General features: G+C 56.0%; 2 protein-coding genes across 2 annotated transcripts in view; both read right to left on the reverse strand.

Moving 5' to 3' along the window:
• Positions 1-4591: 4591 nt before the first annotated feature.
• SLC7A5 (solute carrier family 7 member 5) lies at positions 4592-33549 on the reverse strand. The gene is made up of 10 exons (XM_065920450.1): positions 32938-33549; positions 20894-21019; positions 12561-12666; positions 12136-12180; positions 11640-11763; positions 11107-11210; positions 10603-10699; positions 9891-10040; positions 8160-8337; positions 4592-7114 (listed from the first exon to the last, which is right to left on the reverse strand). The coding sequence occupies exons 1-10, from the start codon at positions 33467-33469 to the stop codon at positions 7059-7061; spliced, it is 1518 nt and encodes a 505-aa protein (XP_065776522.1). The 5' UTR covers positions 33470-33549; the 3' UTR covers positions 4592-7058.
• A 17830-nt stretch (positions 33550-51379) lies between these two features.
• Positions 51380-70215, reverse strand: part of CA5A (carbonic anhydrase 5A) — a 22718-nt gene continuing 3882 nt past the window's right edge. Inside the window, exons 3-7 of the mRNA XM_065920451.1 lie at positions 60629-60747; positions 57994-58089; positions 57803-57865; positions 54052-54207; positions 51380-51523 (exon numbers count right to left, since the gene is read on the reverse strand). Of these exons, the coding sequence (XP_065776523.1) occupies positions 51380-51523; positions 54052-54207; positions 57803-57865; positions 57994-58089; positions 60629-60747 (578 nt within the window). The remainder of the gene's footprint in view (positions 51524-54051; positions 54208-57802; positions 57866-57993; positions 58090-60628; positions 60748-70215) is intronic.

The raw sequence follows: 70215 nt of genomic DNA on the forward strand, positions 1-70215 counted from the left end.
TGAGTGCTGAGAGGTCCCAGGATCCCAGGGTCCAGAGAAGGAGGGCTCTGTGTGTGGGGGGGCCGGGGTGGGGGGCAAGAGGAGTTTGCAGGTGAGGAGGAGGAACAGGCGCAAAGCCCTGGGGGTCTCCCAGCTGCTGTGAGAGTATGCTGGGTGAGGTACAGAGGGAGGGGCGGTGGGTCAGTAAAGTCAGAAGGGCAGGTGCAGGGGTGGATGTGCAAGGCTCTGGGGGTGTTAGTGGATGTGGGTCTTTGTCTCAAATGCAATAGACCCTGAGTCACATCCTGCTGAGGGGTGTGGTCCTGGGGTCTGCAGGGCGCATCAAACACCTGCCTCGGGATCCAGGTGATGGCCAAACAGCTGAGCCTCCATTGCACATTTAAAAATATTTAAACACATGTACAGGGAAGCGTGTGAATATTTCGTGCCCAGCAGGATAAATTTCCACCCGACTAGATCTAAACACAGAACAGTGCCAGCAACCCAGGGAGCCTGCTGAGTTTTTAAAAGCTAATTTGAAAGTACTGCTTTTGTGAATGTGTAAATCACCCAAGTGACTGAAAACTCCAGAGGTGCAAAGGGTGCAAGATGGGCATCCTTCCCCAGGCACTCAAGTTCCTTCCTGCAGGCACTGGGGCAACGACTTCTGCAGGATGGAACCCCTCCCCGCCCCCGCCGCAGCCCACCTGCAAGGACCCTCCATATTCAGGGAAATACCCTTGATATTCTTTTCTCCTTTTTTTTTTTTTTTTCTGTAAAAATGGTAGGTGCTGGAGAAGACTCTTGAGACTCCCTTGGACAGCAAGGAGATCAAACCAGTCAACCCTGAAGGAAATCAACCCTGAATATTCATTGGAAGGACTGATGCTGAAGCTGAAGCTCCAATACTTTGGCCACCTGATGCAAAGAGCTGACTCATTGGAAAAGACCCTGATGCTGGGAAAGATTGAGGACAAGAGGAGAAGGGAGTGGCAGAGGACGAGATGATTAGATAACAATATCGAATCAATGGACATGAATTAGAGCAAACTCCAGGAGATAGTGAAGGACAGGGAAGCCCGGTGTGCTGCAGTCCATGCGGTTGTAAAAGAGTCAAGACACGACTGAGCAGCCGAACAACCACATGCACCATTCCACACACTGCTTAGTGGTACACGCTGTTGATCAGGCAAGTTTTCCATCTCTTTCTTCCTATTTTTTTTTTGGTGATGGGTTTATTGAGACATAGTTCACACACTGAACAAGTCCCCCGACAGTTTCCAGAGCATCTGTCAGGGTTGTGCAACTGCCACCACAGAACTGTCTCCTCACCACACTGGCCTCCACGGTCTCCATCCACCGTGGGCTTGACCATTTCTTTTTTAAAAAAGTCTTTTATTTTAAAAATTATTTATTTATAATCTATTTATTTTAATTGCAGGATAATTACGATATTGCGATGTTTTTTTGCCACACATTAGTGGGAATCGGCCATGGGTACACATGTGTCCCCTCCATCCTGAACCCCCTTCCCTTGAGCCAGTTTCTTTAGTCAGCTTCCTATTGCTCTGCCAGTGGTTTTAAGACATCAGGCGGCCTCAGCACCCGTTTCCTGCTTCGTTGTGGTGGGCGTTCGAGTCAGATTTCAACACCACATGCATACTCATCACCCTGGGAATCTATGCAGCACCCGGGTTACTGGCCGAGGGGCTGTCTACCGCTGCACAGGTGGCCCTGGTAACCCGGGGGCTCGTGGGTGGACAGAGGTGGGCAAGGCCGGGCTTACGTCCGTGGCCCTCAGAAGGGTGTTGGGCAGCAGGAAGCAGGGGGGCCGGCAGGGGTGGGGGGCAGTGTACCAGGTACCGCAGGAGAAAACAGCCCGACTTCATTAAGATGGGGCTGAACTTCCTGGAGAAGAACCCCGGCTGACAGCCCCTTCCCCATGCTCCGGAACTGCCCCCCAAGGCCAGAGGACACTTCCTGTTCCCCTGTGACTAGGCCACATGTGGCCCCCGGAGAGACCCGCTTGTCCTTCGCCCTCTGACCCGGGGGGATGGAGGGTCAGACTTGGGTGACTCCCCTCCCTGCCCAGACCCCCGAGATGACAGCCGCTCCTGGAACAGGCCGCCTTGAGGGGGGAAGCTTCCCGCGGCCCTCCTGGCTGCCCTCACCCCACACGCACCCCGGCCCTCTCTGACCCCTTCCCTCCCTGAGGAGAACCTTGGCCTCCTCCCCTCTCTCCCCCACCCTGCCCCAGAGGCAGGCCCGTCCTTCAGTCAAGCACTCTCTGCAGTGACCATCCAACATCCCTCCTCCCTCAGGCCAAATCTGGCCCCTGTGTCAGCTCTCTCCCTGTGGGGTCCACAGCTCAGAAACAGAACAGGAACAGCTCTTCTGGAACAGTAGGGGCTCAGCCCCCCACCCCCGGGGCTCCTTGAGACCCAGGCAGTCTGTCCCATGGAACCACCGTCAGAGGCTGGAACACACGATGGCAGCTAGAGGAACGGGCAGGGGTAGCAATCAGGTCCAGGCAGCCTCCTGCTCCCCCAGCTACCAGGACAGAGTGGCCCTGGCAACGGAGGAACCAGCCTCAGGGGCTGTAGGCAGATGAGGTGGAACCTTCCCTGAGGTGAGGGGTGGCCCAGCCTGCAGTCTCAGTTGGGAGGCCCAGTTGGCCCTGAGGACCTTGCCCTGGACACGTCCCTTTCCCAAGTTCAGGGGCCTGGTTAGGGCCCAGAGTGCCTGGGTGGCCACTACCTGCCCAGGCTTGGAAGGGCTGGGATCAGAGGTGGGCAGGGGCAGGCACACGCCACTCTGGGCCCCGAGCCCTCCTTCTGGGGGAGGTGGGTAAGAGCCCTTCTGGGGGACACATGCCATCCTCCAGCCAGCCTGCACAAAGGGCTACGAGGGAACCTTCCATGCCCGTCTTAGATCCAGAGAGGATATGTTCTCTGGGAAGACGGGTAGAGACGAGTTCTGTGATCTGATCACCTGGGGCGCTGGTGTGATTTAAACTTAAGTGTTTTAGTTAATTACAGTTGAGTTTCTACTTGCAGGATTAAGTCACCCTTTGGCTGGAGGACAAAGATCTGGGTCTTGCCAGAGCTGGACCCCTAGAAGTAGGGCCTGCGGCTTGGACCTGTGTAACGTGACCATGCACAAGGAGGAATTTAGGAGCAGTTTCTGGTAGGAGGGCGAAGGTCTTGGGGCCACAAGGAGCTGCTCGCCTGGGGCAGACTCCTGAGTACAGAGAGCCCCTTTGGGGGTGGGGGTATTCTCTCCAGGTCTTTGGCCCTCCCTTCACCATCTCGGAGGCCGGGGAAGGGTCATGTGTTTAAGACGCACAGAACCGGTCTTGTCCCGAAGCAGGAGCACGAGGTGGGCACTGCTTCCTCCCCGGGAGCTCGTGACGGCTGTTTCCCAGCTCTCCCCCTGGGTCCCTCCCACTCTGCTTGGGATCCAGTTCTGTGTGCTTGGCCCCCATCCCCATAGCCAGGCAAGATCCCACACCCTCGTGGTAGTTTTGGCTAGCCCCTGATGTTAGAGGCCCCTGCCTCACTGCTCATACCCCAACCCTATCAGCCCTTTCCCAACAATCTGGGAACCACGAAGAGAGAGAGGTCTCCTGCAGGAGCCAGTACGCTTCCACCTTCTCCTTCTCCAAACATCCTCTCCGTGCCCGGGTGCCTGGGGTTTGAGCAACACAGGCTGTTGGGTGAACATGCCCAGTCCTTCTCCCAGCCCCCAAGGGACATTTCTCTTTCCCCCCAAAGAGGACCCAGACCCGCCAGCTCTGCTCGGACCACATGTGTTGGGCAATTTGCTTGGGCTGGTTTGAGACCTGTACTTTTTGTGTCCAGACCCATTTCCATCAGCAGCTGGGCAGGTACATGCCCTCCTCTCATTGCTGCTGTTGGGACAGACAAGGAGGTTAACGTGCGTGTCCACGTCTCACAGAGCTGACCCGGGACTCTGTCCAGCTGGGCGCCTGGAGCAATCGAGGGGCTGCAGGACGCACAAGGGCCTAGGCAGCGGACCTGCTGAGGGCAGCACCGGAACCCAAGCCCAGGGGCTGGTGTGAACACCTCCACAGAGGCCCCCAAGGCCCCACGTCCCAGCAGCGGGGCTGGCTCAGCAGCTGCCGTGGACAGGCTGTGGCCGCGCATTCTGGCACACCTATGCCTGGCTCTGCAAGGCCCTGGGAGGAATGGAGTTTGCCGTCAACAAGTGGTGAGGGCTGGCGTGGCTCTCGGCCCTGCTCCATCCTGAGGCTGTGTTGTGGAAGCTTGCCCTTTCCTCTGAGCCTAAGCTGGCATGTGCTGCCCCACCTCGCCCAACGACCCCGGCCTGGTGACCCCAAGGCCTGCATTATTGCAGGTACCACTACACCAAGCCCGTTCTGCTCTCTTCTTGGCTTCAATGTCTCTCCCAAGAAGTGGCTCCAAGTTCTGGCTCCTCCCTGGCCTTGCTCACCTATCTGTTCATGAGTGAATGAGTGAGTGGAGTGACTAAATGAGCCAGGCAAGGAGCTGTGCATGATCACCACCCTCCTCCTGGAACCTCCCTCACCCAGAACTTGGCGCGGAAGAAAAAACAAAAAGACCACCAGCAGTGCTTATAATTCCAATTCTTAAAAAACAAATTCCCCCAACAAAACACAAAACTCCCCATCCCAAACCAGCTAAGCGTAACACGTTAGCATTAACAGCGTTAACAGAAGAGAAAGGCGCAAAGTCACACACACGCGACATCGTGGCGGGCAGCTGACGTGGCCGGAACCCAAGGGGCAGCACGGCTGCACATCGCCCCACAATAAATAAACACGGTGCCCTCCCATCAGGGAGACGTGAGGGTGAAGTAAAGCACAACGGCTGTACACACACTCGCCTGTTATGCCAAAATCTGGCTTAAAAATAAAATTAACCCACAAGCGGGAACGCTCAGGACACCTGTCAGTAGTGTGATCAGGAGTGGAGTTGGCCCAGAAGGCCGACGTGGCAGAACCAGGGTGCCCGGGCTCCAGAGTCCCAAGGTTGCAACCTGGGCCCCCAACCTGCCTTCCTAGATGCTGGGGAGCCACACCCCTGGTCTTTCAGTATAAACGTAGCTCAGGGCCCCCTGCCCTTGCAGGGGTGACAGTACCCCACCCCCAGGAGGCCACCGCACTCTGGACACAGTCACCTGGCCCCTGCACTCCGCCAGGTCACATCGAGGGCCGGTGGTGTGGACCATGAGGAAACCCAAGTGCCACCCCCAGAGCCCCGCGGGAGGAGGCCAAAATCTGCCAGGAGGCTGCTGGAGCCCCGTGGAGAGGCAGAGGGCAGTGCCCCGCGTACACTCGAGAGAACTGAGGCCCCAGCAGAATCTCACGTCAGGCCCCTGGCTTCCTCACTGACATTCTGCCTCCAGATGCTGAGCCGGGCCCCAGACGTGTGACCGTGGCCTGGGAGGATTCGGTTGGTGAGCAGACGCCAGTGGATGCTGTGTCGGGAGCCACAGGCTGGCAGGGTCTCCTGACCAGCATGGGCTGGGAGGGCTGGACATCTGGCTGCCTCCACTTCAGCCTCAATGTCCATCCCGGGCCCCCCAAGCTGCTTGTTGGGTCTCTCTGGGCCCATCAGACCATGTGGGGCCCCGGAGTCCAGGCGGCTGGAATGGCCACGCAGAACTCACGTGGCCCCTGGGAACGGGCAGCAGCTTCTTCGGCTGCAGCTGAGCAATGAGACCCAAAGGCTCGGCTCAACCTCACCCTGACGGGAAGGTCAGGGGTCACAGGCCTAGGCAGGGCCTAGAGGGAGACTGACCGCGGATGACACTGCTGCCCAAGTGGGCTCTGTGGAAGACAGAGAGCCCGCCCAGAAACGCTAGGCGAGCTTCTGGCCCTTGGCTGCCTCCCGGGGAGAACGCTATGGGAACCACAACAACAAAAGCACAGCCTCTTGTTGGGGGCAGGGGGAGGCCGGGTGTGTGCGCTGGCCCCAGCAGGCCTCAGGCGGCCTCCGGAGCAGGTGCAGCTGTGGCTGGGCGCCAGGGACAGGTGATGGGGGCGGGGCCGGCGGGGTCTCAGCCAGGGAGCTGGGAGCACCCCAGAGAGCTGCCAGGGCTGCAACCCAGACCCTGAGGCCTGGGGTAGGGGGGCGCAGCCTCATGGAACACAGATGAGAAGCCCCTAAGGGGTCGAGGCGTCTGCTTACAGATTTCAAGTGTGAGGCTTTGAAAGAACTAGAGCTTGATTCCAAAGCTGATACAGAACAGGCCCGAGGCTGCACTGCCCACCACCCACCACAGGAGCCACCGGACTCCTCGGGCCTCTGCTCAGGCTGGCGTCCAGGGTGGGGTGTACAGACAGGACCTTGGAGATGTTGTGTGTGACCGGGTGTAGCCCCCCGCACCTCTCCCCCACAACTGCATGTGCTGATGGGAGGTTCAGGGTCACCCAGCTGCCCCTGACCTCTGCTTGGAGCCCCCTGCCCACAGCAGGTGCCAGGGCACCGCTGTCCACCAGCCCAAAGCCCCTGCTTCTACAAGCCTCTAGGCATCCTTTCTCTTCTCCGGGGGAGGGGAGGGAGTTAGCGCAGGGCTTTAAGGCAACGAGACGTAAGCCCGGAGGTTAGTTTTACGAAGTCACTGCATCTACAACGGAGAAACACGGAAGCCGAGCACATGTGTCCAGGCCACCGTCCAGAATCCGGTGGCAGGACCTGGCCCCTTGGAGGAACACTGTGCTGCAGACAGCGTTCGGGGAGAAAACTTTTCCACCCCGTTTCTTTAAAAAAATAATTGTCTTGGTAATGTCAACCCGACCCAAGACTTAAGTTAAAAAAAAAATAATACAATTAAACGAAGGTGAGAAGGGAGGAGGCCCAGTTTGGGAGGAAGCCCGTGGCCTCCTTGGTCCGAGGTTCCTGCCTCCATGCTCGAGAGGTATCCGCGGACGTCCGCCTTCGGGGACTAAATTCGTACCAGGGTTCACCGTGGCCCGGCTGCCTCCCGGGGCAGGGACAGCAGAGGCCCCGGAGGAGCTGCCTGGATGGTGGGACCGAGTCGCTCTCTCAGGGCGGCCTCCTGGCTCTGGTCGCTTACGTCTCCTGGGGAACCACGTGCATGAGCTTCTGGCACAGGACCGTCGTGGAAACTGCCAGGAGGAGACAGCATTACTTGGGTGCCCTGGCCTGGGGCCTGGGGGTCAGGGACCTGGTGCCTGGGACGTAGGCTCACCCAGCCTGGTTGTCCTGAGTCCCGAGGTCTTAAGAGAAGTCAGGAATTCACGTGTGGGCATCAGACCCTAGGCCTCCTGCTGGGGGAGCATGGCCTGTGCCCCTGGCTATCTGCTGAGACTAATACTGGAGGGTGGCGGGGATGGTCAAGGATCCTAGTAAGGGAGGATCCTAGCAATGGAGGCAGCAAGTGTGCTCCACCCCTCACCCCAGTTCAGACCCCAGAACCCATAACAGGATGATGGGCCCGGCTTCCCACACACCCACCACGGGCCTCAGAGGGGCTGGAGCAGGTGGGTGTGTGTGCTATGGCCCAGGTGAACCCATGGACGCTCCACGAGCATCACTGTGGGGGGCGTTTCAGGACGGAGGGGCCCTTCGTGTGTGTGACCGCTCACATCATTTCACTGACAGACAGTGCCCTGGGTCCCAGGCAGGTGGTCAGCAGAATTCTGGGAAGGCTCCCTGCGGGGTGTTTAAGCCCACCCAGGAGCCTGTCACGATAACGGCGGTCTCAGCGCAGTCCTGAACAGGCCTGTCAACAAGCCCCGTGACCGCTGTGAGGGATCCCGTTTTCTCCTCTCCTGCTTTTCTAGGTCAGCCGGCTGGCTTTAAGCTGGCGGCAGACGGGGGGGGATTTTGTTACTTGGCAAGAGCAGCCTGGTTTTCTGGAATCCCTTGTTTTGAGATTAGCTGGTGCCAGGCTCAGCGTCTTATCCTGAAATACGTGGGCCAGGTTACCGCCAGACAGGCCCGGCTTGGCCACTGCGGGCCCCTCAGCCAGGACCTCGCACATCCAGATGCTGACCCCCCTTCCCCTGCCCACCGCCAGTGACCAAGGGCGGGGGGCGCTGCCTGTTGTGCTGCTCCTGGCCACTGGACTGAGGTCAGGGGAGCAAAGCCAGGTGAGTGGGACAGATCCCCAGGGGACGGAGGAGGCCTGGCAGGCAGGGAGGGACTCACAGATGCTCTGAAGCAGCCACTTGGGCTTGTCTCTCCACCAGACCCCAAGGAAGTAGACAGGCAGGCCACTGAGGATGATGGTGAAGCCGATGCCACACTCCACAGGGGTCTTCCAGAAGGAGACGGCGATCAGGAAGAGGCAGGCCAGGATGAAGAACACTGGGAGGGCCAGGTGAACCTGCCAGGGGGGCCGCAGCTGATGCCAGGGAGCCTGGGGTCTCCGTGTGTCTCTTCCCACCCACACCTGCCACGACCCAGCCACCCCTGGAGCCCTCCCTCTGCCCAGGTGGAGTTGGCCTTCCCTGGGGCCCACCCGGCCTCTCCCGCAGACCCCCAGACAGCCCTGTGCCTGGCTGAGCCTTCCTGATCAGGGCCACCATGCTGCCTGAGCAGTGTCTCTGCTGTCTGCCAGGGCCTGAGGTTCCCCCGGGTTGGCCTCCCTGAGCTGCGCCAGCCTCTTGAGAAGCGGGACCCCGCCGTGTTCTCCGTTTACCCAGCTCAGCAAGGGCAGCAGGCAGTAATTACCAAAAGCCCAGCGGGAGCTGGTGGGTGAGTGGGAACAAGCAGGCTTCTCAAGGTCAGGGGAGGGTGGATTCCCAGGTTCCCACATCACAAGGAGGGAACCCTGACCCCCACCACGGTCGCCTGATGTGGGGTGACACCTCTGGGAAGACCGCGGCCACCACTAACAAGCAAGGTGTGCCTGCCTTCTCAGAGGGCCCTTGTGGACAAGCTGGACCACAGGTACACAGCTGCTGGGCAGACAGCCCCACCCACACACAGCCAGGGGCCCAGGGACACTAGTCCCCCTCTGCAAACACTGTGCCTCCCTCCAGGCGGCCTGTCCACGCACGGACTCCACCCTCTGTCTACACACTGGCAAGAGACCTGGGGAGAGCGAGGGTCCCCTAAGGTCAGCCCAGACTGCCTGCCCCATGTCTGGCCTCACAGGGACAGCACCCCCCACAAGCAGGGAGCCAGGTGGCCCAGGGCACTGAGGTCGCCCTGGCGCCCGGGGAACCTGTCCAAGGCAGGAAGGCCAGGCCTGGCCTCTGCAGGACTGCTAGGTGGGGAAGCAGGCGAGAGGCCTGTGTCAGCTGCAGAGGGGCTCTGCCCTCGACCCGACACCACTGTTGAGGGGGAGAGTCAATGTGCTCGCCAGGGTCCCGGCAGGTGTGCGGCCCGCTTTGTGCAAAAAAACGGCTGCCCTTGGGGAGCGGCCCCCAGTACCAAGCGGGGGAAAGGAAGACACCCTCTCAGACCAGGCAGACAGGGGGCAGACAGTCTGAATGGGCCAAGTGGGGGCAAAGTCAGGGGACATGCTCCGCGCTGCAGCCTGTCGCAGCACCCCCATCCCTGGTCACGCCAGTGCCCACCCCTCCCCAGACAGCGTGGCAATCCTCACTCTCCCCACCCCCAGCCAGGCAGCTCAGTGCTGCCCCAGGTTGCTCAGTCCCCTTGCCCCGCACACCCGCCTGGCGTGGCAGCCTTCTTCTGCCTCTCTTCTGCCAGAAGACAAGCTTTAGAAGAACAGGGCTTTAGGGGGTCATTTGTGACCTTGGACGAACCCCAGCACCTGGAATCACACGCCTGGTCATCAACAGTCATAGACCGAGCTCAGTCCCTCCTCGTCTAGATCAGAACGTGTTCATGCACTGATCAGGGTGCCCTTAGGGAAGGCGCCCTGAGCCCTCATCTGTGGAAGGGACAGCGTGGACGCCCAGCCCTCACCTTGATGGGCCGCTCCAGCTCTGGCTTCTGGTAGCGAAGCCAGAGCATGCCGGCGATGGCCAGGGCCACGCAGAGCCAGTTGAAGAAGCTGAAGAAGTTGATGACGGAGAAGATGTCTTTGGAGAAGGCGTAGAGCAGGGTCATGACGCACTGCAACCAGAGGGCATGCCATGAGCCTCAGGATGTGCCCGGGGGGAGGGCTGACTGCACGCGCCCCGTCCCGTCTTAGCGGAAGAAGTGGTCAGCACCACATGCGGGCCCTTAGAGCAAAGTGACGTGGGGCCCTCAGAGCAAAGGGACATGTTGATGGCAGGGTGGCTGAGGTCCTGGGCTTCACAGAGGTGGCAGAGGCCACGTCTACCCTGGTTGGGAGGTTTGGCTTCAAGTGCCTCTACGCTGATTTCAGATTTGTTTTTTTAACAACTACCATGTGTTAATTTTGGAGAAACAAAAACTACCTTGTGGTCCCTGGCATCCAGGGGCGCACCTGGTGACGAGTACAACACTTATGCTAACCTGTCTACATCTCATCTCAGCCTCTGATCCCCAGCCTGGCCAGCACCAGGTGGAACCAAGACAGGGGTTCCCAGACAGGGTGTGCCCCCCACCGCCACCACCCCATCTCAAAGCCCCCAGTGATCCCTAAGGGACACACCTGTCCTCCCCCCACTGTCAGTGACCCCCCACTGGGGGGTCTCACCGTGGGACTCACCGTGAACACCAGCGAGGGCACAGGCGTCAGCAGCCGCGGGTGGATCATGGAGAGGATGGAGGGCAGGTGGCCCTCCCGGGCCCCCACGAAGAACAGCCTGCGGACAGAGGGGCGGCGGGCTGTCAGCCTCGGCCGAGGGACCCAGGCAGGTGGGGGTGCAGGGGCCTGTGCCGAGGGCTGCACTCCCTGCCGTAAGCCTTGGTGCCCTTCGTGGACAGCTGCTGGGGGGTCCTGTCAGCCCCAGCCCCGCAAGGTCCAGATGAACCCACAAGGGTCTGGATGGACAGGGTAGCTGTGTCACCTCTAGGCAGGGATGTGGGTTATTTCCAAGTCATGTGATGGCCTGACGGCTATGTTATTACTCAAAGTAACAAGAAAGAGAACCCTCAGAGCTCACGTGAGAAAACTGTGTGCAGTAGTGACCCGCGGGGCAGCCCCACCCACACCCCGTCCTGCTCTGGCCCCACGGGGCCTATGGGACAGAGCCGCCCCGGCCGGGCTTACCTGGAGGACGTGAAGAGGGACCCGTTGACGGAGCCAAAGCAGGACAGGCCTACGAAGACGGGGATGATCCAAGACATGACGCCCAAGTGGTAGTTCCCGAAGTCCTGGATGGACACGGACCATGCATGAGCCCTGCCCCGAGACACCCCCTGCCCTGCAATCCCTTCCCAAGACACCTCCGGCCCCGGAGTGCCCTTCCTCATCCACACGACCCTCCCTGAGGAGCTCAGTATTTATTCAGATGGTGGACCGGCCTCTGAGGTGGGGCTGAAGGTCTGTAATGGACTCAGCCCCTCAGCTCTAAAAACAACTGGTGCCGGGACCACAGCCGCTGAGCCAATCTAAAACCGTCTGGGTGGCCTGAGCACCAGTGCCGTTAAAGCCTCCTGTGGTCCCCACGTGCAGCCAGCATCCTGCACGCCTGGAGGGCCTGGCCAAGCACTGGCTCAACCCCTCCTAGGAGGAGGGTGGTTTGCAAAGGAGGGGCCCGCTCTGCTCCTGTCTGAGCTTGGAGGGTAGGGCTGGCATCTTACCACGGCCACGGCCTCTGAGGTAAGCATCTGCTCGGGGGTCAGTGTGGTGAAGTAGGCCAGGTTCGTCAGTACGTACACCAGGGTGACGATCGGGAGCGAGATGATGATGGCCAGGGGCAGGTTTCTAAGAGAACCGGGCGGGCATGTCAACAAAACAAGGCCCAGCATGGGGCCAGCGGACCCCTCAATGGCTGAGCCCACACCTCACTGCACAGGGAGTGGACGGACGTGGCTCGAAGGCGGTGCGTGGGGCGGGGCAGCCGTGCAAACGTGGGCCAGCGACCCAACCCTCCGGCCTCCCCGTATCTGTGGACTTCCTACCCTTTCTGTGGGAGTATGCTATTCAAGGTCACACAGCCGCCGTGAGCCCAACCCCAGGGAACCCTCCCTGCACCGCACTGGGCTGGGCCCAAGGATGGGCTCTTGGATACAGCCAGGCTTCTTCCTCCTCTCAGGTGAAAATGATGAAAACACACACCTCTGTTCACACACGTACCTGTAGGGATTAATCATCTCCTCTGTGACAAAATTCAAGTAATTCCTAGAATTCAGAGAGCAGACTTTTACTAAACATTCCTTTTGTCATTGGAACAAAAGAATGTAGATTCCATGGGACCCTTCCTGGCTGCCCTGGGCGGGGAGAGGGGACCCCCACAACCCCCCGGCCCCTACTGAGATGGCAATGGTCCTGGCCCTCCCCACACCCCCAGGCAGCAGCACAGTCTCCGAAGGGTCAGCAGTGTCCGCAGAGGTGTATCTGGGGGCACCCTTCTTGGGGGCCAAGAAGAGCACCAGGGCTGCTGTGGGGGCCCCTCTGTGCTTCCTTGGGACATGAGGGGTTTCCTGCCCCCAGAATCACCATGGATGACCGAGACATGTGGCTTTCTGGGTGCTCTGGAGCCCAGGCATTCTAGAACCTACCATCCCCCGTAGGCAAAGAGGCCGCTGTATAGCGCCAGCACGATGTTCCCCACATCCAGCTTGGTGCCTTCAAAGGAGGACTTGGGATCCAGATTCGCTACGTCACCTGGCAGAGGCCAAACAGACAGAAAGGAATTCTGGGTTAGACAGTGCGGAATCGAGGTCAAGCCACAAGTTCCGGAATGTTCCTGGAGCAAAACATGGTAACAGACAAAAATGCAACAGATTAAATGCACCTGTGGGCCACCCGGGGCTGAGGGTGCGGGGGCCGAGGGAGCTCGGCTCTGCCCTGAGCTCGAGGAATGCAGCCCCCAGGGCCCTCCTCTGGCCCCCCAGATAGGACTGGTGGCTCTGTAGACCCCCAGCCATGCTGAGCACCCCTGTCTGTCTGTGTCTGGGGGATAGGACACCCCGTGACGTGGCTCTGGGCCAGAGACCTGCTCTCCCCCTCAGTGCCAGGAGCCCAGAGCTGTAAACCCAGGCTTCTCACCCCTGCCTCTGGACACGGGAGACCCGAGGGGCTGGAGCTGGGGAAGGATGGTGGGCTGCTCTTTAACCCAGATGGACATACTGGCTCTTGGACACAAGGGGGCTGGCTTCTCAGCTGACCATTTCTACCCCAAAAGGCCCCAGGTGTCCAGGGCTTGTGGCCGTGTGGCTCGACCTTTGCCCCACCATCCCCTGCCACCTCTGATTGTGACTCCTGTGTCCCGAAAGGACACGTGTCACTGGATTCAGGGCCCCAGCAAACCAGGGTGGCCTCAGCTCCAACCCTCTCTTTTTCTAAATAAGGCCAAATCCAGATTCCATTAAACGTGTCACGGGGGCCCCCCTCAACCTGGTACAATAGACAGGAAACATGGGGGCCTCAGAAGGGTCCTTGGCTACCAGCATGGTGTCTGGCCTGCCTGTTCTGGGCTGTTACACCATCGGTGAAATGGCCCCTTAACACCCAGGGCCGGAAAGACTTTCCATAATGAGGGGCCAGCCTGACAGTGGGAACTGACACAGTGGGGGGTCAGTTCCTGGCTCCCCAGCTCTGGGGGTGGCGGCAGCACTGATACACACTTCAGCAACCATCACCTTCGTGGGAGGGGCTTGCAACAGAAACAGAGCCAGTGTGTCGGGCACATGGGGCTGGAGGAGCTGAGCATCCAGTCGGGACAGGGACAGTCTCTCACCTGCAGGTGAGGGTCTGAGAACAGCTGGCCCAGGTCCCCAGGGGCCAGGCTGAGACGGGACCCCAGGGCTGCCACATGGGTCCCTGTGGCCCACGGCCAGTGGGTCTGCAGGTCTCTCGGGGGATGGGGAGACAGAGGCTGCCACGCCACCCCTGGGGCATGACAGGCGGCTCCCGTGAACCCCTCCTTCCACCCAACTGAAGCCTGCACTTCCTTCCAGACAGTACCCATGTCCTCTGGTAAGCTCCTCGGGGGAGAGACGGACCCTGAGTGCCTGTTTCTGGGTCAGCATGCCTGCGCTGTCTGCCTTTCACCTCCAGCCAAAGCTATGAGATGGACGGGGGACGCGTGAGGCCACTTCTGAGCACCAGATGAGGCCATGGTCTCGTGATGAGCACGGGCTCTGAGGTGGCTGGCACCTCACCCAGCCCACCGCCCACACGTGATCTGAGTAGGACGCCCGGGTCTCGAGACTGCCCGGTCACAGGGTGGTCAGCAGGGGTGGGGCACAGAGAGCTGGACAGTGCGCCTCAGCACAGCATCCAGAGTCTGGCCAGTCCCCACACGACGTTCTGGAACTTCCATTCCTTTACAGCTGTCCCACCGTCAGGGACACGGAGGCTCAGGCCACCTGCCAGTGGCCTGGTTCTGGGACCATGACGTGCCCACCACTCCCAGAATTCTGCAGCTGCTCCCGAGCCCAGGGGAGCCCCTTGCGGCTCCACCACCCCAGGTTTGCAGAGATCCTGCACCCTCACATACTTTGCTGCTGCTGCCACTGCTTAAGCTCTCATCACTGCTTCTAGGGCATCAAAGGTCTCTGCCAACAAGGGCTCCTTCCAAGGAGTGAACCTGCCTTTTTTTTCTCCTCAATCTGCCCCACTTCTGTACCAGGACACGCCTCCTTGTCTCCTGCGGATTCACGGGCAGCTTCTTTGCACACAGGCTGCGAGATAGACCTCGGTGCATTGGCTAGAACTGGTTCCCACCTCAAGCACAACCCTGAAGTAGTGACACTGCCTGCATGTGTGTGCACGTGGGTGTGCACCCATGTATACACACACGTGCACCTGTGGGCTGGAGACACCGCTACACAGAACAGCTGCTGTTTCTGCTGAGTATGAAATTCGAGGCTTGAAATACAAGCTGGGTTTTCAAGTAAGAACCATGGTTTTTAGCCCTGACATCTGGAAGCTTCTGTTTTCATCAAGAGTTTACTCAGCTCTGTGGACACCAACCAGCCTGGTGTCCTGACATGAAAGCATCATCGCCCCGAGACAGTGGATGGAATTCCTGTCCCCAGAATTTACTAGATGTACTGGGTGACTTGTAGCCTTGAAACCCTAAGAAAACACAATGGCTCTGCCCAAACTCAGACTGAACAATCTCACTGGGCTGCCCAGGGGCCTCTGAAGGACAGGAGTGGCTGGGCTGTCCTGCGGGGAGCTCCCGAGTTGTCTGGGGCCTCATTCCCTGTCTACAAAGTATCCGACTCCCCCGGAGGCAAGTGGACATCCCTGCATCCCAGACCCCACATTCCCCCACGTCACTCCTGGCACAGCGTGGGGGCTGGGGGGAGCTCCGCCAGGAATCTGGCAGCTTTGGGCTCCAACCCACTACTGCAAGCCCCTCTGGACTGCCCCCACCCGTCATCTCCCTCCCACTGAACTGTCCCAAGTGAACGCACACAGGCTCCCCCAGCAGAGCTTCTGGGTCTGTCCAGCCTCTGTCTGCTGGAGGGCCTCCCAGATCAGGGCTGCAGCTGCACTGGGCACCCAACCAAATGCTGTCTAAGCGCTGCCCTCCTCTCCACGGGCGCCTCGGAGCAGGCGCCGGCTCTGCTGGCTCCACACAGCACTTGGCCGGGACCCCCAAGACGAGCACGGCTCAGGAGTGACTGCGAAGGGACAGTGGCTCCACCCATGTCGTCCATGCATCCTGTCGGGAATGGAGCTCTTGACGCAGGTCTGGAGAGCTGAAGGGGGCCGCCTGCCTGTCTCCAGAGCAGCAAAAAGCCGAACGAGGCCGCCAGAGCCCCACGGGGTGATGCATGTGGGTAGCTGCCCGGTGCCAGCGGCCAGCACAGGGGACACACGGGGGAGGCCTTCTGGGAGGGCAGACCCCAGACTTCACACTGATCTCAGCCACCCACCAGCCCCAACAAGCAGGGGACATGGTACTGACCAGGGACACACTTTGGATTGTCATGTGGGGTGGGTTGGTGGGGGTTCATCTGGTTGGTGGAGGCGGGTGCTGCTGGACACTACACGAGGAGGCTCCCCCGGCAGATACTGTCGGGTGGAATTCTGCCCTAGAGCAATGACAGGTGTCCGAGCCATGTGCAAGGGCTCCCACGGACCCCAAGTTGGAATGCGAGCCTTGTTTAAACAGAGCTCCGGACACCAGACAGACACGAGAGAGATGACTGTGCCGATCCCCCACCCCCGCCCATGAGCTCTCCATGCCAGCCGTCCTTACAGGGCCCCCGGGCTCACAGGAGGCAGACAGGAAAGACAGGGAGATGGGGAGACGGGGGCAGACAGACGGGGAGCATGCAGGCCCTCCTGCAGGGCCTGGAGTGTGCGAACTCCAGCAGTTCAGTGGGGTCCCCTGGGCCCCCCTTCTCTGGGGCCTCTCTGCAGGCCTCACAGGGCCGCAGGAAGGTGAAAGCTAGTGGACAGCCACACACTGGCCCTCGGGCAGCTCTGGGCACCAGGCAGGCCCGCCTGCCCGCCAGGATCCCTCTGAGAACAAGGGGGATTGGGAGGGGAGTGTTCACAAGGCCCCAGAGAGCCCGTTTCAGGGAAAGCAGCCCAAATCCCTGCGTCATGCAGACAGGGCCGTGGGAACCAGCCAAGAAAACCCGGGGGTGCAGGCACCCCACCCTCAGAGGGGCCGTGTGCACACTGCAACACGCCAGGCCCTCTGAATCAGAGGACAAAGGCTCACCAAGGTCTCTGGGTCCCCCTGGGACTGGCCTGGCCTGTCACCCTCACCACGGCTGGGCCTGGGCCCAGGCATGGGAACCCGTAGCCAGTCTGGAGATAGCGGCTGGTGGAAAGCCAGAAAAATTCCAGAGCCTCAGGGTGACCAGGACCTGCCCCTCCTGCCACAGCCCCTAGAACCCCTCCCCGGATGGGAGGCCGACTGTGAGAAAGTCACCCCCTCAACCAGGGCAGTGGGTGTCCACTGCGCTGGAATCTTTTGCTTGGTCCCTCCGTAACTCCTGGGGTTCCACACAGTGGTCGTGTATGTGGTGCCAGGTGCTGAACTGAGTACCCCTGACAGTTCACATCCCCCTGGAACCTCAGAACGTGACATGCTCTGATAAAGGCCTCTACAGATGTAATCAAGGCAAGGATCGCAAGGTGAAACACCATGGACTAGGGTGGGCCCCATTCCTCGAGCGTCCTTGTAGGACAGAGACGTGGGGGCCACGTGAGGATAAGGCCATGTGATGTGGCCATGAGCCTGGGGACCACTAGGCAGGAAGGCTCCTCCTGCGGGCTTCGGAGGGAGCTCAGCCTGGACTGTGGACTGGTGGCCTCAGACTCTGAGACCAAAATTGCAGTGTCTGAAGCCCCGTCTGTGTCCTGTGCTGCGGCCGCCCCAGGACGCTCTGCAGACTGAGGGCTCAGATGCCCCAGTCTCCACTCTGCAACGCATGGGCACGGCTGGGATGTGAAAGAGCCTGGCCACGGACCCCACCTCTCCATCACTGGCTGAGTAAGCAGGAGCTTGGCCACAGGGCTGAGCTCTGCTGAGAGTCAGCTCTGCCCTCTGCTCCATCCACAGACCAGGCACCCCGGTGGGGGTTACGTCTACAGTGGGCTTGTTGAGGGTCCTCTCTTCTGTTTCCCCACCCTGGGCTGGGCACCTGGGGTCTGGTGCCTGTTCTTTGGCTCTGCCTAAGGGGATGCAGGGCAAGGACAGGATGGTTCCCTATGTGGAGGACATGCTGGTTCCCCACAGCCTGTCTACCGTATTGTCTGTCTTTTAAAATCCTGGAGGAGCTGTCGCTGGATGTCAAGATCAACGTGAAGATTCAAAGAACCCTCTCCCCACTGCACAGGCAGGCAGATCTGTGAGCACCAACTGTGCCCACTGCACAGGCTGAGAGACTCCCGAGCACCGATGGTGCCCAGCTCAGGGCTTTGCCCTGCTGCCGCCCTATCTGCGTGCTGACCACCCAGGGCGGGGCTGAGTGGAGGCGGCAGGGAGACAGAGCCAGCTGCCAGGCCTTTGATTTCTTCTAGGCGGGCCGCACAAGCAAAGCATGTGAGCTGCGCAGGCCAACAGAAAGGTCTCAATTAAAAACCATCAAAGAGCACCCGAGGGGGTGAGCCGCCTGCATCAGTCCTCCCACCGCGGCTGAGGCGCCCATCTGCGTGTGACCCAATGCTCCAGGCATCTGGCCAGGAGTAGACGGCCCACCAAGCACCAGCCCTGTCTCCTGGGGCACAGGTGACTGGGGGAGGATGGAAACCCAGCCTTGTGGCCCCAGTCAGCGTCCTGCAGGCCTGGTGTGATCCTGACCCCTCTGAGATGGCCTCCGTCACAAGCACCCTGAGTCCTGCACTGGGGTAGCCGGGTCCAGGAGGAGCACCCGAAACGTCTTCCCCCGACTTTGAAGAGAGCAGCTCTGCTCAGAGGCTGCCCGAGGCACCTGCCCATGACCCAAAGACAGGCCTGGGGCTGCTGCGGGCACTTATCAGATGAAGACGCAAGGCTCCAGGAGGCGCAGGGTTCTGCCTGGAGAGACCGGTCCGAGTCCCAGATGCTCCCGGGATGAGGGTCTCCTCCCAGCCCCACAGCTCCCCCTGCCCTGACCACCAGCAGAGCTGCTCTGGGCCTTCCCCACCACAGGCCGACACAGCCTTCGGGCAGGATGCAGGGTGGGCCAACCCCTGAGGGAGCTCATGTCCCTGCACAGGGTGACCATCCACAGTGGCCTCCACACCCAGGACTCCTGCTGGGCCCAGGGCCAGGTGAGCTCGCGGAAGCTGCTGGGGGTGGGGGGGCTGCCTGGTCCCCTCCCATGACCTCCAGCAGGGGGCACCCTTTATCTGCAGCTGGGTGACCCCAGCCACTGCATCCACACACCCACAAGGTCCCACCATGTGTCCTCTGGGCAGGGCCTGGGCTCTAGGGACCCGCCTGAGTACCCCTCCCACCCTCTAATCCAGAAACAGCCTGACCTTGGGCCGAGGGCCTTGCAGGTACTATAGGTAAACGGCCAACAGACAAAATCAAAAAACACAAAGAAGTGCCCAGGCTTCTCGCTCAGCCCTGGTCTTCAGGGCTCCACCTCCTGACCCTGCTGCTGGGCCTGCTGCTCTCTGTGGCTTCCCCTGGCTGAGCCGTGCCCACTGGGATCTGAGATAATCTCAGTCTCCCCCTTCCTGAAAAGGCTGGCAGTGGTCTCGAGGGCCCACACGCCCGACTCCCTCACTCCCAGTCCCAGTGAGCCCCTCCCACACCTGCAATCTCAGTCCAGGACTGCAGAGTGGTCCCTGGTCACACCAACCCTGCCTCCGGCCCTCAGAAAAGCCATCTGGGTCGGGGCTGACCCTCCCCAATCCGAGTTTCCTATTCATGGGTCTGGTCCTGGGGAAGGATGGGAAGGAAGGCAGCACTGCCTGTGAATCTCACGGCATCGAGGACGAGGCCACAGAGGCCTGGAACTGGACCTGCTGATCCCACGGCCCAGGCCCTTCTGCAGCCCCAGGGCCCCTGGGCTCCAGGCAGGCCGGTGGGGCCGGGCACTGGGTGAAGGACAGCAGAGACAACGAGTGGGCCAGTCTGTGAGAAACAGGTCATGCCCTCCAGATGCAATGTGGCCCGCAGCCATTCAGGCACCGTGGTGCTAAGCCCTGCCCGAAGGGTCTTGACCTTCCTGCCGAGGTTCAGCATGGGACCCTGGGGCAGCTACTGGAGTGGAGATCAGGCGGCAGTCATGGGGAAAGGGTGGTTTCCACAAAGTCCTCTAGAAGGGAGGGGACCATCTGGAGGAAAACCCTGTAGACAGGAATTCTGCAGACACTGCACTGCCTCCCAGGTTCAGAAAGGAATGGCTTCGGGGGAGGATGTTTTCGATAGCAACAGAATTATAAACACATTATGTATTCAAGCTGAACAAAAGCTCTTTGCTATCCCTGCTGAAATCTGTTTTCACAGAAGTCTAGTCCCCCTGCATCTTATCACACCAGCCAAGCGAACCTCCCTCAGCAAGTCCTCCTCCTCAGGAGACTCGACACAGTTCCCAGCGGGACAGGCTGGTGGCACAGGAGGGGTTTCTTCTCCCACCTGTTGGTTCCCACCGTAAGCTCCAGACGGCAGGGAGTCAGTCCCCCTCAGCCCTGACCACCTCCCTCAGAGCTGTCACCCCCCTGACACCTGGAGCCTGGCCTGGCCAGCGTGCTCTAGACACAGTCCTGTCTTCAGGAAAATGCTGGCGCGTGAGATCCCAGGAAGTCAGGGGACACAGGCTGGTCTCCCACCTCCTGGCCCCGATTCTATCAGCACCCAGATGCAGAGTGAGGCTCCAGGGTCCCTCCTAGGGCTGGGATGGGGATCTCAGCCCTGCAGGACCACTGAACTGAGGCAGCTGAGCAGATGGCCACCCTGGCCTGCCATCCAGCCGTGCCTCTGTTCACCGAGACACCCCCTTCAGAAACGGGGTCGACTCCACCTGCCCGTGCCCCCCGGGATAAACTCTGCGGGTCACCCATCACGCCACGTGGGTGGCCATCGTGGGAGGGGTGGGGATGGCGGGCAGGCATCCACGCGGCACCTGGGCCCTGCAGAGAGCTGGGGGCACGTTCCCAAGTGGAGGATCCACCAGTTCTGGCAACAACACCTCTTGGCCACACTCCTGACACGGCAGGTGCATTGCCAAGCTCGCCCCTCGATCCCCCGTCACCACCACGCCCACCCTGTGTGGACAGGGGACTATGGTCTGCGTGGTAGACCCATTTCTCCCAATGCTTCGGGACTGACAACTTGCCGGTGACCACGTTCACTTGGCCTACCTCAGCATCAGCGATCCCCTGGGACCACCCGACCCACTGACTCCAGTGAATCCCCTTAGCCAAGGTGGTGGATCTGGGGCCTGGTGTCCAGAGACAGCATCCCCACTCCAGGCACACTCACCCTTCCCGATCTGGATGAAGCCGAGCAGGATGATCAAGGCCAGCGCCAGCAGCTTGGCAGCAGCAAAGGCGTCCTGGACGCGGGTGGCGGCCTTCACACTGTAACAGTTCACGGCCGTGAGTAGCACTGTGGAGACAGGGCAGCAAGTGAGTGCTGTGGAAACGCGGGCAGAGGGGCAGGCGCTCCCCAGCCCCTTCCCTGGGTCTGATCATCTGGACTCTGGAAGGGAGGGGACCCAAGGCCACAGGCTGCGAGCCCAGGTGCCCCCAGGCTGTCATAAGGGAATGTTTCCTGATGGACAGATTTCAACCTCCCACGGGGAATCAAAACACCTCCACCTGCACCTGAGTCCCTGCAGGGGGCGCCCTTGAGGAGCACAAGCTGCTACGGTGGGGGTGTGTGTGCACGCAGTCATCTTTCTGCTCCCACCTGACGCTTCGGCACAATTTACTCGACACCCTAACCTCTCAAGGGGGGAACCCTCACTTCAGAGGGTCCTCGTAGGATTCCCCCAGGGACACAGCGGATGAAGCCTAAGCCTGACAAGCCGGGGGTGGGGTGAGGTGGGGTGTTGGGTGCAGGGGGCGCTGAAGGAGATGCACACCCGGGGGTCCCAGTGGTTAGACCAGAGAACCAGCGCCAACTCTGCTGCCAACTCTGGTGTCGCAGCAGGTACTGAAGACCCCACCCCAAGGCAGTCCCCACAGCGGGGCGGGGACGTGGGGCGGGGGCACAGGGCAGGCAAGCCGGGCTCCACAAACTCAACAACACAGGCAGGCCCCACCTGGGACCCGGGGAGAACCCCAGACCTGAGCGGGGGCAGGGGCTGAGTGCTCAGGGGTCTGGCGAGCTGGGGGGAAGGCAGCCAAATCTGTAAACTCACAACCAAACAGAATGAGATGAAAAGGAAGGAAGGAATCAGCCCCGACCCATGCCCTCCTTCACTGCGTCCCTTGTGGATGAGATGAAAACAAAGGAACACCAGCCCCCAACACCCATGCCTTCCTCCTCCATCGCGTCCCCCGTGGAAACACGCCTGGTGTGACGGCCCTTAGGGTGGCTCTGCCTCATGCCGCTGCTGACACCATCTGCCCAGGGGAATGGCCAGGGCGCAGATGGGGCCTTTTATGATGGGAGGGTTGGCAGTGAAACATTAACCGGACAGCCTGGACCCATGGGAAGGACATCTGTCCACCATGCCCCGCACACAGCGCTTCTCCAGACAGAACCAACTCGGGCTGGCAGGTGCCAGTGGCTCCCTCCCCAGCTAAATTAATTACATGTACTTTTACAAAGTGAGGGAAAGGCCCCCAAAGAAATAAATCCACGCTAATTAACTAGATGAGCTACGACAGTCCAGGTGGGCGAAAAACAGGAAATGGCCCCATGAGCTCTGGTTAGGACCAGCCCTGGCCCACAGCTTATCTCTCGGAAATTAACTGATACCGGAATACCACCCTCCCTGTCCTTTTCTCTTTGCTGCTCTAAGCCTGGCTGATGCAATGGCTGATCAGGACTGTCTGCCACGCCCCAGAAAGTAGAGGTCGAAATCTGTCTTAAAACCAGTTGCCTTTGGCCCCTGCTCCTAAACTGAAACCCTCAGACGTTCCCCACGCCAGGTACAACAGTGGAGGGCTGTGATAAATGGACCCCGAGTGGCCCTCACTCGTGGGGACCCTAGCCGGGTCCCCTGGGCTCCCAGGGGTCCTGCACTTGTCAGAGGCTGGTGGTGGATAGCCGCCTCAGGGCAGTGGGGCCCATGCAAGGCCTTGAGAACGTGGGGGCAGAGCCCCTGTCAGGGCACCAAAGGCGTCTCCAGCGGCAGGAGCTGAGCCCTGGTGGGGAGAGGCTCAGATGAAGGGGCCGACATGTGCAAGGGGCAAACAGCACCAGTGGCCCTCAGCGTGTGGCTCAGGGGTGGACACACACTCAGTCCAGGCCCTCCAGATCATCCCCAAGACAGCTGTCCTGCATCATGCACATTGGGTGGGGAGAGGTGGAGCAGCAGGGAATTCCTTCTCCTGAGCATCCAGGATGGTGCAACCCACCACGTGGCTGGGACCCTGGGTGAGGGGCCCTGGGAGAGCAAGCCCAGGTGCGCTCCCACCAGTGGGCCGAGGAGCCTGGGCACAGTAGAGGGCGGGGAAGGGTGGGGGGAGGAGGAACCTTTCCAGGCAGAGGGCAGTCCTACATTTCCGTGGGTGGAAAGTGACAACCCTGAGGCATCGGTTTCCGCATGCAGCAAGAGGCTGGCGGATTGCATCACTTCGCCATTCATGCTCCAGGCCGGAAGCGGGGTGGGGCGGGGGGGAAGGGGCGTGGCCAGAGTGCGGGGAGAGGGAGACGGCGCGGGGAGGGGGGACGGCGCTTCCTGCCTGCAGTCAGCCCCCGCCCAGCAGCCCTCGCTGCTGTCATCTCTGCACGCCTCAGGGGGTTTGGGGTCTCTGACCCCAGGTGAGCGGAGGCTCCCCTCCCCACCCCACAGATGAGGTCTCTGAGGATTCAGGAAGGGGGTGTGGCTGGCCAAGCCCACCCCAGGGCCCCCAGGGCCTCGCCTTCAGGGAACCAGGGCCCTGCCCGGCAGGTGTCCTAGCCCCTGTGGATCCAGGAAGGGGGTGTGGCTGACAAGCCCAGCCCCGGGGCCCCGTGGACCCTGAGTTTAGCTCCTTCTCAGACAGGGAGGGAAATGGGCCGGATCTCAGGACAAAGGGGACTCTGTAATATTCCTTTCTTTTACAGAAAGAAGAATGAAAACATAGAATGAGACGTTACTGTTCATTGACTTTGGCCCAAGAGTAAATGCTTTACTATTCCCCATAATGTCTGTTCTATATGGGGCCCCATCCCAGCCTTAGACAGCAGGGCCGGGAGGCCGTCTGGGAAGCTGGGTCGGCCTCTGGCTGCCCTGGCTTTAAGTCCATCACCCCAACAAGGCGCCTCAGCTTCCACACCGCCGGATGGAGGGGTCATCCGGGTGGAACCAGGACCTCTGCTGCCACCACCCTGGTTAGGGGCAGCCCCCACCTGTGCTTCAGGGCAGGGGGCACAGTCCGCCCCAGGGCACCAGCAGGCAGGCACTGGCTGGAAGCCGGCCCCCTTGGGGTTCCCAGTGCTGACACCCCCCAGATAAACACCAGGCAACAGCTGGGATGGGAAGATAGAGCCTGGTGGGCTCAGGAGAGGAGCGGGTGTGGGCAGATGGCAGGGCAGGCGGGGTCTGGTGGCTGGTCCCACAGGTTTTCAGGGCTGGGCCCGTCCTGGCCTTGTCTGGCTGTGACATGGCACCTTGCTGCCCTGCAGGAGCGCCCCAGTTCTACCTTGCAAGGGGGTCGGGGCCTCAGGTTTTTGCTAGAGGGCCAGCCACCTCCTGCAAAGTCACCATCCCCCCATAACAAACTCACAGACTTGCACTTGTACTCTTGTTCCCTCACTTGTACCCATCCTCATGTCTGGGAGGGCAGGAAATGATGCCCAGTGAGAAACAACCCCCAGCAGGCCTGGTGGGAGGCTCGCAATCCATGGCCCCCTGGGCCGCTGGCCACGCTTAGAGCCTGACCAGGAGCGCCAACTCCAGCTGCAACCTGGCCGACCAGGTGGCTTGAGTTCAGAGTCCTGTCTGCAGAACGCAAGCCACTCCCACCCCACGATGCCGACTTGCAGGTAGAAGAAGGGGCTCTGAGCGGGGCGAGCATACAGATGGAGGCGTGCACCAGGGCACTTATCTATCTGAGCAGCACCCAAAGGCTCTGCCCAGCCTTGCCCAGCCTGACCTCTCACCCCGGCCTCACCGGTTATCTCACTCTCCAGACCTGGGGTCCACCTCCGATAACTCTTCACACACAGGCTGTCAGCTGTCAGCCACTGGGGGCAAGCCTCCCAGCCCCCAGCAGATGCTGGACTTGAAACACAGCGGGGGCTGTTTTCACTTAAAAACACCAAAACACACCAAAACCCATTTCCCTCTCTGACTGAGGGTAAAATCCTGATGAGCCTTATCAGGGCTGCTCCTGGATTCTGTGCATGCCAATAACAAAATAACAACCTCAACAGCTGGGGTGAAGTATGAGCATCCACTGTCTACACCCCACTCAGTGTCCTCAGGGTCCCTCACCCTCAACCCCTCTGCTGACTCGAGGTCAAACACACCAGAGCATCGAGGTCAAACACACCAGAGCATCGAGGTCAAACACACCAGAGCATCGAGGTCAAACATACCAGAGCATCGAGGTCAAACACACCAGAGCAAGGTCGTGGGCAGGCAACAGAACTATCCAGAACCACAGCATATGGTGACTGGCTGCCCCCACTCATCAGAAAATTCAGCCACCGTCCCCATGTCTGTGAGGAGGCTGCAGCCATGGACACTCCCTTGTCCCCAGGTCTGCAGGGACCATCCCCCTCTCCCCAGAATGAAAGGATGAAGGGCCCATGGGCCAGAGCCCCAGAGCCTGGAATCTCACTATCAAGAAGCTGCCAGTGACTCTCTTTGAAAGAGGTGCTTTCTTTTTAGGGTCCTTGATAAAAAAAAGGACCAACGTTTGAGGAAAAGACAGTCTGAGGCCCAGGAGTAACTGCTGGCCCCACACAGGTGGGAGGGGCTGAGATGCCAGGGAGATGAGCACCGTTTTATCAGAGCTTTGCTGGCAGGCCCCCAGTGGCGCCCCAAGACAGCCCTCGGTGGGCCCTGGGATGGGACAGGAAGTGGCTGGCAGCCCGCATGGGTTGCAGGAAGCCAGGCCAGCTGGTCCCCTGGGGCAGCAGCTGGTACTGGGCCAGAGAGCAGCAGTTGCTGACCACTGCAACCGCGGCCGGACGAGCCCCGGGCCCAGGCAGCCAGCCCGCCTGTTGTCGAAGCCTCCATCCGTCAAACAGGGTCACTCACTGGGCATCTGGACCTGGAGCCCTGGCTGCAGGTGGGCCAAGGCTCCTGGACTGCGGCCAGTGACCCCGGGCTTGAGTGGCCCAAGTGGCTGGCAGTGGGGTTGACTGCTGAAAAACAGCAAGTCGCTCCGGGGTGTGTGTCCTGCCTTGACCCTATTGTCCAAATCCGCTCAGCATGCAGGGACCCAGGGCTCAGAGGGTACTCCGTGAACCAGGCCCTTGGCTCTGGTCCTGGACTCCCTAATGTCCTCTAGGCTTGGGGCAAGCCCCCCACTCCCATGCCCAGACCCCATGGTGGGCTGTGCCCCGCACCCAGCATTTCTTCCCTTCCTGCCCTAACTCCCCCAACCCAATAACAGACTGCTGTCCCACTGAGTGTATCACCTCCCAGAGCATCTGACTGGGCAGGCCCAAGAACCCACATTTCTGACAGTTGAGGGGTGCTGTCCAGGGCACCCACATGGAGAACCAGCAGCTGACTTCATGACGTATAATTCCCCTTTACTGGCTCCAAGAGAGTGAATGCCCAGGACCCACCCATACCCCAAACATCTGAGGAGGCCAGCCTCACTTCCAGGGGAGCTGGAGTGCAGAGCCTATGCAGGGCGACAGCTTGGCTCCAGGACCACCCACGACCCCACCACTGGTCACTCAAGATCGGAGTGTCCAGAGTCTGGAGAACTGAAAGAAAATGAGGGAATTTCAGGCGCAGGGGCTGCTCGGATGGGACCCAGGGCTCCATCTAATTCCCATGTCCAGTCTCTGCAGAGACAGGCCGTGGACACAGGAGCAGGCAAATGCAAAACCTCAATTCAGTCAGGACAGGGCCCTTGTTGATCACTGATTTCCTATGAAAACCGTTACTAATAGGCCGAGTCACATTTTCAAATGCGACCAGCCCTGGAACATGTGTTTCGTGTTTTCCATTTTTAACCTGGGTTGGGTGACACCCGGTCAGAGCTCCCCCACCCTTGCTCAGAGGCAGAACTCTCAGCCAGCATCTGAAACTGGGACTGACACTTCATTTCAAACACACCAGAAAGAGGCAGGTTCAGTCCAGTCTGAGATCTGCTGACACACAAGCCCTGAAATTGGCAGGAAAGTCCACAAATGGCCACATCTCATTTTATTGCTTTCTTTCAAAGCAGAGCCCTGCAGAATAAACAGAGGTTCCCAAAGGGGGCCCCCCCAAGCCCCAAGAACACCCAGAAGCCACAGGAAGGAGTCCCTTCTAACTTGGTCCTGATTTCTCACATGCTGTGTGATCTTGGGCTAGTGACTTAGCGGGTCTGAGCCTCTGTAGTTCTTCATCAGCTAACTGGGAATATCAGGGCTGCAGGCCCTGACTGGCGAGCCTGCAAGTTAACCGAGCGGTCACAGCCGAGTGAAGATGTGCTAAGGAGCCGAGGCTGTGGGTGCGGGTGTCTCCACAGTTAGTATCTATCCCTGGCTCGCACCGCTATGGTCGGGAAACCCCCACCCCACCGCAAACCTGCTGCACCTGAGGGTGACGGGACCCCGCGGCCCCCACTCCGCAACCTAGTTTGCTAGTTAGGGGAGAGCGGTGAGGACATCCAGGCCTCCTGAGTCCCACTTCTGTGCAGTGGCCCCTGGCCTGGGGTCTTCAGCCCTGGTGCCTGTGACAGGCTCCCACACTGTGCTACTGCAGACCTGGTCAGCCTGGGGGGCCTGGGCGTCATACCTCCCAACCAGGTGGTCCCAACTGCAGTCAGGGTGGGGACCCATCAACCGGGCCAAGTTCTTAGGGCCCCACCACACACACACTACTGACATCCCTGGAGGGGAGAGGACACGGCCCGAGCAGGTTCTGATCTGACTCTGAACCAGCCTGTCATGTTGGTGGGGCCCTGGGGCAGGGGTCCCGAGCAGGATGTTCGGAAGCAGTGACGGTGGAGTAGCCTGCCCCCTGCTGTGAGCACCCCCATCCATGCGTGTCTACCTCCCAGCGAGGCTGTGCCAGTCCCCAACCTGTTCCCCTGCCTCAGCCTTGACACCCAGCACGAGTCCTCATGTGGACTACACAAGGCTGACTTCAGAGCCCGAGGACCCCGCACAAAAGTGCAGGCAGACAGCCCCCCGAGGACACTCCCTGGTCCCCTGTGACGGGCCACATCAACTCTCGAGGGACGCCCCCCGCCCCCCAGTCCCCACAACCCAGGGAACAAATGCATGATCGTAAAGACTCTGGTGACCTTCCCTCCCTGCCCAGACCCCCTGATCGGACAGCCCCTCCCTGCCCCCAACAGGGCCGGAGCTCCTGGTCCCCTTGCCAGGCACACCTGCTGTCATTTCTTGCCTGGAGAGTCCTTCTGAAACTGGACCCCTGCTGCGGTGGGTCAGGAACTCACACACCCTCCGCAGGTACAACCTGCCCACGCTGCTCTGCTCCAGGTTCTGAAACCCAGGACCAGAGAGGCCCAACACCCAGCCCTGGGTCATACAGCCAGAGCCCTCACAAGCCTTTCAGCTGACAGGGTGTCCTTGACGAGGACCAGGTGAAGAAGACCCAGCCCTGTAGCCTGTGTCCCTGCTGAGGGCTGAATCCCGCACCCGCCTTGGGCAGAGGCCTCGGTTCTGTACTGGCTACACTTGGGGTGACTCTCCTCTGGGTTGTCAGCCAGCAGCCAAGGTCAGGGTGACTCAGAGGGCGGATTGGGTTGCCTACAGCATGCTGGAGGCTTCTGAGCAGGCAAATCCCCCGGGGGTGGGGTGGGTGGGGCCCAGAGAACTGCCCCGGCTTGGAGGCTGGTCTGGATGGACACCACTCCCTCCGGCACAGGAGGGTGTCAAGGCCACCCACCCAGCCCACCCTCCCAAGCAAGAATTCAGGACTCCTCCAGGACTAAGGAAAGAGTTGGGGTCCTGCCAGGATGCAGACAGGACCCTAACCACGAGCCAAGAAACCACTGCTGGATGGGGCAGTGGTCCCACTGTGGGGAAGAGAAGGGGCAAAACTGGGGGGCGGGGGGTCAGGTGTGCTCATGGGAGCTCCCCCAGACCCAGACCCAGACCCAGCAGACCCAGGAAGGTCACACCAACTGGGGGGATGGAATCACGCACACCCAGTCCCTGGCACCTCTCAGAAGGACAGGAACTGGAGGCCAGCGTGGCACAGGACAGGGCCCGTGGCACGGGGCGGCTGGAACCCACAGGGCAGTTGTTGGCCACCCTGCTCTGGAAGGTCATTTGCAAAGGGAAGGTTTTGAGAGGAATATGGTGTTTTCCTAGACAGCTCCCTGTAAGGAGTCTGACTCCCCAGTAGGGGAAGGTACGGGGCAGGGGGTGGAATATGGGGGAAGTGTTTCCCAGGGAGTCCAGGACACAAACCTCAGATCCACTAGTGTTTGCCCCTGATGACCAGACACTCGGACGTGGTGACGGACACTGTCCCAGACCCTGGCACCCTCCACCCTCACCACAGACACGGCCGTGTCCCCACACGCCAGGTGACAGAGATGGCTCAGGAAAAGGACACCCTGTGTCCCTGGCAGTTAAGTGGGGGGATGGCAGACCTCAAAGGCTGGGTGTTTCTGCCAAGATGGGGGCAGCAGTCCTGGCGGCCTGGGAACCTGCGATTGAGGGTTTGGGGTGGACATCTCTGGGCAGGGTCTGCATACTCTGATCATCAAGGGGCCCATGACCCAGGGGAAAAGAGTCAGAAACACCCATGCCGTGTCTCCCGCCTCCCTCAGGTCACGCGCTCTGTCGAGTACCGCTGCTCCCCGTGACTGGGCCGGAGCGCTTTCATGTCTGGCTGGGAAAGTCGGATTTCAGGGCTAATTACCCGGCTGTCGTCTGCACTCAGCTCACAGTCTGCAATCCCAGTGTCGCCAGCTCCTTGGAAACACCCAGAAGCCTCTGCTTTGCGAGGTGAGGGGCTTAGGCCGGGGAGCTGGCAGACATCCAGAGAGCTTGCAGTGGGCATGGATGGTGTCCCGGCCTTGCTGGGACAGGCCTGGTTTGAGGCCCAAGGACACAGTGGAGGACACGCCAGGAGGGTCTCCCATTGCCAGGAAGGGAGGGGTATGCTGCCACACGCACCCTCTTCGGGTCATGACCTCAACTGACCATCCTGCCTTGGAGCCAGCTAGCGATGGCTGCCCCAGTGCTGGAAGGGGCCACCAGTGGGGTGGGCTAAAACGCCACCACCCCCCATGCTAAAAGGGGGTGCGGGGAATGGCTTCCAGCTCAAGACGTCAAGGGTGAGAACAATCACGGGCATGGTGTGACCCATTGTGTGGGGTGCCACGTGCATTAGACACGTCATGGCAGAGTTCCCACAAACACTAGGAACCCGAGTCACAGATGCAGAAACAGGCTGGGAAATCGCGTGAATTCCTCTAAAACAGAACCCAAGTCTGTCCACATGCAGAATGCAGGCTCTTCACCTGACATTAGTAGAAGATATCCCAGGTCATGGGTCCCTGAGGACAACAGCTGAGGACCCCACCCCCACTCCACGCGGGTTGCCCCAGTGAGGGTGATGTGGGCAGGCCAGCTCACCCTAGGGGAGCCTTGGCAACCCCATCCGACCCCTGGGCAAAGGAGGGAGGCTGTGCTGTCCAGGCCCACCAAGGGCCACCAAGCTAGAAGGGGATGCAGAGTCCTGCTCTCAGCCACTAGACCTGCCAGGTTCCACCAGATGGTTGAGGGGATTGTGGGAGAGGGAGAGGGGGAGGTTAGGCGACTCGAGGTTACCTTCTGTGTCCACAACTCAGATAGGTTCTGAGTCTGCCCCGGAGAGATCCTCAGTCACTCACCTGAGTGACCTCTGCCGTCCTGATAAAACCCAGGGTAACCTGAATCTCAGGTGCTATCAGTAAGTGATAGATGACCCCTGCAAACCTAGATGCACAGCAGACTCCCAGGCTGTCGGCAGAGTCACGGAGCTTGTGTCATTTACCTTCATGACTCAGAAAGACAGAAACCCCAGGGTCGCACCATGAAAGGGCCCCACGCTGTCATTTCCACGTCAGAGCTACAAGAAAAGGGACCTTCCCCCATTTATTTTGTCTGCAGGATCATTCTAAGCACGAGCCAAGGCGAGCCATCATACACAGAGAGCAGCTGTCCTGGGGCATGCCCAGGGGCAGGAAAGACAACCGGCAAAACTGTGGCTCCACAAACATGCTATTCAAAGGTGGGCCCCTGGGCCGTTCACCAGGCATCGGTTCAGGCCATGGGCTGCTGGGCTGGGGTGCATGGGCTTGCTGCCACAAGGGGGGCTCAGGGAGTGCGTGGTGGAGGGCCTTTCTCCTCTCGAGGGGAAGTTCTAAAACCCAACCTGTGTGCAATAATCAAACAACTATTAGAAATTGTGGCTTTTCACTGCCATCTCAGATGCACCCAAGAGCAGATCCTTTCTTGGGTGGTTGTGACCTTCCTGCCAGCCTCGGACAAGCCCCCATCCCCCTCTAGATGTGGCAGGCTCTAGACCAGCACTCCCTCCTTCAGACAGCGTATCCCTGTGTTACTGAAAATCTCCTTTTCATCAGAAAATACAACACACACACACTCGCAAGGGTGGTTCAGAGGAAAAGAGCAGAGAACAGCTGATGGACACGTGAAGAACGTCATCCCAGCTCACGAGAAGGGGTGGAACTTATGTGACCCTCCTTGCCACCCACAGGAGTCCTGGTGAGGGCGTACCCGCCACAGCCGCTCCAGAATCCATTCCGTGGCTTCACCTGCTTAAACCCAAAAGGTTGAGAAAGTGAGGAATCCACTTTCCAAGATCACAGAGGGGGCCCTTTAAGGCAGTGTTATGCCATCACATCCTGGGCCCAAACATTAAACAAGATGTAGCAACAATGAAAATCAGACAATGAAAATTCTACTGACAGAAAGTCAACAAAGAGGGGCTTTTCCTCACTTGGCCCAAAGCATCATCTAGAAGCCCACTGGAAGCCACAGGTTCCCCCTCCCTCAGGCAGATCAACTATCGCTGTGACTGCTCCTAGATTTGGGCCAAAGGTTTTTATAAGCTGAGATGTTCATTGCTGAGATTCCCCTCAAAGGCAAGAGGTCCCCTTACCCCGGCACGCAGCTCTGTGGGGGGGTCTCAGGTTTCCCAGGGACACCACTTCCCAGAGTATGCCTCTGAAAGCCCCCCTCCCAACACACACACACTGAGCTGGTGCCCAGGTTCCAGAATTCCAACAGCGCCAGTGCGTACTGCTGGTCAAAAGCCACTCCAAACGATGGCACGGCTCCCTGAGTCTCGGGGCTTGGAGGGAAACCAGCCCTGGTGGCCCCACACCTCTGTGCACCTCAAGGTTTAGGCACAGCCTCCAATCAGGTGGCCGGACACTTCCACCATAGACAGAGATACGAAAATCGTGTGGCTTCCAGTACAAAAATTTTTTTCCTGAAATATCACCAGAAAGCAGCCCACCAACATACCAAGACCTCCTCCACCAACATCCTGGGACCTCCTCCACCAAGATGTGGGCTGTGCTCAGGGGCTGTATTTCAGCACAGCTGGGGATCCCAAAGCCAGCGCCCACCCTGCACACACTTAAGTTGCAGGTAAGCTAAGCACCCCTCTTTTAAGACTGGCTAGAGGATGCAACCTTCCATTGTCTAAAAGAGCAACTCATTCACTGCCACCGCACGATTTTACTATTATTGGTTTTGTATGAGTCAGCCTTTCCTGACTGAGCACGTCTGAATGACGTTTGTTGATTTTTTTTTTTTCCCTAGGATCTCTCTCCACAAACAGTAAGACTTGGGGAAGTCAAAGGACACAAAAAACAGACAGGTTTCTCAGGCACTCCACGTGGGTGCCTCTGAGGAAGTAAGTAAGGGTCAGCTCAACAGGCTCCAGATGGACCAACTGGGAAGGCGCTACCGGCCACAGGCTCAGGGCGGGGACCCTGTGTGTGACTCACTGCGGAGCTCCCAAGGTGGTGTGGAAATGAATGAATGAAACGCACGTGGTATTGGGGCTATTGCCCTCAGTTTAGAACTGCGGGGTCGGACCGGGGCGGGGGGCGGGAGGCGCGGGGTGTCGGGATGGTCCAGGAGTGCGGGGAAGGCCCAGAATGCGGCGAACACGGCTCGGCGTACATCCCCAGCTCCAACACCCCCGCCACCCCGCCCCGCGCCCGCCGGTGTCCCGGGGCCCGATACTCAGTACTCACGCACGCAGAGGCAGGCCACGAGCTTGGCGGCCTCTTCGGGGACAGGGCAGGTGGGGAAGACCGGCTTGAGTAGGTAGGTGGCGAAGACGAGCGCCACGATGTACTGCGAGGAGGGCCGGATGATGAGCAGCTCGATCCACAGCTTGAGGAAGGCGGGCAGCGAGCCGTACACCTCCAGCATGTAGGCGTAGTCGCCGCCCGACTTGGTGATGGTGGTCCCCAGTTCGGCGTAGCAGAGCGCGCCCACGATGGAGAACACGCCACACACGGCCCAAACCACCAGCGCCAGCCCGGGCGAGCCCGCCTCTTTGAGCACTCCGGTGGGCGTCACGAAGATGCCCGAGCCGATGATGGTGCCCACGATGATGGCCACGCCGTTCAGCAGCGTGATGTTACGCTGCAGGGTCACCTCGCCCTCCGCGCCGTCCGCGCCCCGCGCCGCCAGCATCCGCTCCCGCGCCTGCCGCTCCTCCTCCTCGTTCGCCGGGAGGGTGGCCGCCGCTGCGCGCCGCTTGGGGCCTGAGCCCGCCATGCTGCCGCGCAGGGCCCGGCCGGGCAGGGCCGGCAAAGTCCGGACACCGGGCGCGCGCCGCCCACCGGAGAGGACCAGCTCTCCCAAGCGTGGTCGCTGCGTCAGCCAAGAAACCTCTGCCATTTATATCCGGGTGGCCCCGCCCACCGGGTAGGCCCCGCCCCCGGCCCGCCCGCCGTCGTTAACGCGCCTTGCCCCGGGGAGTTTCTCCAGGCAGCCGTTGAGAAGCATTGGAAGCCCCCACCCAGCTCACGCGGTGACCTGCATGGCTGGCGGCCCTGACCCCAAGTGGTCCCAGGAATCCCGGATCCGCCGCGCACGCGCGGAGCGCTGGGTTCCTCGCCCGGCTCACTAGCCCCCTGGTCATCCCCGCCCCCCTCCCGCGTGCATTGGGAACCCCCACTGCTCGAGCGGAAGCGGGTGAGTTACAACGGGGCCGACGACCTCTGTAGGGCCACCGCAGAGGATGGGTGGGATTTGGGGCGCCTTGAGGACTCAGTCAGAGGAGGTAATACCTGCCGCCCTGGAGGGCGCCCAAGGCCCGAGGTGGTAGGACCCCGCTTGGTCCGCTCATCCCGGGGACTTGGGGAGTATATTAAGAAGTCAGAGCCGCCTCTGGGGAGTGGGGGTGTGGGGGAGGGTGGCGAGCTGTCGAGATCCAGGCTGGGTCTGGGACCCTAAATCCCAGGGCTGAGGGAGCGCGATCTCCGAGAAGAGGGGAGCGCTGAGGTCGTATCTGAGCTCATTCATTCCTGGGCTCGGAAATTCTCATTCTGTCGCAGGGGGAACCGCTTTGCCAGTAAGCAGCGTTCAAGGGCTCATGGCTTGGAGGAGCAGCGACATAGAATCTGGGAAAAGCGGACTCTGCAGAAAGCTTGGTTACATTGACAAAATGAGGGTTTCCTTAAGGAGACCAGTCCGCAGGGTGAAAGGGCCTTAGCCTTGAAGGACTCCAGAGGCACCTGGGTCGGAGGGGCAGCAGGTAACCAGTGCTCAGAGTCAGAAGAAAATGCAAGATGACCAGTCACCGCAGGCCTGCAAGCAGGAAAGAGACATGCTTGCTGATGAAATTGACATGTGCACAGAGAATTTAGAATCCCATCTCGGGGTGGTTAACCAAGGCATATTATTTGGACCTTCCACATCCTCCCCCAACAAATTAACGTCCCCTCTCACCCGCTGTCCCCAACAGGCCAGCCCTTCATCTGCAGTATTCCAACCAAACACTTCCACAAGCCTTGGCAGCTGGAAGATCACACAGCACAAATATTAGCTTGCAAGATGTCTAAGTCAGTGACTTGGTGGAATCAGGAATAACCTCTCAGCTCTTGTTCTTCCCACTGTCCTTTTAGAGGGTGCTGCTTGGCAAAGACCAGACCAACCAAAGCTAAGCAAACTTTCCAAGCCTTTATCAGGCGTGAGTCCTCGGTGTACAAAGTCTCGTTTAATAGAGGAGCTACCGATGTTACCGTAGATGAGGAAACAGTCTCAGCAGAACAACGGGACTTGTCTGACCAGTGCCCTGAACCTACGTGGTGCTCATTCTGTCTCCTCTCTTCTTGTGGTTTATTTATCACTAAATTTGTTTGCAGTTATTTGGCAATGCTCTAAAGAGAGGTCCCGAGCTCCTCCACCCTGTCCTCCCAGAGCAGACACCTCCTGGAGCACCTCCTCCAGACATAGACAGGCAATCAATAATTGCACATCAGAGTGTAAAATTAACAACCATGATAAGCCCAGGGCTCTAAGGGGCCAGAGAGCCAGGTGGAAGGAACCAGGCCACTCCACTACAGCCTTCCTAGAGTGAGAATTAACAAGGGAGACGGGAGGGACGGGATATGCACGTGGACTGTCGCTGTCTCCCGTGGGGGCTCCTGGGAAACTGCAGAAGACTTAATAGCTGGATGGTGACAACCTCCTGTCGTGTTTCCACCATCTCATGGCAGCTGTGCCACCATTGTCAGTTTCTACCTAGTTTTCATATAAGACTGTACTATATTTCCAAGGGTAAACTTGATTTTTCTATATGTGTGTGTGTGTGTGTACCTCAGACTTCCGTTACTGGAAATCTAGAACCTGAGCTGGTGGTAAAGAACTCACCTGCCAACGCAGGAGACGCAGGAGACAGTGTGTACCTCAGACTTCCGTTACTGGAAATCTAGAACCTGAGCTGGTGGTAAAGAACTCACCTGCCAACGCAGGAGACGCAGGAGACAGCAGACTTGGCATGCAGGATGCAAAAACCTTAGCTAACAGCACCATCTGGTGGACAACTAGGCAACTTTTTATCCCAGGCAGGTTCAGTTCTGCTCACTCTGCTGAACCCTTCAGTTGTTGTTTTAGTCCCTCAGTGTCCAACTCTTTGCAATCCCATGGACTGAAGCCCTCCAGGCTCCTCTGTCCATGGGATTTCCCAGGCAAGAATACTGCAGTGGGTTGCGATTTCCTTCTCCAAGGGATCTCCCAGACCCAGGGATCAAACCCGGGTCTCCTGTATTAGCAAGCGGGTTCCTTACCACGGAGTCAACCAGGGAAGCCCACTCTTTTCAGTGCTAGCCAGTAGTTTCTTAAGAGTTATGGTATTGATTCTCACAAGGATTGGTGGAGAATAACTCGGGCATTTCTACAGGGAGACCTTGGGAGTTTCAGTCAAAAACTTTAAAACCATGTGTCTCACCTGACCTGTAATTCCACTTGCAGAAATAGATCTAAGGTGGTAAGTAGCTGAGTTTTGGCTACATGACTGTTTATTGTAGTTTTAAGAACGAGTCACCAACTCTGGAAATAATCCAAACTTCCTGGGGACTTGCTTTGGTAAATGTTGCTACATCCGTGTGGTGGGATCCAGCACAGCCATTAAAACTGGGAGGTACACCCCCAAGTACAATGTGTTCTTGACAGACAGATGAGTGAAACAATGGAGTGCAGTGTTCCAGAGTCCTATCTGGTGGGCCCTGGGGGTGCTCTGGTGGAGCCCAGGTACGTGCTGAGCTCTGGGAGAGCTGCCACATTTGGAGGAACAAGCAGTTTGATTCTCAGCTGCAGGATGCCATCTGGGGCCAAGGTCACTGCCTCTTCTGCGGAGGAGCCTTTCCCAGGGCCTCTTGGAACAGGGAGTGTTGGCCTTGGAGAAGCTGAGCCCAGTGGCGACACACTTCAGTGGGAGGAGCTGTGTCTCTGGGTCAGGGGTTGCACACTATGAGCCCTTTGGGGAAGTCTCTCCTATCTGGGGGCTCGGCAGCTCTGGGTCCAGCCTTGGGAGAGAAAAGCCCGTCACAGGAAGGGTAGACGTTGGGCCAGTGTAGGAGCTGCCTTGAAGATTTTCTGCCGGCTCTCTAAACTCTCTCCTGTTATTTCCAAACCTTCAGTGAATTTTTAGATTCCTCATGGCAAAATGTGGGCTGCAGAAAACGGGGAGGTGGTGGGGAAGCGGGTGAAGGTGGACAAAGGCACAAGCTCCAGTTATGAGATGGATAAGTCCCGGCAGGGGCGGTCTAATGTACAGCCTGATGACCATAGTTAATGATGCTGTGCAGCATACTTGGAAACTCCTCAGAGAGTAGATCTAAAGCCTTCTCATGACAAGAAAAAGGGTGGAGCTATGTGAGGTGGTGGATGAGAACTGAACTTATGTGGGTCATCACACTGCAAAATAAGCACATATCAAATCACTGTGTTGTATGTCTGAAATGCACACCAGGCTATATGTCAATAAAACTGGGGGCAAAGAATATGTGAAGACGATTTCACAGCAACGGCAGAGACCATGGGCTTGAAGGTCAGACCACCCGAGTCCCCACCTGGGCCCGCTGCATACCTGCTAAAGGAACTTGGGCAGACCTACCCCACTCTGGGCCTCATTTTCACTTTCTGTAAAATGAGAATAATAGTACCTACTGCAAATGAACTAATATGTGGGGAGTGCTCAGATCAGAGTCTATCCCAAAAGAACAACTCAACCCCCAGTGTAGTAGTAGTGCCTATAAAGTGGCTGGAAAATCAAAGAAATTTACACCAAGATGGTAACAGCAGCCACCTTCAGATGTGTGTGTGTGTGGGGGGGGGGGGGCACATGCACATGCTATATGACCTTTTCTTCTTTCTATTTCTCTATTGTTCCTACACTATCTACAGTGAAACATACTCTCTTTACATGGTGAATCTTGTTTAAAAGCTCAGTTTCACAAACTCCCAACGTTGAAAGAAAATTTAGTCACAAACACAGAAACAGCCTGTAGTTCAGCCTCCGTTTCCAAACCCAGCTGCACCCTTCTCTCCTGCCCTGGTTTACGATCTTTCTCAGGGAACATACGAGTCTCTATGAAGACGCCTTTCTGCCTGTCTGGCTTGGTCTCTGCCTATTTGTGGAGAGGGACAAACTCTGAAATTTTTCACCTTGGGAAAGAAACAGTTGGGGAGAACTGAATGGTCTGAAAAAATCTTTAATCAACAGAAGTGGAGTCAATGTTTTTTACAGGCATTCCAAGCAAAAGTCATCGGGAGGTGCATTTCACTGGAAGCAAAGCCTGCTGTATCTATGCATATATACAGCCCATGAAACAGACTGAGAGTGAGTGACTTTCTGTGTCACCTACAAACCCTGGGCTCTGACAGGCAGGGCATCCCCAAGGTCTAAGAGGTGCCCGTGCCCCTGGGTGGCACTCAGGGCACTCCTGCTTCGACAGCTGGTCCAGAATTGCACTTCTTTGTATGTGCGGGTGGGCTGGTGGCCCAGGCTCCAGGGGGTGCTCTGGGGGTGGGGGTGAGGGGTCAGCCTGAGCCTCGCCTTCCACATTTGCACCAGGGTGGGGGGAGTAATGGTGCTTCTTTCTCATGTTGTTTCAAGTTTCAGTGAGACACTGTGTCAGCCTCTCAGAGAGCGCGAGAATTAGCAGCCTCCCTCTCTGGCTAGCTTGACCTATATCATCCCTCTGTCTCACTGGAAGCAACCACAGATGGTGGCGAAGAGGCAGAAGGCTGGGACACTGGTAAATGGATGGCTCTTTGCTTGCTGTAACAGTCTCAGCCTTCTTGCCACTCAAGATTTGTGGTTGCTATTCCTCCGCAGAATCCAAGGGTGATGGCCTGAGTATGCAGACTCCTATCAGGGCCTGAATAGTTCTCTCAACTCACTCTTTTTCCTGGAAAAAAATGTACCCGATAAGCCCTTCACTGATGTGGAAGCCACCCTGCCTCGTGTGGCTGCCCTGCTATGTCTGTTCGCAATCGTATGGGACTCAAGTTTGTGTCCTTTTCATGTAGCAAGTGTCTTTTCCTCTTCAGGAAACTCGTTCTTAACAGCCATGCTTTGGTGGTGCTCCACTGTTAGTTTTTTCCTGTCTGCACATGTGAACAGGGGACGGCCCTCAGCAGTCTCAGAACTTCAGTTCTGTTTCCCCAGCACATGTGTGGCATCACCGTCACATTGACTTGAACCCAAACCAGGACTTGAAGATGTTTTATGTCATTTAATTATTGCATCAGCCATAGCTTGACCCCGATTGTGGCCGGAGGAATAAGACAGGCAGGGAGTTCACTGAGTGGTCAGCCAGGTTGAGACCCACCGTGGGCCTTTGATCGTAGCTGTGATGCTGTGACCTTCCATTCAGCCAACCAGGCCACCTGCCCTCCGGACCAGATTGACGAGTGTGACTTCTTCTGGCCACAGGTAGCTTTATTTTAGCTCTCCTGGGGGCTCCTGAAAGTTTCATTTCTCTCATTGGAAACCCCCCATTCTTGTGGAGGGCAAGCTCTGTGACTTCCCACACACAGGCTTTCCAGCGCCCTCCAGTTGCTCAGCAAGGTCACCCAATTTTCTGAAGTTCGCAGGGTGGACATGGTGATTGTCTATAATTCTGAGTGGAACCGAGGCTTGGGGATTTTGATTAACAGTGGAAACAAAGCTGGAGACACCAAGGCTAGGTTTTCCATAGTGGTCTCCACTAAGTCAAAAAAAGAAAAATCAGAGCTTGCCTGGCACCCAGGCTCCAGGCTTGTGGCAGCCGCTGTGGGGGCTGACTGATGTGCTCAGAAGGCCGGCCCTGCTCGTTGAGGAGTCTAGAGAAGCAATACTGTGGTGGCAAACAGGGCTTGAGAGTTCAGGACTGGCCATCAGGGAATGGATGGATGAATGGATAAATGCAGGCAGTCCATGCACGCAAGAGACTGTCCAGTTCAGCCATAAAAAGGAGTGAGGCACCGACCTACCACGATGAGGACGAACTGGGAAAACCCTCTGCTCAGTGCAATGGCTGGATGCCTAGGAGTGTCTGGTATCATTTACATGACAAAGAACGCTGAGGCTGGAGAGATACCAAGTGCTGTTGGTGGTACCTGGGGCAGGAGAGGGGCGTGGGAGTGAGTGGCAGCAGGTTTGTGGTGATGAAACTTCCTGGAACCAGATGATAGTGAAGGTTGCACAACAGTGTGAACACCCTAAATACCCCCAAATTGTTCACTTTAAAATGGTTAATGGTTAACTTCATATTATGTGGGGGGTGTGTGTGTGTATGTGCTTAGTCGTGTCCAACTCTTTGAGACCCCAGGGACTGTAGCCCACCAGGCTCCTCTGTCCATGGGATCCTCTGGGCAACAATACTGGACTGGGTAGCCATTCCCTTCTCCAGGGGATCTTCCCAACCCAGGGATCGAAACCATGTTTCTTGCATCTCCTGCATTGCAGGCAGATTCTTTAACACTATGCCACCTGGGAAGCCAGGATTATTATTATTATGTGGATTTGTACCTAAAAAAAAACAAAAAAGCATGCAGGCCTACAGTCAGAAGCCCTGGGTTCAAACCCTGCCTATGTGTCTAATGGAGAGGCTAATGGAGCTTCGGGATGGGGGGATGGGAAACGCAACTTGGCTTTGGATTCAGGGTCCCCATCCACGCAGGGTACAGCATCACCTCTGGCCGGTGGGGGGTGGGTGGGTGAGGCAGCAGGGTGAAGCCCTCATTCCTGACTGAGCTGTGGCTGGTGGCCGGTGTGAGGGTGAGACAGACAGTGACCTTCCGGGGCCTGGGGACCGGCCAGTTGGGTGCCCCGATTCTGCCCTTGACCTTCCAGGCAGAGCTCAGCTGAACCCAGTGTCAGAGGAGACATGTGGCCCACCCACAGCCACCCCGTGACAAGCTCGGGCCCCTGGTCAAGCCTGGCCACCTGTCTGGGTCCTACCCCCGCACGTCTAGGTTTTTGATGCAGAGTCCTCCTCCCGGGCTTTGCTCCAGGTGCCTGGCTTGACCAGCAAAGGACTGGCCGCTGGACTCTAGTCTGATTTCTTCACGTGGATAAAGTGCAGTCTACACTTCTGCTCCCCTCCTGCCCTGCCCTGGGGTGGGGGCCTCCTCTGGGATGTGCTGCTGCCCTGCCCACTGTTACAGTTGAAGAGTGTCTCCGCCAAACAGGGCGCTGCAGTCTTAACCCCAGAGCCTCAGAACCTGACCTCCTCGGGACGTAGGGCCACTGCAGGTAGAACTAGTTAGGAGGAGGTCATCTCAGAGCAGGGTAAACCCTAACCCTGTAGGACTGGTATCCTCATAAGAAACGGCCACGTGACAATGGACACCGGCTGCTGGTGGAGGCAGAGGCTGGGCGGACGCGGCCACAAGCCAAGGCCACCGGTGACACGGGAGTTGGAAGAGGCAGGCAGGACCCTCCCCTTCAGGCTGCAGGGGGCTTGGCCCTGACGTCGGACTGCAGGCCTCCAGACCCCAAGAGGACAAACTTCAGATGTTTAAAGCCTCCGGGTTGTGGCTCACAGTCTCAGTTGCCCCAAACCACTGTGAGATGTTATAAAAGGTGGAGCTCCTCCGCGTGGGGCCCCCTTGGGTCTCGCTGTTTCATTAGTCTCTGCAGGCACAGGGAAGGTCCACCTGGCTGGTGCACCGTGTCCCCCACCAGCCTCTCCCTCAACACCAACACCAGCTCCGTGGGCAGCCCAGGCTTTCCTGAAAGAGGGAGGGGACGGGGCCCAGAGCCGCAGCAGCTGGGGAAAGTGCCCTGGAGAACCAGCTTCTGCCTGTAAGGAAGGAGAACAGGTGAGTCGCTGTCCTGCCGGGACCCCTACTAGGGTTCTGTAGACGATGATGTGAGCCTGCAGGTCATTGGGACCCAGCGTCCCCTCCTTCCTCAGGCTGGTCACTTCAGGGACATCTGGACTGAAGCAGGGAGAATGAGGTAGCTTAGAGTGCTAAGCCAGCTCCCTGTGGCCAGCTTGGGCAGGCAGGAAGGACTCTGGCATGATCTGTCCTGGCCTACCCATGATTCCATCCTGAGTGGACATGGCGACAGGAAGGCCTCTGCTCTGTTGCTCACATCCGTGTGGCTGGACAGCTCCCTTGGGAGATCCCAGATGCCCCAGGACGTGACCCTGCTCCCTGCTTCCGATTGCCAAGCAGTCCATTTTGGGGGCATCATCCATGTCGCCCCAAAGCAGCTTGGGCTCCTGTGTGGCCCGAGGGGCTGCCCTGCTGGCTGAGGGCCTGAGATTCTTCCTCCACTCAGCGTACGCCCCTGCTTTAGGTTTTGCCCCTTTTAGGTTCTAGAAATGCGTGGGTAATGGGAAAATAAGATGGCTAAGTCTAAAAGCACAGCTCTCGAAACTTAAAATGACCACCAAGGGACTTCCCTGGTGGTCCAGTCGTTAAGACTCCATGTTTCCACTGCAGATCACTGGTTAGAGAAGTAAGATATCCCATGCCACGTGGTTGTGGCAAAAAGAAAGAAAGAGAAAACGAGCAAGAATTCAAGAGCTTCAGGGAGTGGGAAATTTCCAGCCTTGATCAGCTTTCTCCAGTGGTTAAGACTCCATGTTTCCACTGCAGATCACTGGTTAAAGAAGTAAGGTACCGCATGCCACGTGGTTGTGGCAAAAAGAAAGAAAGAGAAAACGAGCAAGAATTCAAGAGCTTCAGGGAGTGGGAAATTTCCAGCCTTGATCAGCTTTCTCCGTCACCTCCCGAGAGCTTCTCCAGCCCGGCCTTTCTAGTTTAGCTGGGGGCAACTCCATCCTCCGAGCTGTTTGCACCAAGGCCCTTGGCCTTATCCTTTTTTTTTCCCCCAAGATATTATTTATTTATTTTATTTTTATTTTTGATTGTGCTGGATCTTAATTGCTCACAGGCTTCTCATTGTGGTGGCCTCTCTTGTTGGGGGCACGGACCATAGTGCACGGGGTCCATAGTTGTACACAGGCCTAGTTGCCCTGTGGCACGTGGGATCTCCCCAGACCAGCGATAGAACCCATGTCCCTTTCATCGGCAGACAGCTTCTCATCCACTGAACCACCAGGGAAGTCCCCTTATCTTTGATGCCCCGCTTTCTCTCGCACCCCCAGCTGGTAGGGCTGGAGATCACCACACAAGTGTGTCCCGCACTTGACACTTCTCACTCCTCCTTCAGGGTGCTTTCCAGTTGGGGTCTGTCTGTCACCCCGCGTCTCCCCTCTTTGAGAACCTGGGTGAGACGTGCATGTGCCCCGTAGCTGTCCTCAGGCCTCTCATAGCAAAGCCCCCCATCCCTGCATGTGACCCCCAAGTCTACTCTGGATGTGGCTCGTCTGGTCAGTCTCTGGCCTCCTCTCCTTCCACTATGACCCTCACACACAGCATCTCGGCCACGCTGGCCTCTCTGCCGCTCCTGAACTTTCCAGAACCATCCTGGTATCTGCACGGCCCACCCCCTCCCCTCATGCAAGTCTTTGTGCCGTTGTCAGCTTCTCAGTGAAACCCACCCTAACCGGGCACCCGGCTTCCTGCCCCACTGTGCTTTTTTCAGAGCCCTGGCCACCTGTCACTTCGCCCCCACCCCTTGTCTCTGGACCGCCTCCCCTGCTGATGCAGACGCCACAGGGGCTGGTCTGTTGTCTCGTCACCCACATTCCCCGACTGTCTTGCCCACTGACGGGGACACGCGGCCAGGGGGTGTTCGATAAACAGCGTTGTCAGACTGGAGCGGAGGTGTGTGTGTCATTTCGAAACTGTGAAACAAGGCAGAGACCATAGCGAGTGGAGCCTGAGTGTCAGGCCTGTTTTTGATGTTCACACTTTTGATTTGTGTTTATGTGTTCAGGGAGCTAGCGCACCTGGAGGGCGGCCCCCCTCTGGATTTCCAGAGTTCAGTAAAAAGGATCAGATGGTTTTTCTTTGCTTAAAAATAATTTCCCTATTTCAATTCCAGTAAAAGAAAACAAACTCACTGACTGAGGAAATTCTGACAGAATAATCTCAACACTGAAAAAATATCCAGCTTTTATCTTCAATGCAGTGGTTGGTGAATGTATCTTAAGGATGGCGGAAACAGAAGATCTTTCTTTCCTGTTGACGCACGTTTGAACTTTTCCACAGACGCGGGAGCTGGGCATCTCTACTGCAGAGCCCCCAAGGTGTGACCCAACCTGTGGGTCAGGTCAGGGAACCTGAGCTGGGCTGTTTCTCACAATGAAACTGCCCCAGACCGAGTCCACACCCCCAACGCTGTGCTGAGCAGGGCCGGGGGCCAGGAGGCTCTTGTGATCCTATCACTTCTGGAGGGACCTGTGTTTTTTGCCCCCATGGTTTTCAGAGCTGCTCACCTGGGCTACCTGGCCCTTCCTCTCAGCTCCAGCACAGAGGCTGAGAGGACAATGTCACACACGCCAGGGCAGGGATGGCAGGTCGGAGCAGCGAAGGCAGATTTCAGGAGCTTGAAGTTCAATTCTGCATTTCAGAAATGTCTGGGAGGATGTTAACTCCTCTACACGATGCCTCCTGTTGTGAGGGCCAAGCAGTGTGGCTGCTCTCTGCCTCTCCGCGGTGAACCATGCACGCTCTACACCTGCCCTACACCTGTCCCATGTCAGTCCCACACCTGTCCCACCTCTGCTCCATGCCTGCCCCATGTCTGCCCCACACCAGCCCCAAACTTGTGCCATTTCTGCCAACACCTACCCCACATCTGCCCCACACCTGTCCCATGTCTGCCTCTCACCTGTCACATGTCTGCCCCACACTTGTCCCATGTCTGCCCCACACCTGTCCCATGTCTGCCTCACACCTGCCCCACACCTGCCCCACATCTGCCCCACACCTGCCCCATGCCAGCTCCAAACCTGTGCCATATCTGCCCACACCTGTCCCATGTCTGCCCCACACCTGCCCCATGTCAGCCCCACACCTGTCCCATGTCAACCCCACACCTGTCCCATGCCAGCTCCAAACCTGTGCCATATCTGCTCACACCTATCCTATGTCTGCCCCACACCTGCTCCACAACGGCCCCATATCTGCCCCAGACCTGCTCCACACCTGCCCCACGTCTGCCCCACACCTGCCCCATGCCTGCCCCACACCTACTCCATGCCTGCCCCACATCTGCCCTACACCTGCCCCAAATCTGTGCCATATCTGCCCACACCTATCCCATGTCTGCCCCACACCTGCTCCACACCGGCCCCACGCCTGCCCCACACCTGCCCCACGCCTGCTTCATGCAGATTCTACACCTCCTTCACACCTGCTGCACTTTGCTTACTTTCTCTGGACTTCTCAAGTTACAAGCACCAGATTCCCTGATTGGAGGTGAATTTCTGGTGCTCTGAAACATCTAATCAGCTAACATGCCATGACGGCTAACTTAGGAAGGACAAAACTTTTGTCTGAGGACCCATGGCCTGTGGGCGACTTGTAAGCACCTGAGAACGTGTGATACAGGTGAAGCATGCACGAGTGGGAGGCCCCCATCACTGAGGGCTGGGTGATGGAGGAGAACATCACAGGAGGGGAGTCTGGGGATGGAGGAAAGGTCAGGCGCAGAACTGGAGGGCTAGGACGCTCCTGGGAGGGGCAGCCATCCAGGGTCGGGGCAGCGGGCACAGCTGATGGGGGTGGCTGGCAGCCCCTGGAGCCAGAGCACCTTGGGCGGTGTCCGCCTAGAGGGTATTCACTCAACACTGAGAGCAGGCAAGCGAGAACACCGCCTTGAGGAAAACAGCAGGGAACGAGGTGCCAGCGTCAGAACAGCGAGGGTGCCCGGGCGTGGCTGGGGTGGAGGCAGCAGAGATGCCATGCTCTGGGCAAGGCTGTGGAGAAGGGACTGACTGATGCCCAGGCCCATGGACGGGGCACAGCAACCCCAGCTGGGTGGGGGCTGCACCCCAGACCCACGGGAAGGGAGTTCGTGCTTCCTCCTAAGTTTAGCAGAAGCCGTGGTCTTGAATATGGAAGTAGGAGGAATGGTCAAGTTGCTGTTTCCCATCCAAGTCTCTTCCAAGAGAAGAGCGGGTGGTTGGGGGAGATGCTGGACGTGGCAAAACCAGAGGGCTGGCGACATAATGCTGTCTGGAGACGGGGCAGCCGGGGTGGGGGCACTGCGAACGTGGAGAATGGAGGATGGGAGGCTCGGCAGGGAGGGTTGTACCAACAGGACTCTCGGATGCCTGGCACGCGGGAGGAAGGGGCAGGGGTCCCGGGGGACCCTCAAGGCTGGCCCTAGTGCTGGGTGGATGGAGGGACAACCCCCACAGAGGAGGAACCCCACTCTTGCTGGGGTACAGGGGGCCACACCAGGAGCGGTCGGGAGCTCCAGGGAGTGGGTGTCCCAGGAGAGGAGGAGGAGCCGACATCAGGCAGGTGGGAGTGGGGCCTCCAGGGATGGCATGGGGGCTGCTGCATGGGAAGGGGCTGGATGCCTGGTTGGCACAGAATGGACCACGGAGGGGTTGTGGGCAGGGTCCACATTTGTACTTTGACAAAACGAGAAAATAACATGAAAGCAAAGTAGGGAAGCTTTGAAGTTAAAGGCTGGCCCGGAATCCCAGGGCACAAAGCTCAGTCACAGTCACCTCACAGCGAGCGGGTCCCACAGACCCGACGACCTCGGCCCCACGTCTGGCCGCCACTCAGAATGGGGAGTGGTGGGACCGGTGTTTGTTTTCTGTACCATGGCTTTGAGGGCTGAGACCGACGTCCTTCCTCCCCCTGTTTGTGGTTTTGTTCAATGCGTCCGGGCTCCATGAATCTCGGAGTCCCAGGGCTAATGCCAGATTTTAAAAATAACCTACAAAGCAGAACACCTACCGGGAGACTAAGACTTCTGCGCGCAGAGAAAGGCCCGGCGTGGACATGAAAGAGGAGACGAAAGCACCACCTGCTCTCGGGGCTCTTGTTGGGACAGGATGTCACCAAGGGGTGGGCATTGTCCGGCTCAGGGCCCCGTCGTCCGTTTTCCTCTGGCAAGGCCCCTCTGGACACTGGCCTTTCTCTGTCCTGAAGTCTCCGTGGGAACGGATGGCCTGCGGATTGTGGACGCACAGCTGCTCTCTATCAACCCCAGCTCCCAACCCGAAGACCCCCTCCAATTGCTGTGCTTCCTTCCATACCTGAGAACCCCACCCTCATAAGCTGCAGGCTGCCTGAACACATGCCTTTGGGTCAGTGTTTCCATCAAGGCAGAACTGCAGGTCATTATACAATGAGATTGTCAAGTTCAGGGCTTCGGGTTTCTTCCTCAAGGCTGTATCTCGCCTGCGGTCACACACATCAGAGACACAGGAGCGAAAGGCGGTGCCTGGCCCGACCGCGGCCTGCAATCCAGAAGGGCTTCCTGCCGGTTCCGTTGCCTCCTGCCTCCAACCTCTCTAGTGAGCCCGGCTTCCCCTTTAAAACCCGGGGGTGACCCCACAGAGCTTTCACAGAGCTTCTTGTAACAAATGTAAGTGGGCTGACCTCATCCCAGCCCACCCAACCCAGTTGCCTGGGCAGTTTTTTAAAAACATCATTCCTTAGACCCCGGGAACCACAGCACCGGGGGTCAGGCCCGCGCTCCCACATGGTTCTGACACGCAGCGGGGTCGAGGATGGCTCAGTGTCATGAGAACGCTCAGCCCAGGCCCAGCCAGGAAGGCGGCCCCCGGCTGTGTCACTGTCATGGGTGGTGACAGCCCTGTTGTTGGGCAAATGCCTCTGAGTTATCGATTATAACTGAGCTCAGACGTCAGCTCAGAGTCTGGACAGAAACGTGTCCTTTTTGATCTTATTTCTTTCTTAGCCTCTGTTTTGACTCTTCAAGCCAATCTGCTTTCACCAGCATCACCACTCAACTCGATCCTTGTAAGGCCACATTTGTTTTAAACCATCTTGTCTGAGAACAGTTACCTGCGTCCTGCTTCAGTAAACAGAGGCCACCTTTCCTGGTGGCGCTGGGTACCTGGTGGCGGTGACTCTGTGATGCCTGCATAGCTGAGGAAGGATGTGAGCAGAGGGCTGACTGCTCAGCTGCCACTGGGTGACCAATGTCCCTGATCCATCCTTCTGCAGTCCTTGCACCCTGGCCCGCATCCCAGCACTTCTGACCCTGCCCTGCACCACCTGCTCCTGAAAGAGCCTCGGAAACCTCAGCTGCCGAGAGGACAGCACAGTGTTTCCTGTAAATGGGATGCAACATACACCCTGAGGGTGTGTTTATAAATGCACAACCCTGTTCACATCAAGTCCAGCACGCTGGCCGCAGGCCTCTCACATGTTATGTTTCAATTCTCATTGATTAAACTTATGTATAATTAAAACTCAGTCCCTTGGGACTTCCCTGGTGGTCCAGTGGTTAAGAATCTGCCTGCCAATGCAGGGAAACACGGGTTCAATCCCTGGCCTGGGAAGATCCCCTATGCTATGGGGCAACTAAGCCCACGAGCCACAACTACTGAGCCTGTGCTTTAGAGTCCGAGAGCCACAACAAGAGAAGCCACCACAAGGAGAAGGCCGAATACTGCAACTGGAGAGCAGCCCCGCTTGTAGCAACTAGAGAAAAGCCCAAACGCAGCAATGAAGACCCAGCACAGCCAAAAAAAAATCAGTCCTCAATCACACAGAACACATTCTAAGCGCTCAATGGCTACGTGTATCCAAGGGTTTCCCTGGAGGATGGTAGAGCTCTGGAACACTCCACAATCAGAGAGCGTGTCCACATTCTGATCCTGTGACCTGTGGACGTGTGGCCTTAACCAGCAAAGGGACTCTGCAGGTATGATTGAGTTAAGCATCTCCTGGCGGGAATGATCCTGGCATCTGGGTGGGCCCAGTGTCCCCACAGGGCCCTTACAAGAGGCGGGCAGGAGGGCCCTGATCTGTGGCCACTTGTTCTGGTGACCACAGGAAATTCTCCTGATGGGCTAGAGACTCAAGGATGGCTACAATTTCCCAAAAGACAAGAAACAATTTGGAGTCCAAACCAAACTTTAAAATATCCCCTTCCCTCCTAGATCCCGCGGGTCTGCAACCTTGGAGTCACTCAACACCCAATGCTCTGCACCAGCCAAGGCAGCTACACTCAAGCCTGTGACCAATGCACCCAAACTGTCCTGCTTTGTGCTGAAAAGTGACCGCATCCCACATAAACTGATGGTAAGCTTGCTGCGCTGCCTTTGCTCAGCACTGTCATTTGATGGGTGCTGACGAGCGGCTGCACTTTTTCAGGGAAAATGTGTATAAGGAAGTTCAGGATTGTTTTCTCTCCAGTGGATTCCAGAACACGGAATAGCCCAGGGCCAGACTATAAATTGTTGACACCGTAGGAAGTTCTGTGATTGGGGAAAAACTCTGAACCTCTGCCAAAACACACCACATCCATAATACAGGTTCTCCTTGATCTTAGATGCTATTCATGGACTGTGATGAGTCTATTTATTCTTTAACTGCCTAGATGAAATGGAGGGTATCACTGCACCTTGTTAGGTGGATGAATGTTTGCCTTCTGGACTGGGCTCTTTTTCAGTGTTTACCTGAGAGTCAGGTAAAGCTGGAAGATGACACGATGAAGTTTTTTGTGGAGCTTCATCTCTACCAGAGGGGAATGTGTGTGATGCTACAAAAAATAAAAATACCATTATCAGCTAGGATATTCAGTTCAGTTCAGTCGCTCAGTCATGCTAGCGACTTTTAAGTCATTCAGCCTTAAAAAGGGAGGAAATTCCCACACCTGCCACCATATGATGAATCTTGAGGACATGATGCTCAGTGAAATAAGCCAGACACAAAAAGACAAATATTGCATGATTCCATTTATGTTGGGTTCATATAGCAGTCAAAATCTTACCAACAGGGGACTTCCCTGGTTCTCCAGTGGCTCTGCTCCCAATGCAGAGGGCCTGGGTTCGAACCCTGGGCAGGGAACTAGACCCCGTATGCCACAGCTAAGAGTTCACAGGTTGCAACCAAAGACCCCGTGTGCCACAACTAGGACCTGGCGCAGGCAGATAAATTAGTAAGTATTTTTTAAAAACCTTAGAGACAGAAAGTAGGACTATAGATACCAGGGATTAGGGTCGGGGGGCAATGGGGAGTTACTGTTTAGTGGGGACAGAATTTCAGTTGAAGAAGGTAAGAAAGTTCTGGAGGCCGACGGTGGTGATGGCTGCACCGCACTGCGAACGCACTTCAGACTGTGCACTTAAGGGTGGTTGGGATGGTAATGTTATGCTATGTGCGTTCTACCACAGTTAAAAAAAAACCCACAGGGAAAAATCATGACATACCCCGCGGAACGACCACAATTAAATGGCGACATGTCCCAGGCAAACACTTTGTAAAACTCCTTTTGGCTTTGAAGATGAGGAAGGAGCCGCCAGTCGAGGAAGCAGAGGCCCCTGGAAGCTGGAAAAGGTCAGGAGGCACACAAGAGCCTCTGGAGGAGACAGCCCTGCTGTCTCCTTCAACTGGGCTTCTGGCCTCCAGGCTCTGACTCAGTAAGTTCCTGTTGTTTTATGTTTTAAGGTCACCCCCCTGTCCGCCGGCCCAGTGTGTGACTGTCATGGGCTGAATTGTGTCCCCTGCATTCACATGTTGAGGCCCTAAGTCCTCACCCCTCCAGACCCCCAGCCCTTGGCAACACAGAGCCCGGGACCAACATCCCTCCTTCCCAATTCCAAGTTCCTGGTGTGTCAGTATCCTGGGGCTGCTGTGACCGATGATGTGACTGGGGACGAACACGCTGTGGGTGCAGGGTACTTAAGGGGTTTCTAGGAGGTATATAAGCTTAAGTGAGGTCCTACAAGTGGGGTCCTAACCCAGTAGGGTTGGTGGCCTTATTTGAAGGGGAAGAGGGATTCCAGCGGTTAAGACTCCACACTCCCAATTCAGGGGGCCCAGGTTTGATCCCCGGTCAGGGAACTGGATCCCACGTGCCATAACTAAGGGTTCACATGCCCCAACCAAAGATCCTGAGTGCCGCAACTAAGACCCGGCACAGCCAAATAAACAAACAAAGAAAATAAATATTTTTTAAAAAAATAAAGGGAAGAGAGAGAATTCTTTCTGTGTGCACACACCAAAAAAAAAACCAAAAAACAAAAAAAACAAAAACACCCCACACAGGACACAACAAGAAGCCAAGAGAGACCCTTTGAGAACCCAGCCAAGCTGGCACCTGATCTTGGACTTCCAGTCTCAGTGCTGTGGAAAGAAAGGTAGGCCCTGCTGGGTACACTGTACCCACAGCATGTTGATCACCGGTTGCATCATCGGTCAGCAGCCCCAGGACACTGACACACCAGGAACTTGGAATTGGGAAGGAGGGACGTTGGTCCCGGGCTGTGTGTTGCCAAGCGCTGGGGGTCTGGAGAGAGGACACTGTGGGCCCGAGAGAGGGCAGGGTGGACGACCTCGGTCAGCGGGGCTGGCGCACCCCTGAGGCCGGGGCACTGCTGAGAGCCCTCTGAGAGATCCCACGTCCTAGACTTCCGTTCCCTGGGATGCTCAAGCTTCTTTGAAGCAATTCTTTTCCTTACAACTGCAAAGTACATTGACGGAAATCATGACATTTTCCTCTCTTTTTAATTTCAGAGGTTACACACGATCAGACCGTGAAGCCCAGGAAACAAAAGAAAACACTTTCTCTTGTTAAAGTCAGTTCTACCTGTTAGCGTGGACAGAGTGAATTTAGAGGCTTGCTCCCTTGTGAGTGGCCTGGAAGGATGAACGGACCTTCCGGTTCATCAGGGGTTGGAGTGGGCGGTAGTTGTTCACCATCGTCTTCTCTTCTTCACCAGGTACAGAAAACAGGAGCGAGCGAAAGGCGGCCAGCTGGAAGGGAGAGTGTCGATGTAAGCTGGGTGCAGGCATGGAGTGAACCAGCCCCTGCGCCTGTCCTGTCTGTGCGGGGCCCTCCCAGCCTGAGTTGGGGCCCTGTATGACCAAACCAATGAGGCGGAACAGCAATGTCTTTTCAGGCTCTTCTCTGCCCTCCAATGGGTGCTCATATTGCCTCTCCAGCCGCCTGACCCCACCGTGCATTTTTGTGTGATACTTGCCACTCTGCCTTAAAACTATTGACTTAAGTTTCTATTTTCCTGCCAGGCAGCGGCATACAGAGACTGTGGAACTATGGTCACTGCGCTGTTGCCTCCCCCACTCCCCACCACTTGCCCACCCTCTCCTGCTGTAACATCTGACTCCTAACTAGTGTTTACTACACATCTGCTGAGTAATAGAGGGGTGTTGGTGAGGATGGCCAGTTTCAACCATGTCTGGAACAGTTCTATTCTGTGGGAAGGTTGGAGATCTCACCTTTAGCCTTTCAAAGCAAATAGCATCACCTCAGAGAAGACTGGTGTGCTGCAGTCCATGGGGTCACAAAGAGTTGGACACGACTAAGTCACTGAACACACACACAACAGCATCCTCTCAAGGGCTTTTTTTTTTTTTTAATTTGGCTTCACTGGGTCTTAGTTTTGGCATGCTGCATCTTTGATCTTTGTTGTGGCATGCAGGATCTTTAGTTGTGGTGTGTGGGATCTAGTTCTCTGAACAGGGATTGAACCCTGGCGCCCTGCATTGGGAGTGTGGCGTCTTGGCCACTGGACTACCAGGGAAAGCCCATCTCATGACTTTTAAATAAGAGGATGTTTTACAGAAGCGAAAGGCTGGAAGGACATCCAAGTACTCATCGAGAGCCCTCAGGAAGTGCATAACTGAAACCGAGGTGGTGAATGCTGCTGTGTTCGATTAGAAATGTCTGTCCTGGGTAGGGGCTGGGCGAGAGGAGCATGCCTGCTGCACAGTTGTCATCTTGGAACTCTGCCCTAGACAGACAGACTTTCTCCAGATTCTGGAAATTCCCGGAGAAAAAGATACTTCAACTTGAAAAAAGTATACAAGTAATATCTACTGCTTCAGACTGTAAAGAACTTGCCTGCCAGTGCAGGAGACCAGAGTTTGATCCCAGGTTCGGGAAGATTCCCTGGAGGAAGGAATGGCTACCCACTCCAGTATTTTTCCCTGGAAAATTCTATGGAGAGAGGAGCCTGGTGGGCTACAGTCCATGGGGTCACAAAGAGTCAGACATGACTGAGCAACTAACACACACACACATATACACAGACATACAATATTTAATAAAGGAAGAGAAAGAAAATAAGAACCACTGCAGACCTGTGACCCTGGGACAATCAGGGTTAACTTTTTGGTGCACCTCTGAGTGACAGCTTAGGGCATCGCTCAGCAAATAGACATTCGCCTCCTCCCTGCCCCTCTGGCCTTAGCCTGGCCATCATAACTTGCTTTGGTCAACAGGATGTGAGCAGTTTTGATGCAAGCAGAGGCCATAAATATGCCTGTGTGAGTTGGCCTTTCTTTTGCATTGCTATCTTGTGCCATGAGAAGCAGCCCTGGGTGGCCATTGGTCCAAGAACTATGAGATACATGGCCTGACCCAACACCCAACGTTGGCCAAAACAGTGTCCTAGCTCCCAGATATCTATGAGTAGGGAAAAATAAATGCTTGTTTAAGCTGTTGAGTTTGGGGGTGGTTTGTTAGGTGGCATTTCGCAGCAGTAGCTGACTGATACAACCCCTCTGGAATTTTCTCTGGGCATTTATATTCTATAACTTCTTACCACAGTGTGATTTCTTACTATTCTGATGGCCAAAGAAGTGGGACAGGCCCTAATCCTCCTTTTCTCCTACAGCGACCCTACTTCTTTCACAGCTCTCCAGCACTCATCTATGACATCCCTTATTGCCTAATTTAGTCATCTGCAAATACCCACAGAGGTCCCTGAATGAGCAAGGATCCATATCCCAATGATAATATCACTTCTGTCCTGTAAAGCTGCTTTACCCCAATGGAGACCAAAGAGCAGGTGCTGGCCTTGCCCCAGAGACTATCATCTGGGAAACTCGCCACTCCTGAGGCTGACCACTAAGATTAGAAGGTGCTAAGCACAACTGTCTGTCCCCACCTCTGTTCCCCTTCATCCACGCCTTCTGCCCCTTTCTCTATCTCTGTCTATTTGTCTTTGTCTCTGTCTCTCTGCCTGTTTCTGTCTCTGTCTGTCTCTCTTTCTCTCTCCTCTGTCTGTCTCTTGCCCCTCTCTGTCGCTGTCTCCCTCTCACACACCAATATTTCTAGGTCAGGAGAACAGCTGCAATACTGGGAACTTCGTTCAACCCCCACGAGCTCCTATTTCAACTGGAAATTGTTCTTGTGAAGGAACATCAAAAATTCACCAAAGCATGAAACTGCACAATGCTCGCTCACACTGTCTCAGTGAAACTGCCAAACCAGAGGGATCCCCGTGAAGTCCCGTGCACTGGATACAGGTGCCCCTGACCTGGTCCTGAGCCACCTCGATGGGCTTCTTGTGGATGATCCAGGTGACCGACTCGGACAGTGGCGGCGTGGTCAGGGAGCCTGGGTATGTCCAATAGTCCCGGCAGGCAGGCAGCAGGCAGGAGGGCTGGAAGGGGCCCAGGGCTGCTCGTGCATCCTGGGGGAGGAGACCGTGGGCTGTCAAGCAGGTGGAGGAGGCCAGAAAGAGGGCACTGCGCTTGGTTTCATCTCAGTGACTGGCCTGGAGTGGAGCACATTCCTGGGATAAAGGCCATGGCCGCGGCTGCCACATTTGGAAACTGTAACAAGAGAACGTGGCCTTCCGCATTGAGCAGGGGTATCCACCGGAGGTTTGCATATTTTCTTTTAAAGCTACTCATGTTTCTACACGTTGGCTGTGAAAATATCACACTCTTCAAGGTTGATGTCAAATAACATGCACAACACAAAATATGCCATTTTAACCATTTAAAACACACAGTTCAGTGGGGTTGAGTACCTTCACCTCGTTGTGCAACCATCCCACCATCACCTGTGGAAGGTTTTCAACATTTCAGACTGAAACTGTCCCCATCACATAGTAGCTCTCCTCGCCTCTCCAGTTCTCCTCCCCGCCCACCGGCACTCCTCCCCTCCCCCAGCCCCTTGCATTCATCATCTACTTTCTGTCTCTATGAATGTGACTCCTCTAGGGATCTTGTATAGATGGAATAATACGGGGTTTGTCCTTTTGTGACTGGCTTATCTCACTCAGCACAATGTCCTCTAGGTCCATCTGTGTTGGGGCCTGTGTCAGAATCCCCCCCTTTAAAAATATTTGTTTATTTTTTTAATTTAGCTGCCCCAGATGCTGGATCTTTAGTTGTGGCATGCAAATTCTTTGTTGTGGCATGTGGGATATAGTTCCCTGATCAGGGATCAAACTTGGGCCCCCTGCACTGGGAGCTTGAAGTCTTAACTACCAGACCACCAGGGAAGTTGCAGAATTTCCCACTTTTTACTGCCGAGTAATCTTCCACTGTGCCAATGGACCATGTTCTGTGTATCCATTATCACTAACTGACACTCTGGTTGCTTCCACATCTGTGCTGTTAATAAAGCTGCTATAAACACGAGTGTACAAACATCTCTTCAAGTCCCTGCTTTTAGTGATTCGAGGATATACCAGAAGCAGAAACGTAACATGGTAAGTCCATGTTTAGATTTTTCAGGGACCACTAGACTGTTTTCCATAGTGGTTACATCAGAAAATATTACACTTTTGAGACAGTCGACCCTCTCTTTAAAGCAGCCCTCCCTGACATGAGAGCCATGCAATTACACATGTGTAGGAGGACACGCTGCTCTGGCCAGATTCCCTGACTCATATGAGAATTTTCCTTCTCATCATGGTTGGGGGGGGAGGCGTTGATGGACCAGGATAGACTAATGCTCCAGGCTGCTCTGTTAGCTCATGCCATGCTTGGGAGCCCGGTGTTCAGAATGCACATTGGCTTGTTTACCACGCTCTAGAATGGACAGAAACTTGTCTCCAGGTTCCTAGTGACTGGTGGGATCCCACGTCACTTGCGCACTCAGCTATTCGATGAGCACCACGGTAAACCTGACACCGTCTTAGGTGCTGGGGCTACAGGATCACACAAGGTGGACCCACTACTTGCCGTCGTGGAGCTCACTTCTAACGGAAGAAAGCCACAGCAGATGGCTCGTAACCAGTGTCTAGTCACGACTTTTTTAAAGGGCGTCACGGAAATGCAATTCCCGTAGTGTGGCGCCTACCCACCTAAAGTGCACAGTCCTATGGCTGTGTGTTCACAGACGTGTGACCCCTCAGCACAGTCAATTCTAGAACATGTTCGTCAAAGCAGAACTCCAGGGAAAAAGAGCCCTGGTAAAGACTCTTAAGCTGTCACTTTCGCTAACCCCGACCCCACCAGAGGCTCCCTGATCTGCCCATTCTGGACGTTTCCTAGAAGTGTCATCACATAACCTGGGGAGTTCTACATCTGGCTTCTTTCACTCAGAATGATGTGTTCAAAATCCATCCCTGTTGGGGGTATCAGTGCTTCATTCCTTTACCTGGCTGAGTGATATTCTCCCATATTGTCTACTCAGTTCTTAAAGGGCACAGACCACATATGCACACAGGACAAAATGCAGAAAGTCCTACCAGCAGGTGTGGGGGGACAGACAAACCCCCTTAGACCTCCTCCCCCAAGACCCTGGTCCCAAGGTGCTGACCCGACTGATGCCCTCTGAGGCTCTCACCTTGGATTTCCAGAACCAACCTTTATGTCTGTTTCACTGATTAAGACAGAGAGATAAGACCTTTCCAAAACCACGTGACCAGACAGCAGTGGGACTCGGGTGCTACATGAGGCCTGCCCCGTCCCTCAGAGCTGGACCTCACGGAGGTGACCCCTACTGCCGCCAATATTCAAAGTGCACCCAGACGTTGGGGAACCCAGGAGGAAGTGCAGACTGACAGATGACTTAAGCTGTCACTCTCCTGACCCACGAGGCACAGGCCCCTGCCCTCCAAGGCGGGGCCTTTCTCTCCTGAGCTTCTAAATCTTATTTTTCAGCTGAGGAAGCTGAGGCTCTGGGACAAGCATCAGGACCAGAACTGGACTGGCGGTTTCCTCCCTCCCCCACTCTGGCACCGTTTCGCCTGTGTGTTTGCCCAGAGCCTTCAGAGAAGCACGGCCCCCTTAGTATACAGCCCTCACAGCAGCTCTCTCTTTCCCACCAGCAGGTGGGACCACGCCTGGCGGGTGGATGCTGCAGGGAATAGTCCAGGTTTACTCTGGCTGCGGACCAGCGAGGAGGAGGGTCCTTCCAGCACCTCGACCTTGCCGAGTTCCTGAGCTGGCACATGGGCAGCAGGGGAGCGAGCTGGTCTGGTCCCAGGAGGCCAACATCAAGGGGAGTGTGCTGCACAGATCAAACGGCCGCTGAGAAGCGGCCGAGGAAGGGCCGGTCCCCAGCTCCCCTCTGGAGTCTCTCTGGCCATTGTCAAGACACGTCAGCGTCCCATCCGTCCCCACGGCCAAGGACCACGCGGTGACTCCTTCCCTCTCGGAATTCTTTTGTTCGGCACTGAACAAATAAACTGCAGGTTGTATAGGAATTTCCATTTCTCCATCAAAGCCCTCTCTTAGCTCGTAACTTGCAGGCCATGCGGTTGGGGTATGCTGGGTGCAGCCAGGTGCGTGGGGGGCTGGGCCGGATGGGATCCTCTCACCCCACCTCCCTCTTCTCCCAGGATGAGGCTGACCCTAAGGAGGCCAGGTGGCTTGCTGGTGGACATTCTTAAATGGCCATAGTTGGGAATTCATTTCAATTGGTTTTAAAACTAACATTATCATTAATAAAGGTTGTTGCCTGGGACAAAGCTAAAAATTTTGAAGTGGATTAATTTCATGAAAAATACTACATAGCTAACAGTACTACTGGCAGGCAGACAAGGCAAAAATCTTCAAGATGCTGCCTGAGTGGCTGAGTATTGGGATACCCCGTTACACTGAGCGGGGAGGACCTGGGAATAGCAGGAACACATTCAAGTGGGTGAGCCAGCTGGAGATAGCTGGCATCAGCCCCGGGGAGCCCCAGGTCCAGGACCGGACTCAGACCCCCTCAGCACTGCTCCTCCCTCCCAACTGGTTTGTTTGCTTGTTTTTCTTTGCAGAGGAGCCATTACTCTAAGCAATCTTGCTTTTTCAGTTATGCTGATTTCAGAGTACGTAGCTTACCTTGTGCTTTATGTCCGGCAAGACTGCCACCAGCTCCTGCAGCGCCTCGTGGCGGGCCCCCAGCTGCACACCGTGGCACGGGGAGTGGTCACACGACAGGGCCGGGGACAGGGTGACAAGCACATGTCATCCTAAGGAGACCATGCCTAGAAAGCAGGTCTCACTAGGATAGCTGCACCCGGCCCACTTACCTTTAAAAATACGCCCACCACCGCCAAGCCGTCTGCTCCCATCACGGCGTCCGTGTAGTTCTGGTATTTCACAGCATTCCAGTGAACCAAATGCAGCTGGAACCCAGGAGGAGAGAGTCCCCCATCACCAGGCAGCAGAGGCCAGAGGCCTCTGTGTGGCGCTCTCCTCTGTGTGGTTGTCAGGAGTTCATGGCTGCAGGCCGGGTCGCATGCGTGTGTGTGCATGCATGCTAAGCTGCTTCAGTCGTGTCCGACTCTTTACAACTCTGTGGACTCTAGCCTGCCAGGCTCCTCTGTCCATGGGGTTCTCCAGGCAAGAATACTAGAGTGGGTTGCTGTGCCCTCCACCAGCAGATCTTCCCCACCCAGGGATCAAACCCGTGTCTCTTACGTCTCCTGTAAGAGGGTTCTTAACCACTAGTGCCACCTTGCCCAGACCAAGCTCACTCAAACCCCAGAAAGCAGAGCCTTAGTTCTCAGGGGGAGAGAAAGGAGGCTTGTTTTAACTCTGTCAAACACACGGGTGGTTGGATTATTTGCTACTGCTCAGATAGTTCAGGCTTCCCTGGTGGCTCAGATGGTAAAGAATCCGCCAACAACACAGGAGACCTGGGTTCGATCCCTGGGTTGGGGAGACCACCTGGAGGAAGGCATGGCAACCCACTCCAGTATCCTTGCCTGGAGAATTCCATGGACAGAGGAGCCTGCTGGGCTACAGTCCACGGGGTCGCAAAGAGTCCAACACGACTGAGCGACTAAGTATACACACACACACACACGGACAGCCTTGAACCAGCGTTGCCAGATCACACATAGGACTCTCAGTTGAATCTGAGTTTCAGATAAACAGTGGATAATTTTTAATGCTAGTACACCACCCAAATGGCACTTTTTCTGTCACCCTCTCCTGAATTTCTTATTCTTCAAACCTTCCTCTGGCTTTCCTAAGTCTGAACTCGGCATCACAGCTGACCAGATGATTTAAATCAGATTTAAATCAGCAGGGAATGGCTGGGGGAATGGGCATTCCTGGGGCGCTGGTGAGCAGGAGGCAGAGCCAGGATCCCTGGGTTCTGCATGATGAGAACCGGGCTAGGGCCTGGGTGTTGGCATCTCCTGCTACAGTGTATGTGGTGGTAGAGGACTTTCTGAACCCTGACCCAGGTCTTGAGTCCATGAGGACTCGGCCCAGAGAAGCCTCCAGCCTCTCATGGTCAGCAAGACCCTCCTCCAGTCAACTGATAGACTTGAGGGCATGGGGAGCCTTGCCGGGGTGCAGGGATCCGGTGGCACCTCACTGCCAACAAGTCCCACTGTTCCTGACCACACAAACTGGGGACTGTTAGGGTGGCGTGGGTTCCCTCTGTCCTCCTGTGCCTCACCTGGAACTCCCTACCCGCTGTCCTGTGGGGTCTTCCAGAAATAGAAGAAATCTCAGGGCCCCACCCACAGCCTACCTCCTTCTCAGACCCTGCCACAGGAGGCTGGCCTTGCCTTCCAAACCCAACAGGAAATGGCCTGCTCCAACAGGGGCCAGTGGCATGGCCAGCACGGCCTCGCAGCACCCCCACCTGACTCAGGGACAGTCAGGCTCTGGTGAGTCCCAAGCTCTGATCCGGCTCCTAGATGAGCACATTGCAGGGAATTCCTCTGTTGAAATAGCTGCTCATTAAAGACTAAGGGGGCAGGAACACAGTTATTAAGAGGAATGTGGCTTGCTGAAAGCAGGTGTGTTACAAGCTGCTATTCCTTCATTTTTGTTATATTTGTAAAAATGTGTGCAGTTATAACAATTACATTGTTTGAGTGATAATGTCACTCCCTAATTATCAACTGTCCCCAGAGGCCACCTCTGGCTGTGTGATCACAGCAATGTTCAGGTTTTGGTCTGACTGGACTCTGGTTCTATAGTATTATTTCCATAATGATGGCGACAGAAACAGTCCAGAACTTGAAATGCATCAGAAAGCCAGGTGGTTGGTGGGTGGGGTTGGTGGGTGGATGGGGGTGCAATACAGTGAATATGGCAAATATCAACACAGGATCTGTATGGCGAGCGACTTTACGGTTTCTCACTACGCAGTTCTTTCATTTGTTTTTGGAGGGGGTAAGTTGGAAAAATTTCATAATAAAATATTGGGGGACCTCTATAAGACCCCACTTACCACCTCAAACTCAATTCCTGACCTTTGTCTCTGCTCCTTTTCTTTACTGACTCCCATTTTGGAATGTCCCAAATATCACTTTGTTTTAAGTAGGTAATTTCTATCATAAAGATTTTCTATTCTCAGTAAAAGGCCTCGTATGCCTCTAAGGACAGGAAGCTTGTTCCCAGTGGACCAGCCTCAAATGAGGCTGAGCTAAGGGCACAGACTCTCTCCTGAAACCCAGCTGTCTGACTCTGGCAAGTTACAGCGCCACTCAGAACCTCAGTCTCTTCTTCTAGTCAGTGAAAGTGCTAATGTTACTCTCCCCCTTAAGGACAGTCCTGAGAGTGAATGGATGGGGTGGCCAATGGCTTGAGCATAGAGTCCCATGTCCCAGGAAATCCTTTCTGTGCAACCAGGATGCTTGGTCACCTGACCTCAGGTGACCAAGTCACTCAGGAAGCCCCCACGTGTTAGCTGCTACGAACCTCTGCCGGGTATACGCGGTCATCCACCGTGTGCTCTGAGCCCCACTCGTTCACTGCTCCCCAGTGGAAGTGGAACTGCTTTAGTCTGTAGTGGTTTTCCAAGGGGCCACCGCTGATTCCTGGAAAGTGAAGCCGTGGACAAGGTGTTAGTCTGCCTGTCAGACTGGGGAGCTGCTGTGACCCTGACGACTCTGAGCTCACACGCTGTCACTCTTGAGAGGTCCGTGCTGCTGAAAGGTGGCCCTTGTCTATCCTAGGTCACCTGGCCCCGGCGGGCCCTCAGTGACTCATGGGGAACCCGGGAGAGATGCAGAGTCCAGTGCTGCCACCAGGTGGCGGTCGGGTAGGCAGCAGGAAGGCAAGAAAAACCGTCTCTGAGATGCATGCCAGTCCTGCAAGACTTTTCAACTTTCCTTTAGTTAAAAAAGAGAGAGAGAGAGAGAGAGAGAGATGTCTTTTGAATGAAATAATAGCAGACAGAATTCTGTCACCAAATAATTTCATAAGCTAACATGCAACGAGCAAGATGTTTAAATACACAAATTCTGAGCTACGAGGTGCTACTTTCCCACCAGGGCTGGTCTCCAGGCAGCCCCTGCTCCGTCCAGTCTCACCAGATGACCACTGTCTAAGTCACTCCAGATCCCCAGAGAGCCTCCCCAAGAGCTGTGACCATAATGCACGTGGGCTCATCCCTGAGCATCCGCATGGAGGCAACTTCCCTGAAATGTGGGCCCCAGAGGTCCAGGGTGGGGGCTGGGAGCCTGCATTTGAATGAGCTCACGGGGGTGGGGCAGGGCTCGGATGCACAGGGTTTAGCCGTCTCCAGCTGCACTTTGCTAACAGAGCTCCACCACCAAGTGCAAGAAAGTAATGGTAACTGCTGGATATCCCACCTGTGTTTGAGGTGAGCGTCCTGGAACACTGGGATCCTGGGATGAGTCTGGAAAAGACACTGGCAGGGCGTGGGGTGGGGCTGGGGGAGGTTGCTTGTATCAGCTCCTCCATGCAGCAAAAGCAGGGAAAACATTTAGTGACGCAACAGATGCTATTGCAAGCATCAGATACTACTGGGCTCAGGGTGCTTTCCGAATGCTTTTGCCTCTGAAGGTGTTGGTAGCAGAAGGCACTGAACTGTGAGCCAGAAAACGGACTCAGCCCACGATTCTGCGCTTGATCTGTTCTCACTCGAAAGTGAGCATGCAGCTCCAGGACGTCGTTACGGGTACCTCGTCATGAGAGTCTATGACTTAATTTTTCTGAACACACACATTCTATCTCACTTTAAATGTACACAGGACCTCTTTGCCCCACAAGTTAGTAAGTAAAAACACAGTAAATCATGAAGCCTGAGTCCACAGGTCAGGAGAAGCCTTTCTGTAGGGAGGGAACCTATTTGTTGGGTTCAGATCACAAGATTTTACTGGGTTTTCTGTGGCTGGAAATACAAAGGGGTGGTGTTTTCTTTCAAGGACTGAGGATACCTGAGCTGACTGGCTTCTGTAGTTTTGTACAGTTTTTGTTTTCTTGGCTGCACCTCTCAGCTTGCAGGATCCTAGTTCCCTGACCAGGGATCGAACCCATGCCCCATGCAGTGGAAGCTCGGAGTCTTAACCACTGGACCACCAGGAAAGTTCCTTGTGTAGTTTTTCAATTTATCAGGAGAGGTCAAAGAGGTTTCTGGTTATCCTGGCCACAGGAGGTAGGATTCAACCTGGTCTGACACCCAAACCCAGGCCTTGGGTACAAAATATCACCTAAGGAAATTACACCAGTACCGGTGGTGGGACCTTTGTGCCATTTCTGATGGCAGGGGAGGTGGCAGCCCTGGTCAGCTGACACGTGGGCTCACCAATATGCACTAATGCGTGCAGATGCTGTGTGACCTCAAGCAAGTTGCTCAGCTTCTCGGAGCTTCGGCTGTCCCACCTGTGAGAAGAGCCATGTTGGCCAGATGGCCACTTTACGAACAGTCATCAGATGGTGACAGTGATGCTGGCAACCACACACCATGCCACCTTTCAGGGACTTGGCCTCTTCACTGATTAAAGAAGGAAAGACTCCTAGCTAGGTGGTCCTAGTGGTCCCTTCCAGCTTGAACAACTGAGGACTCTAGAGACACCACACAAGGTGTCCAGAAAGAGTGACACCAACTGCACGAGGCACAAACGCCCTGTGACCTGGCCTTGGCTAGACCGGCCAACACTAACCCTGTAGAAAACCCCCTGCCCGCTGTGGTCACCAGCAGAGAGTGGGGAGTGGGAAGGGGGCTGGGCAAGGGCATTGTCCCCTCCTCTGGCAGGTGAGGACTTGCCCAAGGTCGTCCTCCAGCCAGGCCTGGACCAGGGCCCCGGGCCCATCGTAGCTCCCCCGCCCCACCCCGCTTGCTCCCCCGCCCTCCACATCCAGCCGCCCCCAGAACCCTCCAAGGCTAGCCTCTTGCAAGGGGCCTCCCTCCTGCCTGCTTCCCAAAGAGGCAGCCGTCTAAAGAAGAGGATGTGGACGGAGGTTGGCTTTGGAATCCGGGCCACAGGAAAGATGAGCTCCTGTCAGCGGCGGGGCCTCTCCTCCCCGACACCTGGTCATCTGTCCGTGGGCGATGGCCACCCCCGGCTAGGACCAGGCACACTCCGTGGGCTGCTGCCCATCGCCTGCTCTGCGACCTGCAGGTGAGGATGGGGAGCAGAGCACCGTGCGAGGAGCGCTGGTGCTGGGCTGGGCTGCAGCGGCGCCCCGCGGCCGGCCGGAGGAGGTGCAGTGGGAGCCAGTAACTGCGATGCCTGCAGGCCTCCCTCCTTCACGCACATTTCAGCAGAGAAGCAGCACCGGCTGATACAGGAGCCGCTCCGGAACAAGCTCGGGTGTCCCATTTCTACACCTCGAGCCTCTTCCCCCTCCTTCTCTGGAACCATGTCCGTAAAGGGAGATGGACGGGCAGAGACAGCCGCGAGCTGGGCACCGGTGCCTTTACTTCAAAATCAGATAACAGTGTCCTGTTGCTGCAGTGGTCGGGGGTTTGCTCTGGGTCAGTGCTGGCACCATCACCTCCAAATGCAGTGATCTCGGTCCAGTTGCCAAACTGCTCCAAGCCTGAGTCTCCACGCCTGTAAAATGGGGAGGATCCTAGCAACTACTCCTTAGGGATGCTGCAAGGATTAAATACAAACTTCTTAGCAGAACACCCGTTCTTCTGGAAGTACCAAAGGACACAATGCCGGCAGCCACAGCACTCATCTCTGCAATGGGATGACGCTGCTGACTGAGGATAGGGTCCCATCGGTTCTCAACGGTCAGTGTCTCCTGTGTCCTGGCGCTGTGCACCCCCACCTGTCAATGCCTGATGGACAGCCAGCACGCGATCCGAGTGCCATTCATGGGTGAGCCAACCTTTGCAAGTGCCTGCTATACATTAAGCATCGTGCACAGCTCCCACCTTCCCCAGTGACCGTTCCTCATAATGACCCTGCAAATAGCTACTACTGGCCCAGTTTTGAGATGAGAAAATTGAAACTCACAGGGGCCATGTCACCTTCTCCAGGTCCACCAGCGGCCCCAGCCCAGGCCTGCTTGAGGTCCAGCCCTTGGCTTTCATGGCGGAGTTCAAGCTGAACACTTGTCCTTTCTTGTAGCAAAATTAGGAACCCAGTTTAAAACAACTGGGTTGTTTTAAAACAACTGGAGGCCGCCTGGATAAAATAATCTTAGTGCCTTTTCATAATGACAGACAGTGTCAGAGTAACCCCTTTCCAGAAAACAGTTGAAAAGTCGAGCCCAATCTGTGACAAGGAAGCTTTTAGTTTGCCAGCCCCAGACTCCACCAGCAGTGCCTCTGTTCACAGACTGGAGGCCATGCATCCTCTGTCCCGCCTCACCTTCTCTTCCCTCCTTCCCTGCCCCCTGCAGGCTCCAGGTTCAGATGCTCAACACACAGTTGGGGAATTGCATCCCCAAGGACAGCAATGTTGGAGCCTGACTCCGAGTCCAGATCTACCGTCTCTGTTCTCATAACAGCCACTGATAATAGCCATCTATTAGTACTTTGGTGCTTTGACCAGGATAAACAGGCCGTTTGGCAGACACAGTTGTTTTAAGGCTTAAAATAAGTCTGAGAGCAGTTTGAGATGTCCTATTTAATCAAAACAGCAAATAACTCAATGGTACAGTTTGAGATGTTCTACTTAGAATGGTCAGGCTTCCCTAGTGACTCAGATGGTAAAATCTGCCTGCAATGCGGGAGACCCAGGTTCAATCCCTGGATCAGGAAGATTGCCTGGAAAAGGGAATGGCTGCCCACTCCAGTATTCTTGCCCGGAAAATCCCATGGACAGAGGAGCCTGGTGGGCTATAGTCTACGGGATTGCAAAGAGTTGGATGTGACTGAGCGAGTAATACTTAGAACTGCAAATAAACTCAGTGGCACTGAGAATCAGCCTATTCTTGGTGACCCCCTGGGATTTAACATCTTAGCACATCTGACGATCTGATGTTCTAAGTGTTCTCTGGATCAGGGAGGTCTTTGTCATTCTCTCTAGGTAAGCAGGAGCCACAGCTTGGGGCCAGCACCCAGGGGCACAACCCCACCCCAGAATTTCAAAATCCAGAAGTATGGCGGATCAGGTTGCTCTCGGCGTCTTAACCTCTGGGATCACTGCATGTCAACTCTGGGTCTGAAGCCAGGCAAGCGTGAGCACAGCCCCTGCTTTCAAGCAGCATGTCTCTGCACGGTGGTCTTATCTCTCTGCACCTCAGACCTGACATCTGTACAATGACGATGACGCCTTCCCCATCAGAACATGGCTGGTCCTTACAAAATGTTTCTTGGCCTGACCCCTGGCCCCGGGAAGAGCTCCAGCAGTGGGAGCACCTTCTGCTATTGTTATTGTCTCGTTGTTATTACTAATATCATGGTCGCCATCTTCATCATCAAAGTGGAGATTTGCTGTCATCAGAAACAGCCACTAATACCCCTAAGATAGGACCTGCATTTAAAGACTTTGAGGGATAAATGTATTTTAAGAAAGTGTCTTTAGAGGGGGCTCGGCCAGCCACAAAGCATTAAGAGGGAAAATCATTCATTCATTCAACAAACCATTCACTGAGTTTCTCCAATGTGCCACAGACTCTGCTAAGTGCTGGGGATAGAGAGGATGAGGCAGGGCCGCCCTGGCCTCCTGGAATGTGGATGGCACAGGGGCAGGTGGAACTAAATGCCTTGAAAAGTGTACCCTGATTCACACACTCACGTAACAGGCATTCAAATGCACCTGGTGGCAGTAGAGAAGTCACCGCTGGTGGTAAGCTAGGATCTGGTTCAGAGAACACAAGCATCTCTGCGAGGAGCAGCGGGATCTACCTGTGGCCTTTGGCCCTTGACCTTCAACCTCATTTTTTGCACCTACGATGCCCATCGGGTAGAAGCGGCGCTGTCACTCCTTAAGAAAAGGATCTCTCAGGAGCTGAGATGAGGGGGCCTGGCCTGTGAGGGGCTTGTGGGGTGTGACCCGAGTCTGTTTGGAGCCGGCGTTGTGTTCCTCCCTGCCGGCAGCCTTCCTTCCCTGGCCTTCAGTCGCACATTCCTTGGAAAGAACCACTGGCTCCAGCTCTGCTGCTCATCGTTGCTGGCAGGCCTTGATCTCGAGCATGCCTGTCCCTCACCCTTGGAACCCCAGAGCCCGTGGCCTCGGCTCTGGGTCTCTGGGGCTCATACGTTGGTCTGCTGGCGTGACCTGACCAATGTGAACATTTTGTGTATGGGCACTTCTGCACCATGTCCTTTTCCACTCACTTCCCTTCCTGCCCCGAGGCTTTGCCTTTCTGTCTATGCATTAAAAGAAAAAATCATGGGAGTGTCTCACAATTTTCATTTTCTTACTGCAGAACTTTTTTGAGCTCTTCCTGTCTTTCAGCTGCATTTTCCATTTCCTCTACTCCAAGCAGCTCCTAATTTCCATTCGAGGTGAACAAAGAAGACAGCAAGTCTGAACTGAGGGGGCTCAAGGCTGGAGGGCGGAGTCAGCATGTGAAATTGAGCAGGAGAGAAAGGCAGAGGAAACTGGGCTTTGGGGAAAATGACAAGTAAAGTGAAAGCAGATTGGCGGGTGTGGACACGGGCCACAGGGGGAATTATCCAACTAATTTATATGGCCTGGGAGAGACACCCAGATATTTCTTTCGGTCTGTGGCAGGACAGGGTGGGGCCCTTCAAGCCAGACTGAGAAGTAGTAGAGGAGCCAGAACTTGGGGGTCAGGACCCGGTCAAGGCAGAGGCCTGGCTGCAACAGGGCGCAAGAGCCTTCAATTTGAGAGCGATCAGAATCAGGGGGCCCAGGGTCAGCCCAGGTTCAACCTCAAGGTGGGGCTCCCAGGACGCTTGGGGAGTGTGCCCCTCTCCTCCCCAGCACCCCTGGGGTCCTCCCCTCTCGGCCCTCTCCTGCTCCAGGCAGGCTCATCCCACAAGAGTGACTGAAACTGGGTGATGACCATCAGCAGGGGGCCGACACTGTGGTCATGGGGATCAAGGTGCTGCCCCTTGTGCTGCTCTGCCAGGGGGCGGCCCGTCTTGTAGGCGCCATCATCCCCCATTTGGGAATCCCTCTCCTGGAACAAATTTGCCCAGAGGAAGGCAGAGTTGGGGGAGGCACGGTTGTGACCGGCCGTGCCTGGACGTGTCAGTACTCAGCTGACACAGTGATGCAATGCTGGCTTTAGGATCAGGGGGAATTGGACTTGAACCAGACGCCTCCGGCCCTGCCCCCAGCCTCCTCCTTACAAAGAATGAAGACACTCAGCCACGACGGCATCTGTCTGTGGTGTGCTGTCGTTCATCCAATGGGAGTGATTGTGAAAGGGAGTGTTTGCATGTCTGTCTGTCCAGCATACCTTCCCCCTTCGAGAAACAGTGCCAAGATTTCCCCTGGACTCACATGTCCCTGGCATGTGATCTTGGTGAGGATCTCAGTCATGGTGTTGGGTGCTCTGCGGACCAAGGGGTAGAGTGAGTGCCAAGCTCAGGCACAAGCCCCTTTCCCCTGGGGAATCACAATTATTTTGTCAAATGTATCTTAACAATACACATACAAAAGTCCAAAGTGACCTTTGGAGTTTTTCATATTTTATGCCTCTTGAGAAATCTGTATGCAGGTCAGGAAGCAACAATTAGAACTGGACATGGAACAACAGACTGGTTCCAAATAGGGAAAGCAGTACATCAAGGCTGTGTATTGTCACCCTTCTTATTTAACCTATATGCAGAGTACATCATGCAAAATGCTGGGCTTGATGAACCACAAGCTGGAATCAAGATTGCCGGGAGAAATACTAATAACCTCAGATATGCAGATGACACCACCCTTATGGCAGAAAGTGAAGAAGAACTAAAGAGCCTCTTGATGAAAGTGAAAGAGGAGAGTGAAAAAGTTGGCTTAAAGCTCAACATTCAGAAAACGAAGATCATGGCATCCAGTCCCTTCACTTCATGGCAAATAGATGGGGGAACAATGGAAACAGTGGCAGACTTTATTTTCTTGGGCTCCAAAATCACTGCAGATGGTGACTGCAGCCATGAAATTAAAAGACGCTTGCTCCTTAGAAGAAAAGTGATGACCAAGAAAAGGAACGGATCAATGACTAGACTGAATATTAAAAAGCAGAGATGTTACTTTGCCACCAAAAGTCCATCTAGTTAAGGCTATGGTTTTTCCAGTAGTCATGTATGGATGTGAGAGCTATACCATAAAGAAGGCTGAGCGCCAAAGAATTGATGCTTTTGAACTGTGGTGTTGGAGAAGACTCTTGAGAGTCCCTTGGACTGCAAGGAGATCCAACCAGTCAGTCCTACAGGAAATCAGCCCTGAATATTCATTGGAGGGACTGATGCTGAAGCCGAAGCTCCAATACTTTGGCCACCTGATGCAAAGAACTGACTCATTGAAAAAGACCCTGATGCTGGGAAAGACTGAAGGCAGGAGGAGAAGGGGATGACAGAGGATAAGATAGTTGGATGGCATCACTGACTCAATGAACATGAGTTTGAGCAAGCTCTGGGAGTTGGTAATGGACAGGGAGACCTGGTGTGCTCCAGTGCATGGGGTTGCAAAGAATCAGACATAATTGAGCAACTGAACTGACTGAACTGAATTGAACACATAGTTCCCAGACCTACTGGAGCCTAAGGGTTTATCATCATCAGCCGATCAGAGAATTGTGCACAAGCTGACCACAGACCCTGAGACACTTCTCATTTACCTGGCCTTTAAAAATGCTGCGCTGATGATGCATTAGGCTGGGCACCTAATGCCAGTGCTCTGGGACAATCCAGAGGGATCGGGTGGGGAGGGAGGTGGGATGTCGTGTTTAGGATGGGGGGACACATGTATACCTGTGCCAATTCACGCTGATGTACTGCAAAAATCATCACAATATTGTACAGCAATTATCCTCCAGTTAAAATAAATAAATGAGTTTATAAAAAAATAAAATGGAAGGCACTAAAAAGAAAAAGCCACTCCAAAATATATTTTTTAAAAAAATGCTGTGTTGAGCAACCTAAATGTCTATTGATCAATGAGTGGAAAAAGAAGATTTGGTACATGTATACAATGGGATACCACTCAGTCATAGAAAGAAATGAAATAGTGCCATTTGTAGAGGTGGATGGACCCAGAAACTGTCATACGGAGTGAAGTAAGTCAGAAAGAGAAAAACAAATATCGTACACTCATGCATATATGTGGAATCTAGAAAAATCATATAGATGATCTTATTTGCAAAGCAGAAAAAGAGTCACAGACAGAGAGAACAAACATATGGACCCCAAAGTGGGGAAGGTGAGGGGGGTGAATCGGGAGATGGGGATTGACATATATACACTATGGACACCACGTATAAAATCAATGACCGATGAGAACCTACTGTTTGGCACAGGAAACTCTGCTCAGTGTTAAAAAGAGGGTGTATATATGTACATATGGCTGATTCACTTTGCTGTACAGTAGAAACTGACCTATAGTTGTGGTGTAAACAATAAGAATAAATAAAAATGCTGTGCTGAAATCCTTCAGGGCGTTCAGGGTTTTGAGGGGCATAAGCCCCCTGTTCTCCTTGCTAGGCCCTGCAATAAACCTTTCTCTGCTGTACACTCAGATCACTGAGCGGTCTGGTTTCTGTGTTTTTTAAGATCTGGCCAACATCAAACTTTCCCCTCTCTTCTGTGAGCTAGCCTTTCCTCCTAAGAAGATCCTTCGGTTTGCATTGGCTGGAGTTGGGTTCCTATCACTTGTTTTTGTGAGCCCTACATGAGAAGCTTCCCTGAGGGATCCTGTGAGAGCTTGCCCAGGCATGGACACTATGCCCAGGACACACAGACTCCTTCTCACCTGCAAGATGAGGAAAGAGACCTTGGAAACTGAGTCATGGTGTGTGAGAAGCACACAGGGCCCAGCATAGGGGAAAAGGGCTCCCGTCCCCTGTTGCAGGATCAGTCCATCAGAGTCGGGGAGGGTCAGGCTGGGCCTTACTTCACCAACCAGTCCCTCCGCCTGGCTCATTCATACCTTTAACTTTTCATTCATGGTATACCCTCCAATTTA

The sequence above is a fragment of the Muntiacus reevesi genome, chromosome 2 (genome assembly GCF_963930625.1).
Source record: "Muntiacus reevesi chromosome 2, mMunRee1.1, whole genome shotgun sequence".
Taxonomy (NCBI): Eukaryota; Metazoa; Chordata; class Mammalia; order Artiodactyla; family Cervidae; genus Muntiacus; species Muntiacus reevesi.

Coding starts and splice junctions, on each gene's coding strand:
- SLC7A5 (XM_065920450.1), bottom strand. CDS start 33,469: ATGGCGGGCTCAGGCCCCAAGCGGCGCGCAGCGGCGGCCACCCTCCCG. Junction 12,181..12,560: donor CTCTTTGCCTACGGGGGATG/GTAGGTTCTAGA, acceptor TCTGAATTCTAG/GAATTACTTGAATTTTGTCA. Junction 11,211..11,639: donor CCTCAGAGGCCGTGGCCGTG/GTAAGATGCCAG, acceptor GTGTCCATCCAG/GACTTCGGGAACTACCACTT.